This window comes from Zea mays, chromosome 7 (assembly GCF_902167145.1).
Source record: "Zea mays cultivar B73 chromosome 7, Zm-B73-REFERENCE-NAM-5.0, whole genome shotgun sequence".
Classification (NCBI taxonomy): Eukaryota; Viridiplantae; Streptophyta; class Magnoliopsida; order Poales; family Poaceae; genus Zea; species Zea mays.
Window position 1 is genome coordinate 92,869,759 of NC_050102.1, and position 72,089 is coordinate 92,941,847.

Sequence of the window (72,089 nt, forward strand, 5' to 3'; positions counted from 1 at the left end):
CAACAAAATTGCTCAAGGGAAATCGCAGTCCAGCCTTCAAGAAGCTTCGGAAGATTACGACTTCATTCTCTTCGGGAGTAGGCACAGTTTTCTCCCCATCATCTGCCCTCACAATAGACATGTCTCGAAAATACCTTCCCTTCATGGTATCAAGATGACTCTGCTTAATGCTCGATTTACCGAAGACTATGTGACTTGGTCGCCACGGTCGATCTTCGGAGTCTTCACCCCCACTTTCTACATCATAACTGTCACTGTCACCAGTATCTTCAGATAAACCCTCCAAGGTTTCCCTAGTGATCTTCTCTGTATTGGTCTTTGTTATTGACTGAAGATAGCCGAGATGCATCTCCTCAGAAAGGCTCAGCTTCGATTCAGCAACAGTTCTCTTATCTTCAGACATCTTCACTAACGCTGAGAAAGTGCTCTCGAAACCGAAGCTTAAAAATTTAAAAAGCCAAGCAAGTGTTGTTGCGCACAGGCTAAAAGTTGGGTGAGCAAGAGCAGATGGCAAGAGAGCGTACCAAATAAAACCGTGTTGAGCTCTTATTTATACACCGAGTGCGTCGAGATCAGGAGGGTCCCGCTTGTCAATGACTGTTGCTATTCTAGCAAAGGGAAGGTGTTTTTTCGGACCTTCGGCTTAAAGCCTTCGTCCATGTCACAATATGAATTTATCATTACAGCAAATTAATATTGCGAGGGGCTACTGTTGGGGGCCTTCGGCTTCCGAAGGTCCTCAAAAACATGATTTGACAATGTTTTCCAAGTGAAATATATGAACAGGTATCTTCGGAATCAGGTTACGGGTATACAAGTGTCTGGTCAAGACGAAGCTTGAGCGGGACGGAAGGCGATCATGACGAAGGATAAGATGATCACGAAGCTATGTGCAGAAAAGCTTCGGTATGACGACAGAAAAGAGGAACCGACTTAAAGATGAAAAGCCAAATTAGACCTCGAAGAATTATTATAGAGATATTGATAAATGTAAAGGGCATTAATGTAATTCTGCACGGGCTGCGTCCCGCGCCTATAAATAGATGAACAGTACTCCCGTACTGTTCACGCTGACTTGGCATTTGCTTTTTGCATCACGACTGTACCTTTACTTTTCATCAATCTGAAGGTACATTTACAATTTGTTATTACGAATTTGATAATAAAAATAAGTTGAGGATAATATTTGTATTATTATTCGCATTTCATATATGTGTTCTTCTTCATCATCTATCGAACTTACGAAGGTCTTTTCCTTCGTAACCTTCGTCCATAATTCATTATATCCGAAGGGACATAATGTCTTTAAGGACGAAGGGTTTTAACATTTAACACTTTTTATGTTGCCTTGTTCTTAACCTGAAGCATTTGAGAACAAGTCACCAACATGATGTTACCTAGTGCGAAGGATGAGGCTAGGGCCCCTACGCGCCAGAGGCAAGGGGTGACGTGGAAGAGAGGGTTCCACCCAAGGTGTTGTACACCCTAAATCCATAATTTAGTTTAATGTATTAGTTTATAATAAAAAGGAAAAAAATATGTAATGAAAATGGTAATATAAATAAATTGAACAATTTCCTCTACATATAAAATTTTACCAAGTGTTTAAATATATTGATACTAAACCATATGTTTCATTGATTTGATTCTTCAATCCAATTTTTGGGTTTAATTGTGAGAAAAATGTTATTTTGTCAAAAGAATGGAGGGAATATATATTGGAGTTTAGTTTTTATCTATTCGATTTTCTATATCACTAATTATAGGGAAATATGACATTCTATTTCTCAGTATGGAGATGCTTCAAGCAAATTTTAAGATTGAACAGAATTTTGCGCAGAAGATTTGACGTGGGTTGTGGATAAAAATGAATAGTACAACTGAGCAATAAATCATATTTCTGATTGATTTTTAATTCATGGATATTGAACAAAATTTTGTGCATGAGACATGATATGGGCTACGGATCCAGATGAATAGTACAACTGATCAATTAATCATATTTTGGTTGATTTTTAATTCATGCATATCAATATCATAAGAACCAGATTGTTACTAAATTCTCCCTCCGTTCTTTTTTATTTGACACGTTTTAGTTCAAATATTTATCACGTTTTAGTTCAAAAATAAACTAGCTGACGATAAATATTTAAGAACGGGGGAGGTAGTAGTACATATATTAAAAAATAATCTATTAAAGGGTGCTAATTCTGTAAACAACGTAATGTGCAATATATGTGGTATAATAGATAGTTATAAATAACATATTACTTTTTCCTATTGTAATACATGGGCATGATCCTAGTACGAAGAAAAAAAAAGACAGTCTCCATGCACTGCTCTTCGACTGCTGGTTTTCAGCACAGATTACAGAGATGGCAATTGATATTCATGTAAACAATTTTTTTGACACCCCCAGTGAAGTGTGATTTATCACACCAATGAAGTTGAAATGGAAGTATTACTGTGGTCTCACTAACCAATATTACATATTTATTTCAAAAGAAATACTAATAATACAGAAATTGTCTCAAAGAAACAATACAATTACAAAAGAAAATTTGTATGAACTGCAACTTTTTGTGATGCTGATATCTATATCATGCTCTATTTTAGGCAACGCAACTCAAGAAATAGAATTGAATTAGCTGGTTGACTATAGCAATGGTCCTAGAACAAATTTCATAGACTATACGCATATGGAAGAACCACTATGGGAGCTTATGCTGAGGAACAGGATAACATTTCTTTCCTAGGCCTATAGAACTTCTCTCTGTATGACCGACCGACTAGATCTACATTTATCCTGGTTGGCTGGCACTACAGTCTCATGTACAAGTGAGTCCACACGGGCCAATCGGCGTTGCTCAGCGTGAACTACCATTCAGCTTCGGAGACTCAGATGCCGCGTATCCATAAGGGCTCTTGCTAGCCCAGTTCCACAGGTCTCCGCACATTTCTGTGATGCCATATTTCGCTCTGGAGAAGGAACATTTAATAAATTGCCAAAAAAAACAAATAGAACTTATGATATATATGGTCCTTTTTATATATTTCTTACTTCCAGTGGAGCTCTCTCTCTGCTTTTGCCGGCGATGAAAAGAGAATCTCAGCATCACCAGGACGCCGTTGGCCCATGATCAAAGGGATTTTCTAAAAAGATAACAAGTACAGATAAGAAATCAAGTTGCAAGAAGAGAGCCCGTATATGTATGGCTATTGATGAAACTTGACAGCAATGTTAACTCCTGAAATTAGAAAGCATTTGTTGAAGTTACACATTACAACGTTCAACCCATACAAATTCCTATGTTCTTGTTGTGAATTGTCAAATAGTCTCACTCTCAATATTAGTCTCTAAGGCTACATAATACCCCTGGATAAATTCAAGGATTGCTTGAATACCTTTAAAATTCAGGTGTTGAGGTTTAATTGAAATTTTTTTCAAACAAGCTAGGTAAGCTAGCAAAAAAGAAATCATGGCAAAGAAACAGGGGGCAGAGACGACGAGATGTCCAATACTCCCTCCGTTTCGTTTTAGTTGTCGCTAGATAGTACAAAATTGCACTATACAGCGACAACTAAAAAGAAATGGAGGGAGTCCTAAATATATTAAATCAGGTGTACCTTTCCAGAAGCCTTCTCAAATGCATTGACTATCTCCAACACTGATGTTCCTTTTCCGGTTCCAAGGTTGTATGCTTCACATCCTGCAAGAACAGTTAAATTTGGAACAAGATTCAACTACAAAACTTACTGTACGTTCTGACTTTATGAGCATCATATGTACAAGAAACTGTTCAACAAAAAAACAAGTGGAGATTGGCTTGGTCGGAACAGGCCTAGACTGTCTAGGCATGACTGGCTAGCCAGGCTATAAGCAGACCCCCAAACAGACCTTTAGGGGGTGTTTGGTTTGAGTAATCACTACATTCAAAATGAGGTGGTGCATCATGAGTCAATTCCTCAAATTTTGTGGGATGATCTAATTCCTCATATTAGTACTAACTAACTAACTATGAGGAATAAGGTGATGATGGATCAACTCCATTTTATTCCACAAACCAAACAAAAAAGTGAGGAGTGAGAAAATGATGCAGTGGGTTTTTCTCGGAGTTGGGATTAATGGCGCTGCCCACGATGGCGCTTCCCCTCCCGCCTCTTGGCCTCCCTCCTCCACCCCTTCGCCTCCCCTCCTCTGGCCGGCGCCTCAGCCCCTTCATCCCACAGCCTCACGCCGGTTCTTATTCCAAGGCCGGCGGCCACTACCCTTCCCTCCCCGGCGTCGGCCGCTTCCCCTATCCCCTCCCGCTCCCCAGGTTCCTTACCCGGTGGACGTTCGAAAGCTCAGCGGTGGAGAGAGGAAGGCAGTTCGTCTTCTGCTGTTGCGCAGGATCGCAGTGAGGTCCAGCGCTCCTTCAAGGATGTGTTGTTGGCCGTGAAGCCTCCTGCCCCTGGTGGTGCTGGCGGTGTTGATGCTGATGATGGCTGGGTGAGAGTTGAAGGTCGCCAGGCTCGACGTCGAGCTTCTAACCGTTCGAAGCCCCTCCCGAGGCCTGTCCCTGTCGATTTGCGCGGGAAGTGCTTCAATTGTTTCTCGCCTTCCCATCGTGCAGCTGTGTGTCGGAGCCTGGTTCGTTGCTTCTTCTGCCGGCGGCCTGGGCACCGAGCGATCGTGTGCCCCTGCCGGCGGACGGCCTTGCCCCCTCCGCGGCGTGCTCTGGTGTGGCGCCCGGTCTCCAGGAAGCCCCCTTCGACAGATTCTCCTGCCGGTGACATGGAGGGATGCTCGTTGGCCGGCATGGCTGGCCCTTCTGGAGGCTTGAAGAAACGCACTCGTCGTGGTCAGAGAAGGTGGAAGACTGGTCCTGAGGGAGGGCATCCTGTTCTGGTGGCGCCTCCACCCACGCCTGTGAGCCCCGCTCGACATGTAAGGATCATCGGGCGCTCCAGGGAGGTTGATCGGGCCGAGGCTGACCTTAGTCGGGCGCTGATCGTCACAGTTCTTGGCCACAAGCGCCGCTATTGTTCTGGATGCGCTCGCCTCAAGGTTTTCTTTTGAAGCTGATGCGCTCCATCTTCGGCGTGCTGCGTCGAACTCTTTTCTGGTCTTCTTCCCCTCAGAGGATCATGCTACTCGTGTCTTCAATGGTGGGCAGTCGCTTTTCATTCCTCCTGTCAGGTTGCACCTCAAGCGTTGGTCTCGTCAGGCCTTGGCCTCTGGTGGAAGCGCCCTGCCTCTGCTGCTGGATATCGAGCTGAGGGGGATTCCTGCCCACCTCTGGGAGCTTGGTACTGCTGAAGTTCTTTTGAATGGGTTTTGTCTGATTCAGGAACTGCACCCAGAATCAGTGGAGGGCATTGATATGTCCGTTTTCAAGCTAAGGGCGTGGAGTTTTAATCCGGATTGTTTGCCTGCTGTTTTGGATCTTCATGTTCAAGAGCCTCTTGTTGAGGGGGAGGATGGTGCCATTTTCCCTCGCTCTTTGGTATATCCTATTACAGTGAAGGTTACCCGCTCCGGTGTTTGGCCGGAGGGGAGCTTGCCTCCGCCTCCGCCATCACCTCCAGGTGAAGTCGACGAAGACCATGATCAAGATCATCAGAGGCGGCGGCTGCTTCAGCATGGCCCCTCGGCTTCCTCGTTTCGGACCTCGGTACACTCGCGGCTGGGCCCGCGTGCCCCTTCGTCTTCGGTGGCTGGTGGACCAGTTGATGCCGCAATTCTCCCGTCTGCTTCGGGTGAAGATTTGACGGCGCATGTGTCTTCCAGTCCGCTTGTTTCCTTGGTTCAGATGTTGGGGGCACCAGTTGAGGCCGCTACTCTCCCGATCACCTCGGTCGTAGAGTTGGCGGCGCCTGGGCCACCCCCACCTTGCTTGGACGCTTCTTCGGCGGTTCCTCCCCATGTGGTGGAGGCATCGCGTGCTGTTGGCTCTCACGCCCAGGATGTTCCTGTCAGTTTGGATGAAAGGAGTTTGGTGTCTACCTCGCTGCCCTCTGCTGGCTTGGAAGACCACAGGATGTTGGCGTCTTTTTTTGAATCTCGCTTTTCTTCTGAAGGCTTTGTCCCCAGTTTGAATGGGCTCCCCGCTGCTGGCTCTCAGTTATCTTCTGCGGGCTCAAGGGCTGTTGATGTTGAGTTGGGTTTTCAGGGTGATTGCAGTTTAGAGGCATTGAGTTCTATCATCGATCTGCCTATGGGGCCAGCTATGCCTTTGGCATGCAGGTTGAATGCCAAGCCACCTTGTTTCAAAGTATATTCTAGAAGGAAGAAGGCTATTGTGGTTGAGGAGCTGATGCTGTCTACCCCATTGCAAGAATTCAAGGATGGTCTTACAAAGCCGACTGATGAGCTGTTGCCCCCTCCTGCTCTGATTGTCAAGCGAAGAAAGATGATGCCTAGCAATTTCAAGCCTAGGCGTAGCAGGAGGGTGGCAAAGTTTCCCCCTGAGTTGGGATCTGACGCTGCTGCTAAAGTATGCAGGCATTTGGGTTTCTGTGATGAGCATGAAAATATTTCTTTCCGAGATGCTAGTAATTATGCTAGGCTGTTTCATTCAACACTGTCCAGGGATCATGTTGCTGCCCTAGCGGCTCTGTTTGGCTGGGAGGTGCCCCATGTGGAGCAGATCTGAGCTGGTTGTTGTGGTCGGTTTGGTAGCCTCCTTTTTGTTTTCCATGGAATCTGGCTGTTTTTTGATTTGGAATGTGAGGGGTCTCAATAATCGTGCTAAGAGAGACTCTGTTAAGTCGCTGGTTGTAAGCCTCAAACCTGCTGTTATTTGTCTTCAAGAAACCAAAATGTGCTCCGTTTCAGATTTTGACATTCTTTCTATTCTTGGGTCAGGGTACAGTAATTTTGTTTATGGCCCTGCTCATGGGTCTAGAGGGGGTTTATTAGTCGCTTGGCATGATGGATCTTTTGCATAAGTGGCCTCAGTGATCAAGGATAATTCTGTCTCGGTTCAGTTGAAGAGCGTTTCTGGTCCTCTTTGGTGGTTCACTGGGGTTTATGGGCCCCATCAAGATAGCTTAAAACCTGCCTTTCTTCAAGAGTTGAGAGACATCAGGAATGCCTGTGTAGGCCCGTGGATCATTGCTGGTGACTTCAATCAGATTTACAAGTCAGAGGACAAGAATAACTCAAATGTCAATAGGGCTTTATTGGGCAATTTCAGAGATTTGATCAACTCTTTGGATCTGAAGGAGATTCCTTTGGATGGTAGGAGATTTACTTGGTCAAACCAGAGGGAAAATCCCACTCTTGTTAAGTTGGATCATGTTTTCTGTTCTACCTGTTGGGAGGAGGCTTTCCCCGATTGCTTTCTTTACAGCAGTGCATCTGAAACTTCTGATCATTGTCCTCTAATCCTTAAACTCAGTTTGGATCTTAAAGGGAAGCGTAGATTTCATTTCGAGAGCTTTTGGCCTAAACTCCCGGGTTTTATGGAAGAGGTTGCTGCTTCTTGGGACCAGCCGGTTCAGGTTTCTTGCCCTTTTGAGAGGGTGTCGATAAAGTTTAAAAGATTAGCGAGAAGATTGCAATCTTGGGGGCATAACGCGGTCGGCAATGTCAGTTCTCAGCTGGGGGTGGCTCGTGAGGTGCTGCACAGGATAGAGATGGCTCAGGACAGCAGGGTGTTGTCGTCTGAGGAAGTGTGGCTGCTGCGCAAATTGAAGCAGCATTGCCTTGTCCTTGCTTCTTTGGAAAGGACAGTTGCACGGTTAAGATCCCGGGTCCATTATTTGAGGGAAGGAGATGCCAACACAAAATTTTTCCACTTGCAGGCTCGCCACCGCAAGAAGAGGAATTTTATCTCTCATTTGGAGGATGAGGGAAGGTTAGTCACCAGCCATGATCAGATGCAGGAAGTTCTGGATGATTTCTTTTCCAATCTTTTGGGTTCTATTGTCCAGAGGCCTTTTACTCTTGATCTGGCTAGTTGCCATAGAGATGCTATTGATTTGAGTCTCCTGGAGGCTCCTTTCTCGGAAAAGGAGGTTCAAGACACGATTGGAGCTCTCCCCTCTGATAAGGCTCCTGGTCCTGATGGGTTTACAGGGAGGTTTTATAAGCGTTGTTGGCATATTATTAAGTCAGATTTGTTGGCAGCTATAAATTCGCTTCATCAAGGAAATGCTTACAAGTTGGGGCTGCTGAATTCTGCTTTTATAGCTCTTCTTCCTAAGAAAATTGATGCCTTGACAGCAAGGGACTTTAGACCAATTAGCTTAATTCATAGTTTTGCTAAGTTGGTCACCAAAATGCTTGCTAATAGGTTGGGTCCTCACCTACAGGAGTTGGTGGCTGCTAACCAAAGTGCTTTTGTGAGAGGAAGATCGATTCATGACAACTTCATGTTGGTGCAGCATTCAATTAAATCTCTCCACATGAAGAAAGTCTCTAGTTTGTTCTTGAAGTTGGATATCTCCAAAGCCTTTGATTCAGTTTCTTGGGCTTTTTTGACTGAAGTGCTTTCACATCTTGGTTTTGGTCCTGTGTGGCGAAGTATGATTTCAAATTTGCTGACCTCGTCCTCCACTCAGGTGCTTTTGAATGGGTCTCCTGGTATTCCTATTAAGCACCGGAGAGGGCTTCGCTAGGGGGATCCTCTTTCTCCTATGTTGTTCGTCTTGGTTATGGATGTGCTCAACAGTTTATTCAAGCTGGCTGAAAATAGGGGGCTGCTGCATAGATTGGAGGGCGCTAATATTCGAAACAGGCTGTCCATTTATGCTGATGATGTAGTCCTTTTTGTTCAGCCTTTTGAGGAAGATCTTCACTGCGTCAGAACAATTTTGGATTGCTTTGGTTCAGCCTCTGGGTTGGTGTCTAACTTGCAAAAAAGCTATGTTATTCCAATTAGGTGTAATCAGCAAGCGGTGCAGGTGGGCTGCAATATTCTTCAGTGCTCTTCTTCATCTTTCCCTTGCACTTATTTGGGCTTGCCGATATCAGACAAGAAGCTCAGAAGGAATGATCTCATGGTTTGGGTCGACAAAATTGCTGATCGGCTTCCTAATTGGAAGGCCCGACTGCTTAATCTGGCTGGCAGGACAGCTATAGTGCGCTTCGTGCTTTCGGCCATCCCGGTATACCTTCTCATTGCCATGAATATTCCCAAGTGGGTGATTAATTCTATAGATAAGATTCGAAGAGGATTTCTTTGGAAAGGAAGAAAGGAGGTAACTGGAGGTTGTTGTCTTGTCTCTTGGGATATAATTACAAGGCCTTTATATCTTGGTGGCCTTGGGATTTCTAACTTACTTTACCAAAGCTGGGCGCTGCAGACTAAATGGTTATGGTTGGAAAAAACAGATCCAAATAGGCCTTGGGTTGGGCTGAAATTCCCTATTCAGCAGCATGTCAGGAGATTCTTTGCTTCTTCAATTATTACCTTGGTTGGAGACGGGTCTACTACTTTATTCTGGACAGATAGGTGGTTGGATGGGTCTTGTATCCAGGATCTTGCCCCTGATGTAGTTGCTAGTGTTGGGAAAAGGGCTAGTTCTTCCAGAACGGTGGCCCATGCTCTTGAGAACTGGCAGTGGGTCAGCGACTTAGAGACCCCTCTTAATTTGATTGGGCTGCAGCAGTACCTACAGCTTTGGGACGCTTTAAGAGGAGTGGTGCTCACACAAGAGGCTGATAGACATGTGTGGATTCATTCTTCCTCTGGGCAGTTCTCTTCTAGATCATGCTATAAGGCTTTTTTCATGGGTTCGATTACCTTTGAACCTTGGAAGAGGTTATGGAAATCTTGGGCTCCACCCAAATGCAAATTCTTCCTATGGTTGGCAATAAGGAATAAATGTTGGACAGCTGATAGACTTCAGAAGAGAGGGCTGGATCATCCTGAGGTCTGTCCTCTATGTGATCAGGAGCCGGAGAATATCCAACATCTCCTTTGCAGTTGCATCTTTGCTAGACAGTTTTGGCATTGCATTCTTGCACCGTTGGGGCTTGCTAATCTTTCTCCTGCTTCTATTGAGATATCTTTTGCTGAGTGGTGGAGGAAGGTGTGTAAGCAAGTGCACAAATCCAAAAGAAGAGGCATTAACAGCGTCATCATCATGGGGGCTTGGTGTTTATGGATTCATCGTAATAAGGCAGTTTTCGAGGGTGTCAGTCCTTCCATAAGCAGAATTCAAAAAGTTTTCTTGGAAGAGTTAGAATGTTGGGGTCTAGCCGGTGCCAAGCATCTTGAGGGCTTAGGCCTAGGTGCTGCCATTATTAGGTCCAGGGAGTTTTCTGGGTGAGTGGGGGGCCTGTTGGCACGTTTGTTGTTTGCCTCCTTTTGTTGGAGGTTGGGGCACTGTGCACAGCAGGAGGTTGGTGGGTCTGTTTGTTCTGCCTTTTGGGCTTTGTACTTTGGTCCACTTTGGACCCTTTTCTTCTCTTAATATAATGATGCGCAGCTCTCCTGCGCGTTCAAGAAAAAAAAGAAAATGATGCAGTAGCTTATTCCTAAAACCAAGCACCCCATTAATGTATATCTAGAAAGTGGTAATAAACATTTCAGCTATAGTATATAAGGGGGCAGCCATTTGTCCAAACCTATGTTAGATGAGCTTTCAAAAAGCTTCTTTAATGCGAAAAGATGTCCTTCAGCAAGGTCAACCACATGAATATAATCACGAACCTGCAATCATGTAGAAGTGTTGTTAATAGATGGGAATATTCAATGATATCTTACTGTGGTTGTCACAATAATATATTCCTAGAATAGCTTTGTTGACATTTGTGAGAGAAGGAGATGTGTTGTGTAGGCAATGTATTGAATGAGAATAGAACCAGCTGGTTACAGAATATATAGGGGAGGAGGAGATCATGTGGCTTATAGAAGTAGCGCCAGAGTGATATCCTCAATCAATCAGGATCAGACCTTCCTAATGTGTATGATACAGATTGATCCCTACATCAATCAAGGCATCTCCTACCATAACAGCCCTAAATTCTATCTATGCAATCACACGCCATTACAGGAAAGGAATCATGCACTGCTAACAATTTGGTCATGATGTTGTGAACTTCCAACAGCACTTTGCAAATGCACGAATCAGACTGAGATGGGAAAGGTGAAACTAACTTGGCTGCAATAAATGAGATAAAAACCATTCTCATCATGAATGCATGTCTTTAATATAGACGGTGAGAGCATGATTAATTTGCATCCACTCTTCATTTGATTGTTTTCTCCAAACCAAGAATAGAGGCCCGACGTAGTGACGGATCTAGCGCTGGGGCGGGTGGTGCTCCAGTCGCTCCACTCTTAGCCCCCTACCGCTTCGATCCCATAGAACCTCACTGAAGCCCCTCCTAAAATATCTCATTATATATTTTTATGGTTTTTATCGTTCATCGATGTTTAAATATAATACTACTTTGATATTTTGATATAATACTACTTTAAACTATAATATATGTCGATTTTGAGTGGTTTATTGAGATTATATCAATGTAGCTGTTTAATTCAGCCCCTCCTAAATTTTTTTCTGGCTCCATCCCTGATGATAATGTTCAGAGGAGGCCAGGGTAAACTCTTCTACGGTAAACTACCAATAATAGCATCAGACATGATGACATGTTTCCTTACAGGTGGACACAAAAAGCTGACAGATGCTAAGTTGCATGATTGAGCAGACTAAGGTAGGCTGTACAACATTTGTAGTATCAAAGCTATCCTCACTTCAGTTATTTGGTTCCAATAACTTATATTCTGATAAGCACCAGCGGACTACATAGTTTCAATTGTTACTCCAGCTTTTAAATTGAAGAGCCTTAAGCAGTCACCAAATATTACGAGTGATTCTTGTGCCGATCTATTCAAATGTATATAAAATGCCCTCTACATCAACATATAATGCCTATAACATCAAATGAACACCAAATGGATAAAAAAAATTCAAATGCTGATGCAAGTAACAAGTTACAGATAGTAGCATAATGAAGAAACAGTACCCCTGTCCCATCCTTTGTTGCGTAGTTATTTCCAAATATTGTTAGCGATGGCCTCCTGCCAACTGCAATTTGCTGAACGAAGGGCATAAGGTTGTTAGGAGTTCCACATGGGTCTTCACCAAGGTATCCACTGGGGTGAGCCCCAACTGGATTAAAGTACCTAAGCAAAATGATATTCCATTCAGGATCTGAATGGTAGATATCACGGCATATCTCCTCTGCCATAAGCTGCAATTAATGTGTATGGTTGCAATCAGTTAAAAGACTTGATGCTAGATCAATTCATGGGAATAAAGAAGCATACTTTGGTTCTGCCATATGGGTTATGTGGAGTGAGAGGAAAATCTTCAGTGCAGGGTGAGTTCTTAGGTGACCCATAAACTGCAGCTGATGATGAGAACACTAACTGCAAGATTAGGACACATAAGGGGAAAGAAATCAGTATAAGCCCCACCTGAACAACAAATGACTAACTGGCCTAATATCAAAATGTTACGGTGATAGACTTATTAAGCAAAGAGTACCACATAGATCCAGATGTACAACCAAAATTATGAATGTGATGACCACTGTTTTATAGGTGTATGGATCAAATGTTACTATTCCTAGATGTAAAACCACATAAAATAGTGTTGAGTAACAATGTATTCATTTGGCAGCAATCTGGTACATCAATTACATCAGGAAGTAGAGAAACCAATCCATTTAATAATCTGGCACTCATTTCACATAAAGATAAGTAAACATTTGTCGGAACAAGGCTTTAACTGGATTAAAAAAATCGTCTTTGTAATTACAGTATTTTCAAAAACGAAGAATAGTAGCAGTGCATATACTTTTTTGTGAAATAAAAAGATCGAATATGTTGAATGATCTAGCAAATATTGATTTGCTGGAGGATACTAGCATTGAAAGCACTAAGAAAATTTTAGAATGAAGTAAATATCAGTTAAGCATGGTTATGCATATGTAAGGTAATTACATTACAAAATATACTCTTGGAGCGCAAGGTACCCCACAGATATAAGTATGGCAATACCTTCTTACATCCATGAGCTGCCATTACTTCCAGAAGATTTATTGTGCCAACAACATTATGGTCATAATAAAGCAAAGGCTTTTGTACACTTTCTCCAACAGCTTTCAGTCCAGCAAAATGAATAACAGCATCAAATCTGGAGAACAGCGTAGCATGCATATAAATAAGTACCAGGTGCAGATGCATTTACATAGAAGACAAGGCTAAACATTGAATAGTTAATTAATTATGAACAGATATATATTGCCAATCTTCCAGCAAGCTTTACCTTGTTGAAGCAAAAACCTTTTCCAATCCATCTTTGTCACGGATATCAACCTGCAGAAACAGAAAATTTGAGAACACTGATTGTATGTTCCAAAAGGCCATTAACAATTTTATAAATAGGTTAAATACGTAATATGGCATTGATTTCCTGGTCTACGCCCTAGTAGATTTAAGAGATATTTCCCCCCAAGATATGCAATTAAATGGTGCATACAGCCCACCCAGATAAAACTAAAGTGAAAACGATTGATTGGAATATGTCACATATAGTGACCCCCCACATATATTCCAAGGATTTACACATAAACAGTGAAAATGATACCAGCATACACTGAAGAGAGGTAATGTGATAAGTTCATGCAAACATTTACGAGGGAAATAAAATTGGGCTAACACAGTTTCAAAACTATGGACTAGGCAACTAGCACCATGCATGTCTTGCTTACTATAGCTGGTACGGCCGGTACTGTGCAGGTTGTACTGGTGGGAAACTGGAGGGCGGGGCGTGGTGGCTCGTCGCCTTGAAGATGGTCCAGGCGCCGTGGCTGCCCGAGAGGAGAGGCTGGTAGGTGAACAAGGGGCAGGGAGCAATAATATCTTTATTACTTCTTGCCTATCTGGCAGATTACAAAAGTCCTACTTATATAGGCCTATAGCCAACTGAAATCTCCTAACAAATAGGCTGATCTAAACAGCTTGAACCAACTGAAATCTCCTAACAAATAGGCTGATATAAACAGCTTGAATATCTATCTTAACAAACTCCCCTATAGCAGACTTATCCCTTCAGGCGGCCTAGGACTCGCCATCCTTATCCCTTCTCTTGTATGTCTGCCCGACCATAACATCTCTCCCCGCCTTCAAGAACAGCTCGTCCTCGAGCTGATGATCTGGGTACTGGTCCTTGAACTTCTGCAGTGGTTCCCATGTAGCCTGCTCGGTAGTCATGCCTCCCCACTGGACGAGAACATGCCAAATGCCTCGCCGAAGACTGGCATGTAGGACCTTGTCTGGTACTGGCAATAAGCGACCCTGTGCTGTTGGGGGCAATTGTGGAATCTCTGTTGGCGGAGTGCCGTGAAATGCCTTTAAGAGTCCCACATGAAAAACATCATGTAAACGAGCGCCGGCTGGGAGCTGAAGTCTGTAGGGTACTAACCCGACTCGTTCCAAAACTTGGAAAGGACCTGCATACTTTGGTGCCAGCTTGTTGTGTGCTTTGTCAACCAGGGAGCGCATTGGCCTATGTAGGAGTCGAAGCCAGACCCAGTCTCCTACCTCAAAAGTCACTTCCCGGTGATGGTTGTCATACCAACGCTTGGCATGCTGCTGTGCTTGAAGAAGACGGTCCCGCACCTCTTCCAGGAAATTGTCTCGGTCTTGTAGCAGGTCTTCCACGGTTTGGGATTGCGCCGTGCCCTGTTGGTATGGTACCAGTGCCGGAGGCTCACGTCCGTATACCAATTTGAATGGTGTAGTCTGCAGCGCTGAGTGGAAGGATGTATTATAGCAATATTCCGCCCATGGAAGCCAGTCCAGCCAGGAACGAGGTCAATCTCCTGTGATGCATCACAAGTACATAGCAATTGTGCGATTGACGACTTCCGATTGACCATCTGTTTGGGGGTGGAACACAGTGCTTAACCAGAGTTTGCTGACAGTCAGCTTGAATAAGTCCTTCCATAGATGGCTAGTGAAGACCGGGTCCCGATCACTCACAATAGATGAGGGAATGCCATGAAGACGAACAATTTCCGCAAAGAAGATCCTGGCAACAGAAGCTGCGGTGTAGGGGTGACTGAGTGCAATGAAATGGGTGTATTTGGAGAATCGATCCACTACTGTCAGGATCACAGATTTTCCATGAACTCGTGGCAATCCTTCAACAAAGTCCATTGAGATATCTGCCCACACCTGTGAGGGAATGTCTAATGGCTGTAAGAGGCCTGCTAGGTGCAGATGCTCTGTTTTGTTGCGTTGACATGTTGTACAGGACTTAACAAACTCTCGAACTCGAGCTTTGTCCCGTGGGATATAGAAATCAGCCCTTAGTCTGGTAAGTGTTTTCTGAATCCCTTCATGGCCTGCATTATGGACTGTTTGCAGCAGCGCCGTCAAACAATCTGATGATGTTGGCACGTAAATGCGTCGGCCATGGAGAATGAGACCATCCTGCACGCGCCATGGAGGAGGTAAGGTCCCCTCTCTAATCTGGGTGCACATGGTCTGGCAATCTGGGTCCCTAGCAGTGTCCCTTCTGAGGTCATCATAGAGGGTAAAAGTTGGCCCCGATAGAGTTGCAGAGAAAAGGGTGTCCGCATTGCGACGGGAGAGTGCATCTGCTACTGTGTTGAGGCGACCTGGCTGGTACTGGACAGAGAAATCAAACCCAAGGATTTTACTAATCCACTGGTGTTGCGGGATTGTGGAGAGTCGCTGGTCGAGGAGGAACTTGAGACTATAGTGGTCTGTCCGTATGATGAAGCGGCGTCCCCACAAATATGGCCGCCAGTGTCGTACTGCTTGTACGAGACCAATAAGCTCTCTTTCATATGCTGCTAATTTGTGGTGTCTTGCTGCAAAAGGACGACTGAAGAATGCCATGGCTCCTGTTCCTTGATGAAGGACTGCCCCAAAGCCTGTGCCAGATGCATCACAATCAACCATGAAGTCTTTGGTGAATGATGGTAGCTGGAGTACAGGTGCTTCTGTTAATGCTGTTTTGAGGGCTGCAAAGGCAGACTCGGCTGCTTCAGTCCATTTGAAGCCTTCTTTGCGCAAAAGCTGTGTAAGGGGTGCTGCTATGACTCCGAAGTTATGTATAAATTTCCTGTAGTACCCTGCGAGACCCAGAAATCCGATGCCCACGCAGAGTGCAGAATTTTGGCAGTTTTTACAAGGAAGGAGCAACGGCTCCTAGGCCCCAAGTGGGGCTATAAAAGGGACCCCATGACGCCTCCATTCGGTACCCAAGCATCTAAAGAGCACACCAACACTCCGACACTCTGCCACCACGCCCTCTAGTGATTTGAGAGAGATTCGAGCGTTGTTTTTGAGTTTCTTGTGTGATCTTGTAGTCGCGCACTTGTCTTTACTTGTGCGTGTGTTGCTGTGTGGTGCCTTTGTGTGTGTATTCTTTCTCTCTCCTTACTCTAAGTGTTGATTGAGATCATCGTGTAAGGCTATGAGAGACTCCAAATTTGTGGAGATTTCTCACAAACGGGAATACAGGATTGTGATATAAGGAGGAACTGTGGTACTCAAGTTTGATCTTTGGATCACTTGAGAGGGTTGAGCGCAACCTTCATTCATTGGAACGCCACGACATGGAGTAGGCAAGTATATTATGCTTGACCAAACCACGGAATAAAAATCGTCATGTCTCTTGTGTCATTTACTTTATTGCGATTTTTCTATCTTTCTAAGTTCTATATTCTCACTTGTGATATTGCTCTAAGTCTAATTCATATCTTGATAGAGCAATCAAGTGAAGGGAACCTCCCTTTCTTTCTCTCAAACTTGGTTTAATTTGCACTAATTTTAACTTTTAGGCCAAGTTTGTGTGTTTTTTTTTTCTAAAACGCGTAGGAGAACTGCGCATTAGATATATTAAGATAGAAGAAACACCAATGGTCGAAAGAAGACCAGAGTACAGAGAAAAATCAAGAAAACAAAAAAAAATAAAAATAAAAATAAAATAAACATCCATCTAGAAGACAACCAAAGCTGCCCCTAAACTAAGGCCAGATGGTGCCTAGATCTTTGGCACCCGCGAGACACCACCTCTGAGCATCGTCCTTGATGTTCTGAATAATCTGGTTGCCACTAGGCGGATCCCCCTCAAACACACAATTATTCCGCTGCTTCCAAAGCCACCATGCCACCAACATCACAAGGGAGTTAATCCCTTTGCGCAGCGCATAAGGGACCTTGGCCTCCAAATTAGCCCACCAATCTTGGAAAACCAAATCAGCCCTTGTGGGGGAGAGCTGCCGCAGATTAACCAGGGAGAAAATCCTAAACCACACCTCCCTAGAGAAGACACAAGAAATTAAAAGATGATACACCGTTTCATCCTCTTGATCACAAAGGGGGCATTGAACAGGATGGTCCAAACCCCTCTTCGCCAAACGATCTGCAGTCCAGCACCTATCTCGAGTCGCAAGCCAAAGAAAGAACTTGCATCTTGGAGGGGCCCAGCTTCTCCAAATAAGCTCAGCAGGCGCAAAACCCACCTTTCCCATCATAAAACGATCATACGCCGATTTGGACAAGTAAGAGCCTGAGGAGGAAGGTGTCCATATGTGCTGATCTGGAACATCTGATAACAGTCGAACCTCCCGAACAAGATCCCAGATCTGGAAGAATTCGGAGAAAGCCATAGAGGAGAAATTTCCCCAAATGTCAAGAACCCAACTGCTACCATTAATTGCTTCCTGGACAGTTCTTGACCTCACAGCCTTCTTGTTAACAGCAGCAAACAATGAAGGAGCCCAATCTGCAATCCTTTTGCCGTGCAGCCAGCGATCAGTCCAAAATTTGGTGTCAGTTCCACTGCCCACTACTGACTGAACCGATGCAGCAAAAAGGGCAGCAGCATTGGGATGAACTTGGACATCCAACAAAGCCCATGGCCGCTCAGGTTGTGTTTTCTTCAACCATAACCATCTCATATTGAGGGACCAGCCCATAACTTCAAGATTTAGAACACCTAAACCACCCAAAGTCAATGGTAAACACACCTTCTGCCATCCCACTAAACAGTGCCCTCCTTTGATATTTTTGCGGCCTTTCCAGAGGAAACCTCTCCTAATCTTGTCAATGGCTTTGATGACCCATTTGGGGCATTGAAGTGCAATAAGGTGGTAAACTGGAATAGCTGAGAGGACAGATTTGACAAGAGTAGCCCTACCGGCCGAGTGAATAAGAGCAGCTTTCCAACTAGGCAATCGATCTGCAACCTTCTCAACTAGAGGGAGAAGGTCCCTCTTGGAGAGCTTTCTAATAGACAAAGGCAGGCCCAAGTACTTGCAAGGAAAATTCACCAAATTACAAGATAGCGTCTCTTGGATTGTCAAAACCTCCTGGTCATTGCAGCAAATTGGAGTAAACGAGCTCTTTGCTAAATTAGTAACAAGTCCTGAGGCTTCACCAAAAACCTTCAAAACTTGTTTGACTGTCTCCAAGTCGCTCCTCACCGGATGCATAAAAAGAACCACATCATCAGCGTATAAGGAAATTCTCTGTCCAATTCCCTGACGAAGCAGCGGCTGTAACAAACCAAAGCTCTAAGCCTTCAAGATTATTGAATTTAGAACGTCCATAACACACACAAAGAGCATAGGAGATAAAGGGTCTCCCTGACGAAGACCGCTTTGATGGTAAATCAACTCTCTCGGTTCACCGTTAACCAAAACTCTAGTAGAAGAAGAGCGTAGCAACTTTGCCAACAAATTACACCACCGAGTGCCAAAACCAAGATGTTGTAAGACCTCCAAAAGGAAAGGCCATGAAACTGAATCAAAGGCCTTGGTGATGTCGAGCTTTAGGAGCACTCTCGGTTCCTTTTGCCTATGCAAAGCTCGGGCCATCTGTTGCACAAGAACAAAGTTATCCAAAATGTATCTACCTTTCACGAACGCACTTTGATTAGGTGACACAAGCTGCGATAATTTCCCTGATAACCGATTAGCCAGCAGTTTAGTGATGATCTTGGCGAAACTATGGATCAGACTTATGGGGCGAAAATCTTTTACCTCCTCCACATCAACTTTCTTGGGCAGCAGGGTAATATATGCAGAATTGAGGAGAAAAAGTCTACTATCATCACCCTAAAACAGTCTATTCACAGCAGCCATAAAATCTACTTTGATAAATTGCCAAGCCATCTTGTAGAATCTACCTGTAAAGCCATCTGGCCCGTGAGCTTTCTCTGAAGGCATGGATTTGATGGTGTTCCAAATTTCTTCCTCATCAATAATCCGGTCTAACTCGGTAAGATCAACAGCTGATCGATGAAAGGATTGAAGATCAAAAGTGAAGTTACACTGACCCTCAGATCCCAATAAATTGCTGTAAAAATCCCAAACCACCTCAATCTTATCCTTCTGATCAGTAAACACCCTGTCCTCTTTCTTCAAACTGGCAATAAAATTTTTCTTTTTTCCTATATCTGGCATGGTGTTGGAAGTAAGCAGTATTGGCATCCCCCTCTTTGAGCCATCTTAGACCAGAACGCAGCCTTGCCCTGGTTCTCTCCAAGGAAGACAAGCCCAAAATATGATGCTTAAGCTGTCTCCGAAGCCAAATTTCCAGTGAGGACAGCAATCTTGAATCCTGGGCAGATTCCAGTTGAAGAATAATCTCCCTCGCAAGAAGAAGTTGTCGCTTGATATTGCCTGTCTTCCTATGACTCCAAGATTGCAGATTTTTGGCAAGCCTCCGCAGCTTGTCTGCGAGCCTCTGTAGAGGGCAAACAGCCATAATCGGCTGCTCCCAGGACTGTTGCACAACCTCCATAAAGCCATCAAGTTTTGGCCAAAAACTTTCGAAATGAAAGCGACGTTTACCCATGGAGTCCCTCAAACCCAGCAATAAAGGGCAATGATCTGAAATGGAAGAAGCCAAGTCATATTTTGCAGGATCACCTATTCACCCCTCCTCTAGGTGCTCTCAAGGATCCTCGTGTGGGGGTTGGGAGGGCTCAAAGCACGAGTAAAGATCTGACCAATAGAGGGTGAACCCTTATGTTGCATCAGGGGGCAGCTTTCGTGACCTTTCTTGGTCGGGGCTCCGATTGAACTTCTTAATATAATATCGTGGAGGCGGTCTTTCCCCTATCGGCAAATTTTATTTATCATGGAAATTAATTTGGTGCAAATATGTACTTTTCAGCTTCGAGTGCAAGTTTACATGCTCCTGGGATTTCTTAGTGAATGATTTTCCTAGAAGATGCAAAACTTTTTTGCACAAGTCAACAAATAAGAATATGGCAAACCATCCTAGTTAACCAAACAGTGTATTGTCTATGAACGGTAAATTTGAAAAAACTAGATTGAGGAAAAGACTACAGATATTATCACCCTGATGAATGCATGAACCAAGTCCTCAACAGCAAGGACATGCCATTTATATATCTACCAACCCATTTGGTTCTGTCACAGATAAATCAAGCTACCAAATTCATTTTTTTCTCGAACGCGCAGGAGAGCTGCGCATCATTATATTAAGAGAGACAAAGGTCCAAAGTGGACCACAATATAATGCCCGAACAAGGCAAAATAACACAAGAAAAAACTAGACCAAAACAGCAAACAAACAGGGAACTCTATCCTCATCTCATGCTGCAATAGGATGACCCCAGCTGCCACAGCACTAAGCGCTTGAAATAGCCCTGACCCTATTAAAGGCAGCCGGGAGACCAAGGCTCTCAAGATGCTTTGCACCAGCCCTACTCCTACACTCCACTTCATCCATAAACAGTCTTTGATTGTGCTCAAGGAAGAACTTGTTCCATCAAAAACAGACAAATCAAGCTACCAAATTCATTAACCAGCCAAGATTTTGTCAATGGCAATAACAAATACGAAGTAGGTCATATTGAAGCCAGTTGTATAAATTGTGCACTACTGAAGTGAGACATGTTCAAGCATTGACCAGTGAAAGCACCGACACCATCCAAAGTTTGCCGATTTGGCAGCTCTACCCGTAAATGTCAAGTACAATCTTAAACAGTTGCAGCTCAAACATAAATTGGCAACAAACCCAGAACCTGAATTTGAGGAATTACAGCCATGCTATCGAAGCTTCCAATGCTTGTCATCGTTATCCATCTATTGCATTCAGTAAAACACGAGACAGCAACCAAGCAAAAGTGACAAATCCAAAATTTCACCACAGGAGTTGAGAATCTACAGTCCAGATTAAATTATCCTCCAATATATTGGCAGTGGCTTGCGGCTTGGGCAAGAGTGTGCAGACCTCTTGAGCTCGGGGGACTGGGTATTTTCAGCATCAATGAGCTAAGATTTGCTCTAAAAATGCATTGGGTATGGCTGCAGAAAACTGAGCCAAACCGTCCCTGGTCCTCGCTACCTCTCCATGTCCCGAGGAAAGTCTGAGATTTCTTAAAAATGGCCATGCAATCTAAGGTTAGAAATGGGGCCTCTACCCTCTTTTGGAGCAATCGGTGGCTTGGAGGGCAGCGGGTCGCTGATATTGCTCATCTCCTTCTGGAGACAATCCCGAAAAGAACGATTAGCAAGCGGACAATGTAGGAGGTGATCAGAGATAAGATGTGGATAAATGACAATCGTGGGGGTTGTCAATTGGGCCCTTGCAGACTTCCTTCACATTTGAGATATTGTTGCACAGATTGAGCTTCATCTAGACAAAGATAACAAGCATATCTTTCGGTTAGCTACTAATGGCAAATACTCGGCTAAAGCTGACTATGAGGGCCTCTTTCTTTGATCTATGCAATTTGAACCTTATTACGGGATTTGAAAAACTTGATCACCGCCAAAATGTCATTTTTTTCATGTGGTTAGCGACCTTTAAGAAGTGTTGGACAGCAGACAGACTCGAAAAACGTGGCCTTGATCACTGGGAAAATGACCTCTTTGTGATCAGGAAAGGGAGACAGTCGATCATCTCCTTGTAGCTTGTGTTCTGATGCTTAGGCAATTTGGGCTCCAAGCTCTCATGGTTTGGTGGAAAGAAGTTAGTGAAACTGTTGATGGTCCTTTTAGACATGGTCTCAATACTCTCTTGTCCTAGGTGCTTGGGTGCTATGGAATCATAGAAATAGATATGTATTTGACGGCCTCTCTCTTTCTAGTATTGTTGAAGTTTTAATCCACGTTGGGGAGGAGTATCGAAAGTGGGAGCTTGCTAGAGGGGGATGTCCTTCCTTGCAGCCCCACTCATAGATGCTTTTTAGAGCTTTTAGATTTTTTTTGATGGATTATTAGATTTTAGCTGCCGTAAGACGGTTTATTATACTTCGGTCTATTTTGGACCTTATACCTATCTTTTTCTCATTAATATAATGATACATAGCTCTCTTGCATTTCGAGAAAAAAATATTTACAAAATCTCTACTACTAGTGTAGGCGTCCACGAATTTCGGTGCACGGTTCTGTCGTCTGTCGTCGCCCCAGCCCCCGCTCTCCTCTCTCGCGCCCCCGCTCTCTGCTGTCCGTCGCCATCTCCAAATCTCGCCGCCAGACCCGCCCCCGCCCGCAATCTGCGTCTCTCTCGTCGCCATCTCCACGCCCCCGCTCTCCTCTCTCGCGCCCCCGCTCTCTGCTCTCCGCCGCCATCTCCAAATCTCGCCGCCAGACCCGCCCACTCGCGGCAGCCCCCGCTGCCCGCTGCCCACCCTCGCCTGCCCCGTCGCACCCTCACTGTTTTGGTCCTCCCCACCTCGCCTGCCCGTCCCATCTGACCACGGACACCCCTGCCTCCTCGCCTCCCGCAAACCCACCCCCACGCGGCGCGTGCCCGCACCAGCACCGACGACGTCTCCCTCCGACAACGCGTACCCACTCTACGGCTGGATCTCTGGCCCCCTCGTGTGTCGCCCTCGCATTGGTGGTGTCCCCCACCGACAAGGCGTTTGCGCTACGCGAGGCGCTGGCGCGGCACCGACACATCGTTGTGGACCTATAGGCGGATCCTCCCCTCCGCCGCCAGCTCCGTCTAGACAGGTCCGCATAATGGATCTCTCTTCTTCCACATTTTTTCCTTTTGCTTGGAGCCAATGGCGGCGAGAGCAGCGAGATCTTGTCGGTCAGGTGGTTCTCGTCTCGATCTGATGCGGCCCCTACGATCCACACAGACCTCATTTTGATGAGATGAGGACTAGCAGCGCTTCTTGGCAGTTCGCTTGGTAATGAGACAAATCTTTGCTTGTTCAGTTGCTACTATTGTCCCTGCTTGTGTGCTGAGAATGTTTGGGATTTGATCTGGTGTTCATGTCTCGATTTGAGACGTCTCCTTTCTACTGACGCCAAATGAAAGTGAATCTATCAGCTAGCTGGATCTCATGCTCCATTTTCGATGTATGAATATGTGATTCAACACTTGAGCACGACTGACATGTTGTGCTTTAGATATCCACCTTCTTCTCCTTCTAAATGGCCACTGTTAAACTAAAATTGGATTGAAAATATGCACTGAGATTTTGTCTTCACCAACACATAATGAAATAGCTAGGGAATTTTGTCCAACACTGGTTTGGTTTAAACTTTGCACGGTTTGGCCCACAACAAATGCCATGGGTTTTCTGTTTTCCCAGAGAAAACTTTCAGTGCACAAGTACTCTTGGTTTCTGCTTTGCTTCCAATCAGAACTACAGTGTTTGAGACGACAGTACCATAATTTCAACTAAAGTGTACATCTTCAATCTTCTTTGCAAGGCTATATATAAACACATGTACCATCATATATGGAGTCGGTTGGTGGTTGCATCCAAAGTAGCATTGCTCATCCTATGAGTAGTATTCCGGTGTACAACCAACATGATTGGTTCACCTTGGAAATTATCTCAAGACGATTAAGAATTGTGTTGCACTATAGTTATTACATATGTTGCTTTAAAATTACAAGCTTCTTTTGCAGTGTATAGGCTTTGTTTAAGTGAACTAAAAAGAACTTGAAAGGAATTAACACAACCAGAGAAACGATTTGTTCAGTAGCAATGCCTTTTCAGTTATGATATTGTTTCAGCTATATTGAACTATATTCAACGGGCAACTACAAAGTAGTGAGCTTATCAGGTGCTAATCCATCCCTTGTTCATTTCTTTGCCTAACCGTATTCAAATTTGTGAATAAACTTGTAATCACGTCATTTGGGTACTCCACAGAAGACAATTGCCTTTGGCGTGCCGGCGTTGATGCACATAAGGAAGAAAGTAGGGGGAAAGCAGGGACGTAAGCCAATGAGTATTGTTTTTTATTTATAATATTTGAGCGAGTCATTTTAAAGTATTGTCCTAAATACATATGTGTTCTCTTCCAGTATTGATGTTCTCTGTCTTCTTGGCCTATATTTGACGCAAACTTCAGTTCTCACAGAAACAAATGGTAGTGTGCTCTATTTGATCTTGTCAGTTTGTTAGTTACTTGTTGCATAGGTCAGTGTGAGGTTTTCTCAATTCTTTTTTTAGTTCTCATTTTTAATTGTAATTCCACCTAAATGATTATGTTTCTGGGCTGTTTTTATTTATTCTGACTGTTTTCTTTACTACTGGCTAATTTAGTTCTCAATTTCTTGTGCAGTGTCCATGACTCCATGTACTATCTTGTGCGGATTCCGCGCACCATATCACCTCCTACCGGATCTTTTCAGCTCTTCATCAGGTTACACTTTTTACCCTTGCTTCAGCTTGGCTCAGGCTACTTATGTTTCAGATTTTCATGCAGTCACCGGGTGCTGTTTTTGGCTGAGTTAGAAGCCCCGTCCAGGTCGGCAGAGCCTGCTTATCTTGCACATTTTCCTGCACTCACAAGGTACTATGCAATTTCACCATGGTTTAACCATTTGATTAACAACCTGCTTATGGATTATACATGTGTTACTCTGTCAATGCAGCATTCAACTATCTTTCACATGTCCATTTCAGTATATTTCTCATTCCATTGCAAATTCTGCTAACGGGGCGTTTGGATCCCTTCATTTTAGAGGAATTGGAATTCACTCAATAAAGTAACTTATTTAGTTTGGAATTTAACATTCCACCACTTTCCAAAGTTAAGATATAAGCCTATCTCAAATTCATGGAGTGGAGGGTGGGAAATGATTTATGCATTAGTAGAATTTGTTTCTACTCTGTAACTTACATGACACTCATCGTCTCACTTATATATAGTAAAATATAGCACATAAATATCTCCGACATCTTGCTAATATTTTTTTTTCGAAACACGCAAGAGAGCTGTGTATAATTTATATTAAGAAAGAGATAGGTCTGAGAACAGACCGGGGTACAAACGACTCCTTACGGAGGTCGAAAACACAAATACAGAAACACACTCATCCCTTATCTGACACAACAGCAGGCCCTCCTAGTCTTAAGGCCATAAGCCCTTAAGCCCTCTAGCCCCGGCCATACCCCACAGCGTAGCATCCTCCTGGATGTGTTGCAGGATATCTCTAGTGCTCGGGGAAGCTCCCTCGAAGACACAGGTGTTTCGATGTTTCCACAGCCACCAAGCCACAAGGATTACCAACGTGTTAAAACCTTTTCTCTTCTCTTTAGAAACCTGGCCTTCGGCATTGCTCCACCAATCTTGGAAAATCATGTCCTCAGGCCCAGGTGCCAGGTATTGCAGCCCCACTTTACACCACACCTGCCACCAAATGTTTCTAGAGAACACACAAGAGAGCAAAATATGCTGGACTGTTTCTTCATGTTGATCGCAAAAGAGGCATTTGTCATGATGATCCATACCTCGCCGGGCCAATCTGTCAGCTGTCCAACACCGGTTGAGAGAGGCTAGCCAAATGAAGAATTTACATTTTGGAGGAGCCCAACTCTTCCAAATTCTTTTAGCCGGCTCAAAAGATGTTGTACCGTTCCAAAAGCTGTTATAAGCCGTCTTAGAGGAATAAAGGCCAGAAGCGCAAGGCACCCAAATGTGGACATCAGGAACTCCTGTCTGTAAATGAACATCCTGAATTAGATCCCAAACCAGAAGGAACTCCCTGATGACAACAGCAGTCAGACCCCCAGAGATATCCTGAATCCAATTATTATCAGCAAGAGCCTCCTGCACCGTACGACCTGTTCTGACCCTACTCGGAATACGACTGAATAGGTAAGGGGCAAAAAATGCAATAGATTGTCCTTGAATCCATCTATCCATCCAAAAGAGGGTTGTGGCACCATCCCCCACAGAAGAGTGAACCGAGGCCCGAAAGAGAGCTTCAGCATTTGGATGAACTTTTATGTCGAACTCAGTCCATGGTCTCTCTACCTGTGTTTTTCTGAGCCAGAGCCATCTCACATTAAGAGCCCAACCAAGGATTTCCAGGTTGTGAATACCCAAGCCGCCAAACTTAAGTGGTCGACACACCCTTGTCCATCCAACAGCACAATGGCCTCCCTTGATATCTTTTCTGCCCTTCCAGAGGAAACCCCTGCGAATCTTGTCAATGGCTTTGATAACCCATTTAGGGCATAAAAGGACAAGAAGATGGTATATAGGAATGGCAGTGAGGACAGCCTTAACCAATGTCAGCCTTCCAGCATTGGTGATCAGGGCAGATTTCCACCCTGGCAATTTGTCAGCCACCTTGTCAATAAGTTCTTGAAAAGCAATCTTTGGAAGCTTCTTTACCGATAGAGGCAGTCCCAAATATCTACAGGGGAACTGCTGCACATTACAAGGGAAAATCTCCTGGGGCATGTCAACTTGTTGCTCATTACAATGTATGGGTGTGATGCTACGCTTGTTGATATTTGTGACAAGACCTGTAGCTTCCCCAAAAATCCTTAATATTTCCTTCAGCAAATTGAGCTCATCTATTTCAGGCTTTAAAAACAGCACCACATCGTCTGCATATAAGGAAATGCGTTGGCCCCTACCGCGCCTTAGAAGAGGTTGCAACAAACCCAGATCTTGCACCTTCAGTATCAGCGAGTTGAGGACATCCATAACAATGATAAAGAGCATAGGGGACAGGGGGTCCCCTGCCTAAGACCTCTTCTGTGATGAATAATATCCCCAGGCTCTCCATTAACCAAGACCCTAGTAGTGGAAGAACTCAGGACCCTTGAGACTATTCCACACCACAGAGGACCAAAACCCAAATGTCTAAGAACCTCAAAAAGGAAGGTCCAAGAGACAGAGTCAAAAGCCTTTCCAATGTCCAACTTCAATAAGATTCTAGACATTTTTTGCCCATAAATAGCCTTGGCTGTTTGCTGCACCATGACAAAATTATCATGTATACTTCTACCTTTCACAAACGCACTTTGATTCACAGAGACCAAGTCAGGGAGCTTAGGAGCAAGTCTATTAGCCAAAATCTTGGTAACAATTTTTGCAAAACTGTGAATTAGGCTTATTGGCCTGAAATCCTTCACCTCAATGGCCTCACTCTTCTTTGGCAACAAAGTAACATAAGCTGAGTTGAGCAGATATAATCTAGAAGCATCCCCCTGCCAAACTTTCTTCAAGGCTGACATAAAATCCATTTTGATGATAGGCCAAACCTTTTTGTAAAATCTACCTGTGTACCCATCTGGCCCCGGGGCCTTGTCAGAAGGAAGCGACCTGATGGTGTGCCAAACCTCCTCCTCGGTGACCATCTGCTCAAGTTCTTGGAGGTTCAAAGGACATCTATGAAAGGCTTCCAGATTCAGGGCTGAAGCTCTGGGAGGGACCATTCCAAGCAGCGAATTATAAAAATCCCAAACAGCCTCCTTCTTCTCCTTTTGATCAACGATTAATCTGTTTTGAACCTGGATTTTTCCAATAAAATTCTTCTTTTTCCTATATCTGGCGTGCTGGTGAAAGTATTCAGTGTTGGCATCACCTTCTTTCATCCACAGCAGCCTACTCCTCAAACGGGCTATGGTTCTCTCAAGGGAAACCAAAGCCAAAGAATGATGTTTTAATCGTTGTCTTAGCCACTCTTCTTGTGGGGATAGAGATCTAGAATCTCTTGCAATTTCCAGCTTATGAAGAATTTCTTTAGCCATCAACACCTGTCTTTTTATGTTGCCCACCTTTTTCTGACTCCAAGAATGCAGATGTTTGGACAGCCTCTTTAGTTTCCCAGCAAAACGCTGTAGAGGGCAGCAGCCCTCCAAAGGTTGCAGCCAAGACTGCTGCACTTCATCCATAAAACCCTCCATTCTTGTCCAAAAACTCTCAAAATGAAACCTTCTTTTTCCTTGTACGAGTTCATGCAAACCAAGCAAAAGGGGACAGTGATCAGAAATCAAGGAAGCTAAGCTTTGAAGGACAGAGTTGGGGTATAAGGTTTCCCAATCTGCAGTATGGAACACCCTGTCTAAACGGACCAGGGTGGGGGAAGATCTCTCATTGGACCATGTATATTTCCTTCCAAGCAATGGCAGCTCCTTCAGATTCAGCTCGTTTAACAGACGTCTAAATCTTCCCATCATGGCTCTGTTTAGGTTGCCATTGTTTTTATCTTCAGCTCTGTAAATAAGGTTGAAATCCCCCCCAATCATCCACGGGCCATTGCACAAATTACGAATCAGTTGCAATGCCTGCAGGAATAGAATCTTGAGGTTATCCAATTGGGGACCATAAACTCCAGTGAGCCACCAGTGGGTGCCATCGCTATGCTGGAACTGAGCTGAGACTGAAAAGGTGTCAATTCTATATTGAGTAACCTTGCACGAAGAACTTTTACAGGCCAATAAAATTCCCCCCCTAGTGCCAACTGCCGGGAGCGTTACAAATTCATCAAAAACAACTCCCAGGAGAGACGCAACCATGAAACGAGAAATAGAACTCTTCTTTGTTTCTTGTAAACATACCACGTCAGGACAAGTATTATTGACCATAGCACGAACCACATCCCTTCTGACTTTTCTATTCAAACCTCTAACATTCCAAAAAAGAATTTTTGAAGGATCCATAGGAAACAAAGGCATCAAGAACTACATAACCATGGGTGATGGCTTACATTATATCCTCTGGACCTAGGACAGCAGGCAGCACCTGGACATCCTGGAGATGGATATCGACAGGCACTGACCAACCGAACAAAGCAGCCAAGGCTTTAATATGTGATTCAGACAGGGGAGAGTTGAACAGCCTGCCATATTTTTCAAGAGCTTTATCACTGAACGCCTCATCCGCATCACCAATATCCATTGTTCTTAATAATTCAAATTGGATCTGCCTGGTTGCGTCATTTGGGGTCCTCCGCTTTGCCAATCTGCTACTTCGGCGAGGGATAAAATCAGGCGGTAACTGCTTACATCCCCTTCTGAGAGACACCGGCGGGGGGAGCAGACCATCTGTCTTCTTTGTCACCATGGCAACGAAATCACAAACCGGAGTTGTGTCTTCAACATGTTCAGATTCCACTGAAATATCTTCATGTGGGCTAGGCATCTGCTGTAAGGGATCCCTCTGCCTTCTTCTGCTGTAAACCTTCAATGTTGGACTCTCGTGAATGGTAGTAGATGGAACCGAGCAGCCCTGACCTGCAACCTCGCACTGGCCTATTTCTTCTGCAGTTCCAGCCAAAGAGGACAGACAACGGGGCGAGACTAGCCCGTCAAGGGCCCGTCCCAGCGACTCGTCAGCTTGTATGTCTGGGATCAGCTCTTCAGCTTCTTTAGCTGGCAGCAACTCTTCGGCTTGTCTGTCTGGCATACCATCTGTCACACGCGCTTCCCCCACATTGAGCCCCGCGCCCTCAGTGGAACGGCGCAGCACCGACGGTAGGACTTTTGCCGCTTCGCCCACCGCGCCATTGATAGTCTCCCCAGGCGCGATCACCAGGTCATTGCCAACTCTTCGGGAGGGCTGCTGCGACCCTAGGCGAGAAAGGGCCGAGCGACGCCCGCCATCCGAGCCGCGTGACTGACATGGGGAAGAAGGCCTGGAAGAAAGGCCTTGGCTGCCACCAAGCTGGTGTCCGCCGCCACCTCTCGGGGAGTGGCCGCCATCGCCATCGGGGGGAGCACCATCACCATCATCCGCAGGGAGGGCGCCATCTTCAACCGGGACAGGGGTAGCCAATATGTTTAGTTTGTAGGATAAACATCTCTTCTCACCAAAGCCGGGGCCTTTCTCCGTGATAAGGAGATCCATATTACGATGAAGCTTCGCCGGTTTGAAACACCACGCTCTCAACATGAAGGATGAGTAATCCGACTTCAACACGGTCGCCGGGTGTAATTCATCGATAATACATGAGTCACGCAGCAGCTGTTCGGCGGTAGCTCTTGACCACGCATGTGCCGGAATACCCCTAATCTCCACATCCAGTAGCACTGGTAAAGATGTCGTAGACGCGTTCGCACAGCGCGTCCACCTCTTGAACACAAGATCAAACTGGGGGCCTCTAAAGATCTTTCCTCCATTGAGCACCCTTGAAACTGTATCTTCATCGGGAAAAAACACCAAGAAATCTTCCGGCAAGGTCCGATGAATAGACATGTTAGCTCTATTGACGTTGAAACTTTGAGTTATTTCTTCGATGATGTCAACTGCTGGAACCTCAGGCCTGGTACCAGCAACTGTGACGAACAGGGCCTTCCGCAGCGCAGCCTCTTCCCTTGCCATTTCAGTGGAGAAATCCTGCACGCATGAAGGGGTCTCAACGCAAACAATATGTTGCACAGCCCCCTCCGCGCCCAAACCACCAGAGGAGGTAGAAGCAGGGGACCGTGATCGCTGCTCATGAGTATCGCCAACTGCAGCCCGCCACCGCTTTGCCCTGCGCCTCTTCCTCCTACCTCCAGTTGCCGGTGGAGTAGACTCTCCGGAGCCTCGGGCCATCAACGGGGGGGGAAGGAGTTCTCCCCCGGTGGCCGGCTGCGACGGAGAAATCCGCCTCCACACCGACTCTCTTCGCCTGAAACCTCCATGCTGAACAGGATCTTGCATCGCTCCGAGGCGCTGCCACACTGGAACCCGACCAACCTGATGCTCAGGGTGCGCCTTCCGAGCCACCTTAAGCGGGCACCCAGGAGCACGGTGGCCAAAACCCAGGCACCGAAAGCAGCGGGAAGGACGACGGCAGGAAGCGACGAAGTGAGAGGGTGAGAGACAATTGAAACACCGCCCTCGGAGATCCTCAGGGGACCATCTACGAGGAGCGGGAGGGGGACGTCCAGAACGCCTACGTGCCACCACCTGCCACCCGCCCTCCGAAGGAAGCGACCGCGCCGACCCTTGGGAATGCACCAACTGGTCGGCCTCCGAAGACCCCACCGCACCAGCCAGAGGGGCTCTGCACGGTCGGGGAGGGACTGAGGACGGAGGCGTGGGAGCAGGGTACCCGTCCATGGCAAGGGCCGCATCTTTGTAGGAGCGCAGCGCCGCCCAAGAACCACCAGAAGACGAAGAGATAGGACTGGTATTGCTCCACCTCTGGAATTTGGACCGCCCCGCCTGGGAAGTCGAAACGGCTTGCACCGTGAGCCTTGGCGCCAAGAGAGTGTGATTTGTGCTGGTGGTCGCCGTGTTCGGAGCGAAGTCCGGCGAGGGGCTGCGGCGGTGGGTGTGGCCGCCAGGGAGGGGAAGGGCAGGGTGTGGTCGCCGGGGAGGGGAAAGGCCGGTGGTGGAGGGCCCGGGGACGGAGCAGGTGTCGTTTCAGCCAAATATATTTTGCATAAAACCGAATTAGCTTAATTGATATATGCCTAAATTACTATTAGGCCCCGTTTGTTTCATTGGAATTGAATTCCATTTTAATAATTATAATTTAGACAAAACTAATTAAGTTCATATATTTATATATGTAATATATTTGTATATTATCTTAAATCTTATGAGAGAGATAGTTATATACTACACTAATGTTATAACGAAGCAAGAGAAAAGTGTGCTATAAGTGGTACATCGGAAAAATAGCATGTAAATCTATAGAATCAGTTTCCATCTCTCACCCCATGAATTTGAGATAGGCTTATGTGATAACTTTAGAAAGTGGTGGAATTTCACATTCTAAAAAATAGCCTATTCCAATAGTAAGATTCCAATTCCTGAAAATGAAAGGAAACAAACGGGGCCTTATTAGAATGAAATTCAATTCCAAAGATCCAAACGGGTCGTAATTGTAATAGCTTCAACCATTGAATACCTTGTGAGGTTAATCCATAAATATGACACGATTGGAATGAAAAAACTTGTATACATTTACATTTCTTTCCTTTTACTTAACTTGCCTGTTAAATGACCCTTTGATATTTTTTGCCTCATTTCCATGTTTTTATATGACCTGTAGCTAATCTAAACAGCCTATTCGAACTATGCAGACCAATGGAACCAACGAAGATATGTATACAATCAGTAGCGGATCCACAGTGAGGGCAAGGTGGGTCATGGCCCCACCTCAAATTTTATAATCTTCATAATATGGTATAGGAATAGGAGCCACGGAGCCAGCCGCCAGCCATCCATAATCCATTCGCCAGGAAATCAAAATCGCAGTGGCCGCAAGTTCCGCCTTTCACCCAGGCGCCCAGCCGCCCAGCCAGCCAGTCGTTCCGCTGTTCGCCCAGCGGCCAGCGCAGCGCCCCAGCCGGCGAGGCCAGGACCCAGCCACGAGCCACCCAGTATGCACCTAGACGGAGACGGTAAATCCTTGGTCCTTCCGTTCTGTACTTCTGTTCCATGCCTAGATCTGCCTCTGCGCTCGCCGCTTGATCTGCCTTTGCGCTTGCCGCTCGGTCGCTCGATGACTCGGTCCTATAGCAGCGTAGTGATTTAGATTTATAGAGCCGATTTGGCCATTTGGGGCAACAGTCCATAAGTCCATTGGTGAGCGCAAGGTGTTCGGCAAAATGCTCCAGCCCATAGAATTCAAGTTAACAATTGGCCAACTGTTGTGTTTTATCAGATATTGTTTCTATGATTTTTTAGGCCTTTAAACCTCACAGAAACATTGGGTGAAGCAAATGAGAAGGTTTTTCCAACCACTTTCAAGAGGCTCTGGCACTAGTGCTAATAATAATGTGAATAACACACCAACTGTTGGAGGGACGTTCAATCCAGATGACATAGTTGCAGATCCCGCTTTAAGGAGGCAAATTTATGAATATGATAAAGATGTCCAAGATCAAGTGAGAAGGGCATATGTTCTGAATGGTCCATGCCAACCAAAGGGTTTAGATTTCCCTCGTAGACAGTATGGACAAAGTTCAAGGCCTTTTAAAGAGGAATGGTATGACAAGTATGATTGGTTGGAGTATAGTGAATCAAAAGATGCAGTGTATTGCTTTTATTGCTTTCTTTTTAAGCAAGCAGTGAAGGGTGATAAATATGAAGCAATTGCCTCGAGTCACAACTACAAGATTGACAACTTAGTGGTATATTCACTACACTATTTTCATTAATGTACTTTTCTTGTATTGATGTTCATCTAATATACATCTTTTCTAACTGTAGATTGGATTTTTGTTGGTGATTTTGGTGCCACACTGCAGATTAAGAGAGAAGTTTCGGTATGCATGTTATTATGAAACCTTTATAATATTATTACTTAGCCTTTATATTGTCATCATAAAACTAGTTTTATCTTGTGAGTTGTGATCTAGTCTAGTGATTTAGCTTTTATAATGTTGCCCACCTATAATTTTATCCTGCGTCCGCAACTGTATACAATGAAGGCTACCCAAAAGTGTAGCAAAAGCATGAAACTTTCTTGACAAATCTACGATGAAGAAGACTTTCCTGCTTTATACAGAGGATGGCTTCCATCTGTAATCAGAGTTGTAGGTTCCTTGTAACTGTTAACCTATTCTGTTATGCTCTTGCTGATGTGTGCTTACCACTTTATTGTCTGAATAGCTGTTGAGTTTTAACTACTCAAGAGTGCACCATTGTGTTGTCTTTACGGCCTTAAGCTCTTGTTGAACTTATTAATGATTTTGCACAATGTTTTGATCTAGGAAGCACTTCCCCTTTCTATGTTTCTATTGTATAAATTGGCTATGGATCTGTCGTGTGTGGCGTGGACACGGAAGTATAAATGGAAGCAGGACTTGTGCCCCAGGTACATGACTCTCGCCGTATGCTATATTTTTTTGAGATAATCCGTGTACTAGACTATTGTGTTGCTTATAAGGATTTGAGTGTCTCCCTGGTGAAACGAGCTTCCAATAGTTTTTAATGCAAATTATTTGTAATCGATACAGATGTAAGATTTTTTTTGGAGTCACATATTAGAGTTCTAAAATGTTTGTGTTCTAAAATTTTGCTTGTAGGTCGGCTATTTTGCGCCCACGCAGTCAGGGATTGTAGATGAAGTCGGGCTATCTATCTCCCCGGTGAAATGAGCTTCCAACAGTTCTAAAATGTTTCTTTCAGCGCACACTCAAAGTTTATTTTCTTCAAAATGCTACTGAAATCTGCTATGATACAACATAAAGCATAGGATTACTGTAATGGTTGGATCTGATGGAATAAGTCTTGAGCATCTAGAGGACAGCCTGCTTTTGACTGTCCTCTGTAGTCCTTTAGCATCTAGAGGACAGCTTGACTGTCCTCTGTAGTCTCTTTAGCATCTTGAGGACAGCATTCGCTTTTTGACTGTCCTCTGTAGTCGCTTTAGCATCTAGAGGACAACAGTCGCTTTTGACTGTCCTCTGTAGTCTCTTCAGCATCTAGAGGACAATCCTGTTGTGTAGTGTGTGTGAGAAGGTGTGGTAGTGCAGCCCCTAGGGCTATAAATATGTGTCCCCAACCCCTCTAAGGGTATGGCATTGTGTAGTGTTTGAGGAAATAAATAGAAAATTGTCCCAACTCATAGTGTCATCCTCTTGATAAGTGTTAGAGTCCCTCTACTTACAATTGGTATCAGAGGCCAAACTATCCTGCAGCCTAAACATCTCGTGTTCATCTCCTTCCCGCGCCTCTCCCCACACTCAGTCGGCAGCAAGAGCTCCAACTGTTCCTTCCTCCCCTGCTCAGACGAGCAGCCTTTCGTCTGAGACAGCCTCTTCCACACGCAGCGACCCCTCACTAGCCCACCATGTCCCTACGCTCGGCCACTTCGAGTGCGCGGCGTCAGCAGGAGGCCGAGGTCGCCGCGGCACAAGAACGCGAGCGAGCAGCAGCAGCGGCTGCAGCGACAGCGGCGAGGGCAGCACGTTTGGCGGCGGCGGAATTGGCAGCGGCGAGAGCGGAAGTAGAAGCAGCGGAGGCGGCGGATGCTGCACGTGCGGCGGCAACAGAGTTCGAGGTTCTGCGCGGCAGTAGAGCTGGCAGCTCTGCTTCTGTCGACGACAACACCGACGAAGAGCTCAGGCTGGCGAGGGAAACAGCGCGAGAGCAGGCGGCACAGTGGGCAGTCGCGCATCCCCATGGGGGCGCGCGTGGCGGCAGCCCAGATAGGCGCTGACGCGCTGACGGCGCTCCAGGCGAGGGCGCACGCGGCGGCAGCCCAGACGGGCGTAGACGCGCCGGCGGTGCTCCCGGCGGCGACGACCGAGTCGACGGAGATCGCGGCCTCTACAGGCGGCGCGGTTCTCCCTCCCCGGATCGGTACCATGGTCGCCGCATGGCCCAGGCCATTGTCAGGGACATCGGTCCCGACGGTGGGTGGCCTACCCTCACCAAGACCAACTACGTCAAGTGGGCCGCGGTGATGAGGGTACGGCTCCAGGTTCGCCACATGTGGGAAGCAGTTCGGTACGACGACATCGACTACCACGAGGATCGGCGGGCGCTGGATGCCCTCATTGCTGCAGTCCCGCCCGAGATGCAGTTTTCGCTTTCCCAGAAGCGGACTGCCAAGGAGGCCTGGGACGCCATCGCTGCGACCCGCATCGGCAGCGATCGTGCCCGCAAGACCACACTGCAAGCACTTCGCAAGGAGTGGGAGAACCTGACCTTCAAGCCAGGTGAGGATGTTGATGACTTTGCTCTCCGCCTCAACACTCTGTTGCAGAAGATGGTGCAGTTCAGCGACGACACCTACGATGAGGAGAGAGTTGTTGAGAAGCTCTTCCGTTGCATCCCCGAGAAGTACAGGCAGATTGCTCGCTCGATCGAGTCTCTGCTAGACCTCTCCACGATGACGATCGAAGAGGCGATTGGTCGCCTCAAGGTGGTCGACGACGACGAACCACAGGCTCTCTCTGGGCCTATCACTATCGGCGGGAAGCTACATCTCACTCGGGAGCAGTGGGAGGCCTGCCAGGATGACAAGAAGAAGGGGGAGTCCTCCTCGACACGAGGCCGCAAACGCGGCAAGCCGCGCAAGGCGCGTGGAGGCGCCCAGGCCGGGGCGCGAGGACATGCTGAGGGTGGTGCACGTGGAGGTGCCCAAGGCGGCGCCGTCGGCAACAAGAAGCCGGCACGAGACGACGGCTGTCACAATTGCGGCAAGCTTGGCCACTGGGCCAGAGACTGTCGGCAGCCACGACGTGGTCAGGCCAACGTCGCACAGGCGGAGGCGGAGGAGGAGGCCCTGCTCCTGGCACATGCAAGCATCGAGCCATCTCCAGCGGCACCGGCCGCAGCGGCACTCCTCCACCTTGATGAGTCGAAAGCACGCGCTTTCCTCGGCGACGGCTCCAACAAGGACATGATCGAAGGATGGTGCCTCGACACCGGCGCCACTCATCACATGACCGGCCGACGGGAGTTCTTCACCGAGCTTGACTCTAGCGTTCGAGGCTCCGTCAAGTTTGGGGATGCCTCCGGCGTAGAGATCAAGGGCGCCGGCTCAGTCGTCTTCACCGCCGCGTCTGGTGAGCACAGGCTGCTCACCGGAGTCTACTACATCCCCGCGTTGAGGAACTCTATCATCAGCTTGGGACAGCTGGATGAGAACGGTTCGCGCGTGGAGGTCGAGCACGGAGTCATGAGGATCTGGGATCCCTCTCGTCGCCTTCTTGCCAAGGTACGCAGGAGTCCAAATCGGCTATACATCCTCAATGTGAAGGTGGCACAACCTTGCTGCCTTGCTGCTCGTCGAGACGACGGGGCGTGGCAGTGGCACGAGCGCTTCGGGCACCTTAACTTCGAGGCCCTGAAGCGGCTCAGTGCCAAGGAGATGGTACGAGGACTGCCGTGCCTTGACCATGTGGAGCAATTCTGCGATGTCTGTGTGCTGACAAAGCAGAGACGGCTCCCCTTTCCCCAGCAGTCGAGCTTCCGAGCCAAGGAGAGGCTCGAGCTCGTGCATGGGGACTTGTGTGGCCCGGTGACACCAGCCACACCGGGAGGACGACGCTACTTCTTGCTGCTCGTCGACGATCTCTCCCGCTACATGTGGGTGATGATCCTTGGCAGCAATGGAGAGGCTGCGAACGCCATCAGGTGTGTGCAGGTCGCTGCGGAGGCGGAGTGCGGCCGCAAGCTGCGCGTGCTGCGCACCGACAACGGCGACGAATTCACGGCGGCTGAGTTCGCGTCGTACTGCGCGGATGAGGGCGTTCAGCGCCACTACTCCGCGCCGTACAGCCCGCAGCAGAACGGCGTCGTCGAGCGGCGCAACCAGACGGTTGTGGGGATGGCTCGGGCTCTCCTCAAGCAGAGAGGAATGCCAGCTGTCTTCTGGGGAGAGGCGGTGGTGACAGCGGTTTACATCCTCAACCGCTCGCCCACCAAGGCTCTCAACGGGATGACACCGTACGAGGCTTGGCATGGGCGCAAGCCGGCGGTCTCTCACCTACGGGTCTTCGGCTGTCTCGCATTCACCAAGGAGCTTGGCCACATCAGCAAGCTCGACGATAGGAGCACCCCGGGGGTGTTCATTGGCTACGCGAAGGGCTCGAAGGCCTACCGCATCCTTGACCCAAGAACACAGCGTGTGCGCACGGCGCGCGACGTAGTGTTCGACGAAGGGCGAGGATGGGCGTGGGACAAGGTGGTGGACGATGGCACGACTCCGACGTACGACTTCACCATCGAGTACGTCCACTTTGAGGGAGCTGAGGGAGTAGGCAACTCTTCTCCGAGCAGGTCTACCCCAGCCCCCAAGTCTCCACCGACTCCAGCGCCAAACTCTCCAGCTCCTGCTACAACGAGCTCTTCACCACCACGCACTCCAGCCACGACTCCGACTGCAGCGAGCTCTTCGCCACCACGTACTCCAGCACCGACGGTACCCTCTCCGGGAACGTCATCTCCGACACCAGCTCGTGTCGAGCACGACCCAGTGGAGCTCGTGACCCCTCTGTCCCGCGACGAGGAGCGGGTCGACGCGTGCTACGACGGCGAGCCGTTGCGGTATCGAAGGGTGGAGGGCCTTCTCATCGACCCGTCGGTACCAGGCCCTGCATCTCGCATTCTGGCAGGAGAGTTGCATCTTGCATGCGACGATGGTGAGCCTCGGTCTTTCGCGGAGGCCGAGAAACATGCGACTTGGCGTGCCGCGATGCAGTCGGAGATGGACGCGGTTGAGACGAACCGCACCTGGGAGCTCGCTGATCTCCCTCATGGTCATCGCGCGATCACCCTTAAATGGGTGTTCAAACTGAAGAGGGATGAAGCCGGCGCCATCGTCAAGCACAAGGCTCGCTTGGTGGCACGTGGTTTCCTACAGCAGGAGGGGATCGACTTCGACGATGCCTTCGCCCCCGTGGCACGGATGGAATCCGTGCGACTCCTCCTTGCGTTGTCAGCCCAGCAGGGCTGGCACGTTCATCACATGGACGTCAAGTCGGCGTTTCTCAACGGCGACTTAAAGGAGGAGGTCTACGTACACCAGCCGCCAGGTTTTGCTATCCCTGGCAAGGAGGGCAAGGTGTTGCGCCTGCGCAAGGCTCTCTATGGCCTGCGACAGGCACCGAGGGCGTGGAATGCCAAGCTGGATTCCACACTCAAAGGAATGGGTTTCACGCCAAGCCCGCACGAGGCGGCCATCTATCGGCGGGGCAATGGAGAAAATGCCCTGCTGGTGGGTGTCTACGTCGACGACTTGGTGATCACCGGCGCCAAGGATGCAGAGGTGGCAGCGTTCAAGGAAGAGATGAAGGTCACCTTCCAAATGAGTGACCTGGGGCACCTCTCCTTCTACCTGGGGATTGAGGTGCACCAGGGGGACTCCGGGATCACACTTCGCCAGACCGCCTACGCCAAGCGCATTGTTGAGCTGGCTGGGCTCACCGACTGCAACCCAGCTCTCACTCCGATGGAGGAGAGGCTGAAGCTGAGTCGCGACAGCACGACGGAGGAGGTGGACGCTACACAGTACCGGCGTCTTGTGGGGAGCCTTCGCTACCTCGTTCACACACGGCCTGACTTGGCATACTCTGTCGGCTACGTTAGTCGGTTTCTGCAGCGACCGACGACGGAGCATGAGCAGGCTGTGAAGAGGATCATCCGCTATGTTGCGGGGACTCTCGACCACGGTCTCTACTACCCGAGGTGCCCTAGGGAGGCACACCTTGTCGGGTACAGCGATAGCGACCACGCCGGCGACATCGACGCCAGCAAGAGCACAAGCGGGATCCTCTTCTTCCTCGGCAAGTGCCCCATCAGCTGGCAGTCGGTCAAGCAGCAGGTGGCGGCCATGTCCAGCTGCGAGGCCGAGTACATAGCGGCGTCCACTGCTTCGACTCAGGCTCTCTGGCTGGCTCGACTGCTCGGTGATCTCCTCGGGAGAGACACTGGAGCGGTGGAACTCAGGGTGGACAGCCAGTCCGCTCTGGCATTGGCCAAGAACCCCGTGTTCCATGAACGGAGCAAGCACATCCAGCTGATATACCACTTCATCCGAGACTGCTTGGCAGAAGGGAGCATCAAGGCGCGCTACATCAACACCAAGGATCAGCTTGCAGACCTGCTCACCAAGCCCCTTGGGAAGATCAAGTTTGTTGAGCTTTGCTCCAGGTCCGGGATGGCCCAACTTTCTCACAAGACGACGCCCAAGACTTAGGGGGAGAATGATGGAATAAGTCTTGAGCATCTAGAGGACAGCCTGCTTTTGACTGTCCTCTGTAGTCCTTTAGCATCTAGAGGACAGTTTGACTGTCCTCTGTAGTCTTTTTAGCATCTAGAGGACAGCAGTCGTTTTTTGACTGTCCTCTGTAGTCGCTTTAGCATCTAGAGGACAACAGTCGCTTTTGACTGTCCTCTGTAGTCTCTTTAGCATCTAGAGGACAATCCTGTTGTGTAGTGTGTGTGAGAAGGTGTGGTAGTGCAGCCCGTAGGGCTATAAATATGTGTCCCCAACCCCTCTAAGGGTATGACATTGTGTAGTGTTTGAGGAAATAAACAGAAAATTGCCCCAACTCATAGTGTCATCCTCTTGATGAGAGTTAGAGTCCCTCTACTTACAGGATCTGCTTCTAATTTTCTATCTATGAAAATTGGTTAAGTTACTACATTGTCAACTGAGACCAATTTTCTTAGTGCTACTTAAGATCATGGTCACATATCCTCAGTTTTGACTAAAATTTTGCTTGCAGGTTTGCTATTTTATGCCCATGCAGTCAAGGATTGTAGATGAAGTCGGGTTACCTATCTCATAGTTTGCGGCACCATCGTTGTTTCGGAAAAATAATTTGTTTTTTGGCACGCACTCAAAGTTTCTTTACTTCAAAATGCTACTAAAATCTGTTACGATACATTGTAAAGCATATGTTTATTGTAATAGTTGGATCTGCTTTTAAACTTCTATCTGTTGAAAATGGTAAAATTACACTATCAACTGGGGCCAATTTTCGTAGTGTAACTTAAGATCGTTGTGCATTAACATTTATCAAATAGTATACATTGTCGCAACGCATGGGCACATATCTAATCTGAATTTATACTTCCTAGCCAAGATCAATCTGCGCATTTCCCCCTTCCCAAGTAAAATCTGAACATGTTAACCAAATTCAGATTCAAATGCGTTTTCCATCAATCAAATAAAATGTTAAAAAGGTTATAGGCTGCACGCCCCCCCCCCCCCCCCCCCCCCCCCCATAAAAGGAGAGGGAGAAATCCACAGGCATTCCGAAACCCAGTTCAGCAACTCAAATCACCGAGAAAAGGGAAGCCCACGAAGCCTACCCAGAAAGAACCGCAACCAAATTACCTTTGGCGGCTAACTATCACTCACTCTGCTTGGCGCTCAAATCTAAATTTTTCTGGCGAACCGTACGTAAGCCCCACCAATAAAGGTTGAAAAACATTACTTCTAACATATACGTACAAAATAATCGCCATACCAACAGCAGGCCGAAATAATCACCAGACCAACAGCACGATGGCGTATACTGTCACTGTGTACTCTGAGTATATATATCACAAAAACACAAATCAACGCGCGTGACCCACACCGCCACACGAAGGGATCGGTCACGTTGAGGCGTGCTTATTGGAATGATTACCTTGTGGAACGCGAGGTTTTTGGCGTGTTCCACCGCGAGCGAGCGCAGGCGGCGGATCACGAGCTCGGAGGAGTTGGCGAGGCTGTCGACGACGACGACCCGGAAGCCCGCGGTGAGCAGCTGCAGCACGGCGTGGCTGCCGATGTATCCCGCCCCGCCCGTCACAAGCACCGCCCTGCTGCTCGGCCCCGCCTCCTTCGCCACAGACATCTCCTCCACCCCCCGCGAGGCCGCGACCCTCCCTCCTCTCTCTCTCTCTCTCTACTGGCCCGGTGCTTGCGGATCTGCGGGACGAAACGACAACCAAGTGTCCAAAACTGCGAATGGTAGGGGAGGAGGCGTGGACGAGAGGGGGTCAGGGGGAGGCGAGGAAATGGGAAAGGAGAGGAGAGGAAGGAGAGAGAGAGTCGAGGAAGAAATTCGAATCAGCCCGGGGTTGCCGCACGCCCGACGACAGGAGGGCCAACCCATGCCGTGGGCCGCCCGCTCCTGCACCGCCGGGACCACTGCCACGTGTCTGCCGCGGGGGACTGATGGGGGTGTCGGTGGGGTTGCATGTTGCTCGGCTGCTCGCTGCTCCGGGCCGAGGCAAGGCAACGACTCGTCGTCAAAGGATCCGATTTGCCACTACCCGTGGGCCGTGGCTGCATTAGTCGGGGACAGGGATGCCAATGGATATGGTATGGTAAATTCCGTCAGTATTGGATTTTCGTATTCGCGGGTATAGATATACGGCTGTTTGGTTCCCTGTATTTGAGCATGTAAGGCTCATGAGGTGCAGCATCTCGACGGCCTGTTTTGTTTGGATACCTGGATACAGGTTCAAACCAGGCTCTGTACATACAAATCACCCGTCTTAGCCAGGCTCGGTGGATACGGACGAAATCCGCGTTCGTCGGGAGCCTGGTTGTGCTCATTCACCGCACTTGCTCACAGCCGTCACTCGCCGCATCCGCTCGAGCGGGCGAACCCCCCTACTAGGGTTTGTTGTCAACGCCCTCGGTCACCGCCTTCACTCGCCGCTCTCCCCCTCCCTCTCCGATCTCCACTTTCCCTCGAGCTCTCCCTCTCTCCCTCGAGCTCTCCCTCGAGCTCTCCCTCCGCTGTTGAGGCTTCTCCTTCCAGGTTTCGTCAAAAGGTAAGGAGGTTTGAGTACCATCTCTTGCTCTCTCCCTCCGTTGTTGAGCTGCTCATCTAGATCTGATAATCTTGAATACCATCTCTTGCCCTCTTCCCCTGTCACGATTTCTTCGTCTAGATCTAAGAATCTTGAGTAGTAATTTTAGGGTTGAGTACCATATCTTGTGGTTGTGTACATCCTGGTTTTCCCCTGCCACGATTTTCTCTAGATCTCTTGCTGCTTGTCCGTTTGCTGCGTTGTTACAGTAGGTTTAGTTGATGTTCTAGTTGCTATAGTAGTTCTCAAGCTTTTGCATCTTAATTTTGCTCTTGTTCTCGCTGGCGTTCTGCACGGATCGATGGGGGTTAAGCTAGTGTGCTTCCTCCTGGGGTTCAGGGAGCTATAAGCGGCAGAGCAGCGCCAGCCAGTGGATGTTGTTGTTGTTAGCCTGATAATTAAGAGGATGGGGACATGAGTCTTTCGTTCTTTTAAAATAATTTCTCTGGTGTGATTGGCGTTTGAAACGAATTGTTCCTGCATGCCTGCCCTGCTAAGATCTTGTTCAGCATTTTAAAACTGCCATGTGCATGTGCACCTAGGATGGTGCCATTGCCAATCTCCAAGCTGCTACCTAGCTATAACAAGCACGGTAGTAATACTTTAGGCTTTAGCTTGTCTTTGCTCGTAGCCCTCACATGGTTTGTTTCTACATGAGCCTATGAAGCTCACATTGCTGACGCATTACAGCCAAAACCACATCTATTAGACCAACTGGAAAAAAAAATGAAAACTTGAGCAAAAACAAACAATATGTTGCCTTTAAAGGGCAAGGAGCCGAATCGCCTTTAATGTTACATATTTAAGTTGTCTATTCTATCTATTCTGTTACATATTGTTACATATTGTCTATTCTGTTACATAATGTTACATATTGTCTATTCTATCTATTCTGTTATTTGGAGCTTAATGTTACCTTTGTCACTATCTATTCTATTATTTTAAGTTGAATGTTACCTTGTCATTGTTATTTCTATTATTTTGAGCTGAATGCTACCTTGAATGTCTAAACTGGGTGAACTATTGTTGCAACTTGCTATTCTCATACTTGTTTAAGTCTCTGAGCTATCAATTAATGGTATGTGATGATTCAATGCCTCTGGGTGTGGCGCATCTCTTGTATGTCGCAGCCGTGGCTCGTGTAAAAATTTGTTATCGTATATTTGCAACTGGCACATCACTATGATAAAAATGTTATTTTCTGAGCTATAGATCAATGTTCTATGATGCTAGTGTGCCTCTAAGCTATAGATCAATGTTCTATGAAATTCTTTTTTAGCAACTAGCACAGTACATCTAAGCCAAACTTAGACCTCTAATCTCCTTTTCTATTTTATTACTCTAGCAATGGATCATGCTATTGCACGTCGGTGACTAATTGCAAAGGTCGTGGTCCTTGTAGCAGTTATGTCAGCCTAGTTAGATGCATGGTTGAGGCACCGACTGCATGCTAGGAGGTCTATCACTTATGGCCCAATGCACCAAAGAGACCAAGATAGACAAAACAACCTGAGATTCATTTATGAATCCACTGATGTTGAGTGTGTTGACTTACTTAGGATGAGAAGAGCCCCTTTTATGCAGTTGTGTGACCTTTTTCGCACTAGGCAGCTATTGAGAGATAGCATTCATAGCTCAGTAGAGGAGCAGGTTGCCATGTTTTTACATGTGGTAGGTCATAATCAAAGGTTTAGAGTTGTACACATGACCTTTCGAAGGTCTATTGAGACCATCAGCAGATACTTCAGGGAAGTATTGTATGCTGTTGGTGAACTGAGAAATGAAATGATCTTGCCACCTTCAACTGCCACACCAACCAAAATTAGAGATAGCCACAGATGGTACCCCTATTTCAAGGTCAGCCATACAAACACATCACTACTAATCCCTTCCTTTTCATGTTTAGGGTTTGTAGTAACAGATGTTTGCCCTGATGTGTAGGACTGTATTGGTGCCATTGATGGCACTCATGTGCTAGCAAGAGTTCCTAGAAATTAGAGGGTTGCCTTCCTTGGAAGGAAACACACCACAACACAGAACATCTTAGCTGTTGTAGACTTTGATCTAAGGTTTACATATGTTCTTGCTGGCTGGGAGGGATCAGCACATGATGCCCTTATCCTTGATGATGCCCTTGAGAGAGAAGATGGTCTAAAAGTGCCCCAAGGTAAAAAAATTAGTATTGGTCTACACAATACACGCTTCCCTTGGTATTCCCTAATATATGATTTATGATGTTAGGTAAATTTTACCTTGTGGATGCTAGTTATGCTGTTAGACCTGGGTTTTTACCCCCTTACCGTGCCACACGGTACCACTTGAGTGAATATGGGGGGAGGAATCCACAGAACCCAAAAGAGCTCTTCAACCTTAGACATTCATCACTAAGGGTGACAATAGAGAGGGCCTTCGGTGCTTTGAAGAACAGATTAAAAATATTATACAATAAACCTTTCCATCCATACAAGACACAAGTAAAGCTAGTCCTAGCCTATTGTATCCTCCACAACTAGATTCTTCGTCATGGGAATGATGAACATGTTCCACTAGAAGACACATGGGCTGCAAATCAACTTCATGAGGGAGCTCCCACTGACCTTGTCATGGACAATGCTGCCTGGTCTGCTACCAGGGACAATTGGGCTCAACAGATGTGGCAAAATAGTGCCTCACATAGGGGATAGTGCCTCATTATGTACTGTGCTAAGTTGCTCATAGATCTGTAAGAACTGGTTCCATGCTGAGAACATTGTCTATTAGCAATGATGAACTATCTACAGTTTTGAACTCACTTTCTTTGTGTGATGTGCCAAGTTGCTAATGATGACATTACTTACATCCTGATACCATTGTTGACTAGCAATGATGATTACTGCTACTCCTACTTCTACTTTCCTATGCTGAGATTACTGCTACTTCTACTTTCCTATGTTAACATTACTGCTACTTCTACTTTCCTATGCTGACATTACTGCTACTTCTACTTTCCTATGTTGACATTACTGCTACTTCTACTTCTATTGTAAGTAATGGATAACATGGTCTCTGAGGTTGCTACTTCTACTTCTACTTCTTCCCCTAATTTTTTGCTTGTTCCAGCTATGGCTGACATGGTCTCTGAGGTTGCTAGCCAGGGGGCTAGGCCTGCTCTTAGGTGGAGTGCCGCAATGTCTGGGTTTGTTCTACGCCATTTTGTTGACTTGATAGGTACTGGGGTTTAGACTAACAAGGGTTTTAAGGAAATCCACCTTAACTCTGTTGCTAAAAATGTCTCTGAGTTCTGTGGCCAAGAAGTAACAGGCCAACAAGTGTACAATCACCTTCGTAAGTGGAGGTCTAGGTGGGTCAAAGTTTGCAAACTAAAGGACATTAGTGGCACTCTTTGGGATGAGGATACCTTTGTCATAAGCTTAGAAGAGGGTCATTATGCTGCTTACATCAAGGTTAGGACCAACACCTTCCATTTCTCTAATTTGGTCTAACTTGAAATTGCTAACTTGAGTTGCTAACTCAATAGGATCACCCAAAAGATGTTGATTACCTCAATAGGCCCATAGAGAACTATATGCATATGCAAATCATATTTGGAAGTGGGGTTGCCACAAGTAGGTTTGCAATGGGTTCAAATGAGCCTTTGGGCAAGCCAAGTGACATTATTGTCATCCTAGATGATGGCATTGAAGTGACCTCAGAGTTTGTTGATGCTTCCAATCTAACTGGCAAGGGGAAGACTGTTGATAAGGGTACCCCTGGTGACTCCATTGATAGCAAGCCTATGTCCAACTTAGGGAAGAGGAAGAGGTACATGACTGATGAAGATGTTGATGTGTTCAATGGGATGAAAGAGCCTGTATCTGATGTTGTTGCTGCTGTCCGTGAAAGCATCCATGCTGAAGCAGCACCTGGGATATACAATGTTGTAATCAACTGTCCTGGGTTCTCTAGGGAGGCTCTCATGTATGCCCTAAACCACATGATGGAGCACAAGGCCACCTCCCTGGTGTTCCTGGACATGACTCCTGATGATCGTGACCTATGGTTGAAGACTTTCCTAGCCAAGAACTACCACATCTGATCTGATCTATCTGTCCTTTATACTGTTTAAAAACATATTTGGTCCACTTGCTCTATTCAATCTATCCTAGATGCTACTTAAGAACAATGATGTATCCCTGAGTTCTATGGGTTTCCCTGTTTAAGAACAGATATGCTACAATTTATCTGATGTGTCTGTCCTTTATCCTGTTTAAGAACAGATTTGGTACAGTTGCTCTATTCCATCTATCCTATATGGTACTTGAGAACAATGATGTTTCCCTGAGTCCTATATGGTACGAGATTTAGCGCTCGATTGGGCTGTTAACTCACGTTCACTTGCTTGGGCCAAGGAAGCCAAAGCTCGAGCGTGGAGGAGCTTAGCACTGCCATGGACAACTTGCAGGTTTACTGTAATACACTACATGAGGAAGTTCATGTATTGTATTCATAACTGCACCCTAACGTACCTGCGGATCCTGTCGGGATGGAAGCCGGACCTTCTGGAGCAGCGGGTGAAGCCCTTGGATGGGAACTGGACCTTTTCAGGCCCCCTCCTTCAATGAATCTGGTCGACGAATGGTCTCCTACACCTGACAGCGAAGCTACCAAAAGTGATAAGAAGCTAGAGTAGTGTAGTATAGAAGTAGTATTAATGTGTAATTAGGTAATGTAATCCTGTTGTAAATTCGAGTCTGTATCATTACTCTTTTAAGTAATGTAAAATGGATGGTTTGCTTTGGCATATTATATGTTCCACATGTTCTTTGCCTCAGATGCCGTCCAGGACTCATGGACAGGATGGTGCGGGAACCTCCCGTGGGAGGGAAGCTACTCCTAACTCGCCACCAGTACCCCCAACCTTGGCTGAGGCTATCACTGCCTTAGTCAATGCAACAGCCGATAACACCCGCTTTCTGCGGGAAATGGCAGGACAACAAATGCAACAGCAAGGCGGACGAGCGTATCCGCAAGGACCCCGTGAAACTTCATATCTGGATTTCTCAAAGACATGTCCCCCATTATTTGTCAAGGCGGAAGATCCTCTTGAAGCAGATGAGTGGATTCGGGTTATCGAACAAAAGTTTGGGCTTCTCCGATGTACAGAGACTCAAAAGCCCTTATTTGCGGCACAACAGTTGTGAGGCCCTGCCAGCACTTGGTGGGGAAATTTTGTGGCTATCCAACCTGCTGGTCATAAAATTACTTGGGACGAATTCAAACTGGCTTTCTGGGAGCACTATATTCCTGAAGGGGTGCTCCATATGAAACATGAAGAATTTATGAAGCTCAAACAAGGTGGAGATACTGTCACTCAGTATCTCAATAAGTTCAACCACTTGTCCCAGTATGCCATTGATCAAGTAAACACTGATCTAAAGAAGAAAAATTGTTTTATGAGAGGCCTCAGTGACCGGCTGCAGCGAAAAATGGCCACCTGCCTCGATCTATCTTATAGCAGGACTGTCAGTACGACACTGGCAGTCGAAGCCAAATATGCAGGCCCGAGAAAATAAAAGGTCTATGGAGGCGACAGGCCCAATCAGGGGCCTGAGAAAAGACAAAGGTTGGTAATCCAACCTTTTAATCAGAATTGTTCTTCATCACACCCACCCTCCTACCCTTTCAAACAACCGATCTTTATCAGTCCTGCCACTGCCCCCACCTCAACAAATCAGCCGAGTGCCCCTGGTACTCGTTTCCCCGCTCTCCCAAGCTCTTCAATAGGCTGCTTTAATTGTGGAAAGTCTGGACATTTTATCAAGGACTGTCCATACCCAAAGCAAAACAGATCAAATAATCAGCAGAGTTCAGGGAGTTCCGCTCAAGGCAGGGGAAATGCGGCAAACAATACCACAGGCAAAAATATGAAGAAAACTGGGCGGATTTATTATACGCAAGTGGCCACGACACCGGAAGGAGAACCGGTTATGATGGGGTACGTTTCTCGTGGCCAAGCACCCTGCAATTATTCTTTTTGATTCTGGTGCTTCACATACATTCATAAGCAAGAAGTTTGTGCAGCAACATTGCATTCCATACAATGAATCAAGGGAAGGGTTTATAATTCATTCGTCTGGGGGACAAATATTCACTAAAGAAGTGGCTTACCATGTGCCCGTAACATTGGCTGAACGGGACTTTCCTACAAATATGATTGTTCTAAAAGGCCAAGATATAGATGTAATTTTGGGCATGAATTGGTTAGCCCAGCATAAAGCAATCCTCAACACTGATCTGGGAACCATCAGGTTGAGTTATGGCCAAGAAGAGGTTCTCTTGTCCATCCCCGTAGCTATTCCAGCTAAACCATTTGGCAGAGTATATGAAGCCATCATACCGGAAATCCAAGATATTCCGGTAGTATGTGAATTCCCAGACGTCTTTCCGAAAGATCTGCCTGGATTGCCTCCAGAAAGAGATGTAGAATTTGTGATTGAATTGAAGCCCGGTACGGCTCCTATTTCTAGAAGGTCGTACCGAATGCCTCCGAATGAATTGGCAGAACTCAAGACCCAATTACAAGATCTACTAGAAAAAGGATTCATCCGACCAAGTTTATCACCTTGGGGTTGTCCAGCCATCTTTGTCAAAAAGAAGGACCAAACACTTCGGATGTGCGTGGATTATAGACCCCTTAATGAGGTCACCATCAAGAATAAGTACCCTCTTCCCCGGATTGACATCCTATTTGATCAAATTACTGGAGCTCGGGTATTTTTCAAAATTGACCTTAGGTCAGGTTATCATCAGATTCGTATCCGACCCGAAGATATACCCAAGACCGCATTCACTACGCGGTATGGATTATTTGAATATTTGGTTATGTCTTTCGGACTAACAAATGCTCCTGCCCACTTCACATATCTTATGAACTCGGTATTCATGCCCGAGTTGGATAAATTCGTCGTGGTATTCATTGATGATATCTTGATATATTCTAAGAATGAAGAGGAGCATGCTCGGCATTTGCGGATCGTATTAACGCGCTTAAGGGAACACCAATTATATGCTAAGTTCAGTAAGTGCGCGTTCTGGCTGGAGGAGATCCAATTTCTGGAACATGTATTATCTACCAAGGGGATTGCGGTGGATCCCAACAAAGTCAAGGATATTTTGGAGTGGAAACCCCCAACCACTATACATCAAGTCCGAAGTTTCCTTGGACTGGCTGGTTATTACCGCCGATTTATTCCAGTTTTTCCAAGATTGTGAAACCAATCACAAGTTTATTGAAGAATGATACTAAATTTAATTGGTCTTCAAGATGTAATGAAGCCTTTGAGCAGCTGAAAGTATTATTGACCACTGCTCTGGTATTAGCTCAACCAGACATTGAAAAGCCCTTTGATGTGTATTGTGATGCATCAGGCAGTGGTCTAGGCTGTGTTCTAATGCAAGAAGGCCGAGTGATAGCTTATGCTTCAAGGCAGTTGCGTCGGCATGAGGAACATTATCCAACTCATGATCTGGAGTTAGTTGCTGTGGTTCATGCCCTAAAAATATGGCATCATTATCTGCTGGGGAATGTCTGTCACATTTATACAGATCACAAAAGCTTAAAGTACATTTTTACCCAGTCAGAGCTTAATATGAGACAAAGGAGATGGCTCGAACTGATTAAGGATTATGAATTGGAGATTCACTATCACCCAGGCAAAGCTAATGTAGTGGCAGATGCGTTAAGTCGCAAGGCTCCCTGCCATTGTCTGACGATGAAGACTTCTGACATTACATTGTGCCAAGAAATGGAGAAGTTGAACCTAGGAATGACACAACACGGAATTGCCAATCATTTGAAGCTTGAGTCAGTCCTTCTGCAAAGAATAATTGATGCCCAAAGAAATGATGAGGGAATGAAACACATTCAGGAGAAAATGGAGGTTGGTAAAGCCAACTGCTTCAGAAGAGATGAACAAGGTGTTGTATGGTTTAACCACCACATAGTTGTGCCTAAGAATGATGAGGTCCGCCAGCAAATTCTAAATGAAGCCCATCTTAGTCGCTATTCTATTCATCTCGAAAGCACTAAGATGTATCATGATCTAAAACAACATTATTGGTGGACAAAGATGAAGGTTGAAATTGCACGCTATGTGGCAAGATGTGACACTTGCAGACGTGTCAAGGCCATACACATGAAAGCTGCTGGTCCATTACAATCTTTACCTATACCAGCATGGAAATGGGAGGATATAAGCATAGACTTTATTGTGGGATTGCCCAGGACAACAAAAGGGTATGATTCCATCTAGGTTATCATAGATCGACTTACAAAGATTGCCCACTTCCTCCCAGTCAAAGTAAAGTATCCAGTAATCGCATATGCGGAACTATACATTGCTCGCATCCTCAGTCTGCACGGTGTTCCAAACACTATAGTGTCAGATCGTGGACCTCAATTCGTATCCAAATTCTGGGAAGAACTTCACAAATCCTTAGGTACTAAATTGCTCCACAGTTCGGCCTATCATCCCCAAACTAGTGGTCAGACTGAAAGGGTAAATCAGATACTTGAAGACATGTTGTGAGCATGTGTTCTGGAGTTTCCGCAAAAATGGGATGATTGTTTACCATTAGCGGAGTTCTCGTACAATAATAGCTATCAAGAAAGCATTAAAATGGCACCCTTTGAAGCCTTGTATGGACGACGGTGTCGTACTCCGTTAAACTGGTCTAAACCAGGTGAAAGAAGTTTCTTCAGGCCAGATATGGTAAAGGAGACAGAAGAGAAAAGTTCAACGAATAATTCATAATTTGAAGGAAGCTCCAGCTCATCAAAAGAGTTATGCAGACAAGCAACGACAACCCTTGTACTTTTTAGTTGGGGATTATGTCTACCTCAAAATCTCGCTGATGAAGGGTATATCACGTTTCGGGGTAAAAGGGAAGCTTGCACCCTGGTACATTGGTCCTTTTCCTATCCTCGAAAGATTTGGACCAGTGGCATACCGACTCCAGTTACCCGAAACCTTGTCTACTGTACATAATGTGTTCCATGTGTCTCAATTGAAGAAGTGTCTTCGGGTTCCCGATCAAACCATTGAAGTAACAGATGTTGCCTTATAACCAGACTTGACGTATTCTGAACATCCTATTCGAGTCTTGGATCAAAAGGACAGAATTACCCGAAGGAAAACTCTCAAGTTTTACAAGATATTGTGGAACCAACACACGGAAAATGAAGCTACTTGGGAAACTCAAGACTTTTTAGACAAGAATTTCCCAGGCTTTTTAGCTTCATGTAAATTGTAAAGATATGTACACTTGTTAGAGGAATGAACCCCAAACCACCCCTGCCTCGTACCAAAAATAAGGGAATAAAAGTATGACACGTTTCCTTTTCCATTACTTGCCCTAGGACTTTTAATCTCGGGACGAGATTCTTTTATGGGGGAAAGGATGTAACACCCCTGGTGTTACTGTCACTAAAACATGAGCATGACATCATAAGCATTGGCATATCATGTGTTTGTCACACCAAGACTACATTCACTAGGCAAAAGTTTCAAACAAAGTTGTATTGATGTGACATTTCATGGGTAAAACCCTAGGATACAGTGCTTAACCCTAAACTGGGCTAAAGGGAGTAAATAAAGCCTAATAAGAGAAAACTTCAAAATTTAGTTGTGATAATCATAAAATATCACCATGAATGGACTTAAGTAACATCCCAACCCTAGAAGTGCCAAAAACCCTAAATAGGCCCCTGAAAAACCCTAGACTGAAACCCTAGGGGGTTATATGTGAAAATGTACATTTTTGGACCAAAGTGCAAATAACAAAGTAAAAGAGCACCTCAAACCCACTACCTTTCATATTGAAGGATCTACAAGTTGAATAGTGGGATTTGGACCTTTTTGTAAAAAGACCCATGAAAGCCATGTAACCAAGTCTGAATTCCAATAGGTTAGGACCATCTTTGGAGCTATCTATCTTTTCACTCATGAGGATTCTGTCCTAGGTTAGTACATCAAAATGGTAGAGCTACTATAGGGGTATAAGTTCAATTAAGAAACCCAACCCTAAAACCCTATGAAATCTCATGAAAACATACCCAAAACAGAGCTAACAGAACTTTAAATTTTCAGACTGAGCACAGTAATCTGAAGCTTATAAGACAGTGAATCGAGCTAGGTTTGGAGCCTTTTTGTGGCCAATCTAGAGGGTTAAAGGCTATGAGTTATGTAGATAAATTAGAGGCCATTAGAAGGTGATTAAGTGTTCCTAAGACAAGTAGGCTTGATCCTGTGCAAGTATTGGAGAAAATGATACTCAAAGTCGAGCTGTCAGACTAGCAGTTCAGACTGTCAATTTGACCAGTTTGTTCTGAATACTTGCCTGTTTGCTCCACTTTGAGGCCTTGTAAAAAGTATCCTGCGTGACTTTGTGCCAAAATGTCTTAAGCAAAGTTGGAGAGGTAGTATCCATGAGCAAAGTTTATTAAGGGACCCTTGCTGGACATTGTAACACCCTGAATTTGGGGGTAGAATTTTTCTTCTTTTCCCTCACCAAATTCGGGTGTTACCCTTTCCTTTTCCCTTTTCTCCTCGCTAAACCTTGATCTTTTCCAAAGTTATAGCGGGATTCGGCCTGAGATCCCATGTAAAGCAAAACCCTAAAATATTTTGTTTTGGTTGATGCACCATGCCGAACCATGCATCCTTTTTGATTGTTTGAAAATGTGAATGCATTCATCTAGAGAAAAATAGATTTTAGAAAAAGGAAAACCTTTTTCTTCTCTCTTTCCCCATCTCCTCCCATTTCGGCCCAGCCGGCCCTCCCCCTCGCGACCGGCCCAGCCGCGGCCCACCTCGCCCCCCGCGCGCCCCCACTTTGGGCCCAAAGCGGCCCAGCCGCGCCCCCCTCCCCCACCCCCCAAAATTTCTCTCCCCTCCCTTGCGGGCCCCACCCGTCATTCTCTCCCCTGCCCTAACCGCGCCTCCCCTCCCCCTGCGCGCCGCCGCCGCCCTCCCCTGCGCGCCGCCGCCGCCGCCGCCCTCCCCTGCGTGGTAAGCCCCCCCTCCCTCCCTCTCCCCGGCCATGGCGCCCCCGCCCCGGCCCCGGCCGCCCCCATCCCGGCCTCGCGTCGTCCCGGCCCTGCCGCGCCTCGGCCCCGCCCTGCCGCGGCCGCGCGCGGCTCGCCGGCCCCCGGCCACGCCGCCCGGCCCCGTCTCGGCCGCGCCCGGTCGCGCCGCCCCGGCCCCCCCCATCCCGGCCGCGCCCGGTCGCGCCGCCCCGGCCCCGGCCACCCCCGTCCCGGCCGCGCCCGGTCGCGCCGCCCCGGCCCCGGCCGCCCTCGTCCCGGCCCCGGCCATGGCGCCCGCCCCAGTCGCCCCGACCCCGGCTGCGCCGCCCTGGCCCCGCGCCGTCCCGGCCCCAGCCGCGCTCGCCCCGCCCGTGCCCCGCCCCGCCCGTGCCTCGCCCCGCCCGTGCTCCGTGCTCGCCCGCTCGCCCCGGCGTGCCCTGCTCGTGTCATGACGGCCCAGCGCGGCTCAAGCTCGGCCCAGCGTGCTTGTGACGCGCAGCCTTGAGCTCGGCCAGCGCGCGGCCCCGACGTGCGCACGACTAGTTTGCGATGCGTGCGCGCGTGCTCGCGTAATGCGCGGTGCCTTGGCACGACTCGTCGTGCCCTCGTCTACCCATGGACGAGTCCGTCTACCCCCCTATATTTTATGTGTGCTAATCACATTGTTCATGTAATAAAATAGGAAACTCAATTTAGAAATTGGTTACGTTAGTTAATTTGCATAGCTCATTTAATGTTAATCTACTAAAAGTGGTCACGTTTCTAATAGTGCATGCAGCTAATCCTTTTTATTGGATGCAGGAACCAACCCAGTCATCTTTACCTATATAAAGACCAACCGGGGGGGAGGCAGGAACCAACCCAGTCATCTTTACTTCGACCAGCATCCATAGTGAGCAGCTTCAATTAGCAGTACTGCATCCCCCAAACCATACTCTAGACATGTGTCACACCCGGGTTTTGGGGCACCAAGACCCGGGCGCGAACATAAACACCAGGTGTGCTGGGACCAAGTCTCACACATATGATGTATAGTGGCACAGGATCGAATGTCACATCTTTACTACATAACAGGAGTTCTATACAAAATAAATAAATAATTACATTATAAGGAGACAACGGTCCAGCAACCCAAAGTTGACTGGGAGACGACGGCCTAGACCTCTCACAAACTCATCGGAGCATCCTCCAAGCGCCTCATCCTACGGTACCTGTTTTTGACCTGTGGGGGGGGGGGTGTGAGACAGCAAGAGTGAGCTCACATACGTTCATCGCTCAACAAGTTGTGGGGAATAATGTGCCTGAACTCGCCAAAGATAGGAGCTCATGTGAAGTGTAAGGCTTACCAAAGAGGATGGTTGAAGCTGAGCATTGCTTTTAAAGTTGGTCAAAATTTTATTAGCAGTTACTAAGTATAAGTAAATACCAACCCAATTAAATAGTATAACAAAATTAACAACATCACCTGCGATGCAATGCATATGACAAATTGAATTTAGTTTCATAAATTGATCATGTGAGTGTCCGAGCTGCTCATGATCGTGAGCACGGCTAGTATACCAGTTTTACACTCTGCAGAGGTTGCACATCTTTACCCACAAGTCATGTTACCCATCTGCCAAGAGATGGCCAATCCCATACACCTCTACCGAGGAGGCGAGGCAGGGTAACACTACGAGGCCTTTACAAAGTTCCACTAGCTTCAGAAAACCCGCTACAGTTTATAGGAAGCTCCAGTGCAGGAGTCCCTAGACTGACCGCCATCGCAGCAAAATCAACCAAGGACCTCCCTACACTGACCACTCCCCTACTGCCCTTGCCCCTTTCGGGTAAGGTAATCATCCACTAGCTTTCCTAGTTAATCAGCCAAGGGCATCCATAAACCCTTGTGGTAGCACTGTTTTCCCGGGTGGTTCTCCATGTTCCAATTAACATAATGATCTTAACATGAACAATAAATAACAAACTGATAACAAAAGTATGAACAATGTGTATCTCAATGCCCAAATCCACATAAAGCACTAGCAAGTACTACCCAGAAATTCAGTGGTAAACAAGGTATAAAGATAGACAAACTAGGGTATCCTATTGGGTCCCATCAAAATTAACCTATGCAGATCATTATGATTAATTAGAACATGAGTGGGTAAAAAGAAGTGATCAAGGGCACAACTTGCCTGGCACTTGAGATTCCAGTTACCAGGGTGATTCTTCAGATCCTCATGACCTCACGCTAGTCGTAGCAATACAAACAAACATGGTATAGATAAAATTAACATCACACCAAACATGAGTACAAACTGAATAATAATAATAATCTACGCGTTGCTACGAGATCGCGGGATCGAGAACTACTAAGGTCGGAGTCACGGTTAAGGAGTTATGATTTTATAGAGGATTTATGTGTTTAAAATGTTAAACTATATTATAAATTGTTTTAATGTAAATCATATCTCAACTTTAACCTAAGTTATAAATTGACTATAAATCATATTCTATTACATTAATAGGCAGATTAACAAAACTAATCAACATAAGTTAAATAAAGATCTAATTGTAAAAGAATTAGACATGGTATAATAAATGTTATTACTGCGTAGTTAATAGTTATACAAAACTAACACAACTCGAACGGATCAAATCGGAGTTAAAACGGAGGAGTTATGAATTTCCTAAGGTTTTATGTATTTGATACAAGATTAATTAGAATATAAATTCTAATGCGACTTTCGTGTTAAAACAGAGGCACTATGTGATGCACAATATTATTACAAAATTTTAGGGACTGGAATGAACTAAAAGGATTTAATATGAATTTTCTAGGCATTAAACAAGTTCTTGTAATTAATTTGGTATTAAAAATCATTTTCTAAATTGATTTTCCTGTTTTATTAACTGTTTGGACTGTACACCAAATAACAGAAAAACCAGGGGTTACAAAGCAAGAATCCCTGAGACTCATATTCACCCCGCGTAGGATGGCAGGTTAGTTTTGTAAAAGTGGAAGGGTTCTTATGAATAAAAGCTCGGTGAAGGGGTATCGGCCATTCACAACCGTTCGATCAAAAGCCATCGGTTCAGATTAGAGTATGAACCGGTATGCAGTCGTACCCGTTGGATCTGCGATCCACGGCCCATATTAAAAGAACGAAGGAGTGCTCATCTTTTAATCCCGACCGCAGATGCAACATCCCACGACACGTATGGCTACGTCAATCTGGGCCGCCCATCCATATCTCACGGCTCTCAGCTCATCTCTACTCGTCATCCTCCCCTGCTGGAGACGCGAGACGGCGCAGAGCACACGCGCCCGCGCTCTCGTCGTAGGGGGCGGCGCAGCGACTCAATGTGACAAATCCCAATCGAAGGATGCTACAGGGAGTAGAGATAAGGGCGAGATCGGAGGAGAGGTTCTCACCGATGATGGCGGCGCAGAAAGTCCAGCCCACGGCGCGCGGCGGCCTTGCGAAGGTGATGATTTCCGGCCACCAATTCCGTGGGGGCCCGGACGCTCCTCTCCGCTCGATGATGCTCGAGTACGTGCGGCGCGGCCGAGGATTTGACCCAGGTGCCTGAGATCGCGGCAAGGCCTGAGTTCACTGAAGCTGGTAGAGGCGGTGGCGAGACCTCCCAAGTCACCACCCGAGACTAGGAACGACAGGGAGCACGGTAAGGCGACGCGCAGTGCAGTCCGTGGCGCAGAGGCAACCCACACAACCGGAGAAATGCGGTGCAAAGCGCAAACTACAAGTTTGTAGTGTAGCGCGGTCAGCGCCGTTGGGGCTTCTGCGGTGTGGCCGCCGCTTGCCGAAGAGCGGGATCCGCAGCCATGGCGGCACAAGAGCTCGCCGCTGGCTTCTATGGCCTAGAGGCGAGTCCGGGTAGGTGCCAGGAGTCCGACCAAAGCGGGTTGTTGCGGATTTGGCAGCGAAGTCAGATTCGCCCTAGATCGCAACGGCCCAGCAGCATAGCCCGAGTTTGTTACGGTAGCAACGTGGAGAAGAAGACCCTGGAATGCGGGCCCCTCCGGTCAGATGGCACCGAGATGGCATGAGCGGCTGACAGGGTAGGTGGCTTCCTGGGCCGGCGCGATAGCAAGGGAGGTGGATGATTAGCCGAGGGACCCCGCGCGTCGATGTCCTGGCGTGCTCGCACCGGCCAGCGGCCCACGCGACGTGTGGAAAATAGGAGAGATGGAGCACTGGACTGTGGTGATACTGGGCCGGGAGATGGTGGCCCAGGCGCATGTGAGTCTCATTTCATTTTTTTCTTTCCTTTTTATTTTCTAATTTTCTACCTTGAATTCAAATTCGAATCTGGTTTCCTGATTCATATTCATATGTACCAGCATAATAATACCTTAGTATGACAAATAAAATCTTATGTTATTTATTTCCCATCTCATTTATTTACGCATATGCTTTTAAATGTTAACACACACACAAAAAAAGTTCTTTAAGTAGTATAGTTCTAGTTTATATAAAAAAATCCTCAATCAAAAATCCAGAAATATATGATTTATCAGAGGAACAAATCATTATTAAGATCCTTTCCACTTTTCATTTAATTAGTTATTTATTTATTTATTATTTGCATAATTTAATGCCATTAGTTGAGTATACAAAGAAAAGGAAATCAAGGAATCCCCAAAACACCCACTCATAATTTATTTATTTATTCATATTTTTATACCAATTTTTGGGCATTACAAATCCTACCCCCCTAACAGAAATCTCGTCCTCGAGATTTGTAAGGAAAGGAATACAAAAGGATTGGCTTGTAATTCAACTTTTAGTCTATACTTGTTTCAAATATCCAGAGTATTTTATAGTCAATAGTGGATGATTAGGAAAGCATGGGTGTATATATGTATGTCTACTTTATTATGTAGGATAGAAGATGTCTTTAAAGCATAGATAGGTTTGGGTAAGAAAGTGTAGGGTAATGAAAGACTCCATCCAAGATTTGTGGATCTTGATTCATTTGATGATTTAGCTTGATCTTTGAAGGCTTGAGTTGATGCTTATCCTTCCTTGATGAGGTTGATCATCTTCGATCTTCGGCCTTGGAATCGTCACCCAAGTTGGGACATATAGTTAAGATGACTTGTAATTAAGGACAGATGGTGGGTAGGTCGCATAGAATGAGTGTTGACATGGAATGAGTGTTCTATGGTATAATCTAGCTTCCTTTGGGGTCAAGCTTGATTCCTATTCTTCTTTAATGAGATTGATCTCTTCCATCTTGAGCTTTGGTGTATTCATCCGAGTTTGAGACTGGAGGTTAAGATAGATCTGTGGGTAACAGATGGGTAGAGGGTTTAGTAGGTAGCTATGAGTTAAATGAGATTAGTCAGAATCTGGTTGGGTTGTTTTGCTTCTGAATGGTTTGGATAGGTTATGTAACATATGATGTATGTCAAGTTGTTGGGTATGGCCGAGTTAATCCCAGTCACCAATTTAGGCTTAAGTGAGTTAGGAGTATGCCTTATCTTCTGTATCCGCATTAAGTAACTCACTCTAGATTAGATCATAATAGATTAGATAAAATCTAGATTAGATTGGTATAATTAGATTAGACTAGATAATATCTAAATTACTTTGGATTAGATCATGGTTGTTAGTTGTTACACTAGGACGACATAAGCAAGGTGGTTAGGATAAGGTAAGATAAGATAGAATCTTTTGAGGTCGGTTAGATCTATTAAAATGACATAAAATCTTTTCAAGATAAGATGGAGCTATTAGGCTAGATATATTCTTAATGGGGGATATTCTTAGTTTGTATAGTTATCTTATGATTTTTTTTATTTATTTACATTTATGCCTACATGTATATGCAGATGTAATTGTGGACATTACTCCACAACCCATCACACTCAATCAAAGATCCAAATCAGATAAGCATCATAAGAACAAACATTGCAACACACGAATATTTACATAAGAAAAATAGTTTTGTTTTTGTTTCTAAGAGTAGGTTATTCCTAAAGGTCACTTTAGGCACAAGATTTCAAAGTGTGAAATCCACATTTGTCTTTAGAAGGAAAAAGATAAGAATAATCAGAGTAAAGCGGAAATAGATGAGAAAGGATTAAGATAAGTAAAAGAATCAGAGTAGCAAAGGTAAGTAGATAATGGTTGTCCAGTTCTATCTAGGTTTCGTCCTATAGTCAACATTCCTCTGATACCACTTCTGTCACACCCGGGTTTCGGGGCACCAAGACCCGGGCGCGAACATAAACACCAGGTGTGTTGGGACCAAGTCTCACACATATGATGTATAGTGGCACAAGATCGAATGTCACATCTTTACTACATAACAGGAGTTCTATACAAAATAAATAAATAATTACATTATAAGGAGACAACGGTCCAGCAACCCAAAGTTGACTGGGAGACGATGGCCTAGACCTCTCACGAACTCATCGCAGCATCCTCCAAGCGCCTCATCTTGCGGTACCTGTTCTTGACCTGTGGGGGGGTGTGAGACAGCAAGAGTGAGCTCACATACGTTCATCGCTCAACAAGTTGTGGGGAATAATGTGCCTGAACTCGCCAAAGATAGGAGCTCATGTGAAGTGTAAGGCTTACCAAAGAGGATGGTTGAAGCTGAGCATTGCTTTTAAAGTTGGTCAAAATTTTATTAGCAGTTACTAAGTATAAGTAAATACCAACCCCATTAAATAGTATAACAAAAGTAACAACATCACCTGTGATGCAATGCATATGACAAATTGAATTTAGTTCCATAAATTAATCATGTGAGTGTCCGAGCTGCTCATAACCGTGAGCACGGCTAGTATACCAGTTTCACACTATGCAGAGATTGCGCATCTTTACCCACAAGTCATGTACCCATCTGCCAAGAGACTGCCAATCCCATACACCTCTACCGAGGAGGCTGTGGGGGATAGATATCCCCCGGGTCCACTAAAGGAGTAAAAGACCTCACGAAAGGCCCAAGGGTCCAATAAATCGTAAGGTCATTCTTTCGTGGGCCTGGGGAGAAACAACCAACAAAGCAGAGCGACGTGATACGGATTGGTGCAAACCCGGATGGCCCACAACGTCGAACGAGTAAATCGCAACAGAGACCCGACTTTCCCGCGCTGAAGCCCCCATGCAACGGCGCCATGCGAGGATAAGTCGGCGAGGGTTACGTAGGGATAAAATCAAGAGGTTCACTACCTTTTAGCTACCTGTTGTTATCATATCCACGTGTACTGCCCCACGGTCGAGTATATAAGGCCTAGGGGGCACCCCTTCAGAACGATCGACCCTATCTTACTTAGTCACCCACATCAACTCTCTGTGTCTTCAACCCAGAGAGCCCTCTTGTAACCACGCTCACCAAGCATACTCACCAGGACGTAGGGTGTTACGCGTCTCTAAGCGGCCCGAACCTGTAAATCTTGTCCACTGTCCCTCGTGCGATCGGCACGAACCATTTTGCTACAGTCGTCGACACCGTCCTACTCCTAGAAACACCTTGAGGGGCAACCCCGGGTGTGCGGTCGGACCCAAAACACCGACAGCTGGCGCGTCAGGTAGGGGGTGTGTCGACGATCCAAGCTAGCTCAATGGCCGTCACCTTCAACAGCAAGATCACCATGCGTCCCGGATCCGTATTCTGCTTTGGGACAATCTCATCTGTAGCGGACGAAGAGGGAATTCTACACCGTATCGCGGATCCGCCGAAAAAGAAGTCTCCTCCAACGAACTCCGAAAATGCCGGAGAGGTGCAACCTCCAGCTCTTCGGAAAAAGATCGTCTCCGGAAAGTCGGGGGCCGAGGGCTCGCTGACCCGGAAGACTCCGCTGTCTACCTCCTCGACAAAAGAATGGACACGGATCACGAGGAAGAAGGAGACCAGGGAAAAGCAAGTCGTTCTTTCCGTTCCTCCGGCCTCAAAGGAGAACGGAAAGAAAGTCGCTGCGACAGCAGCACCATTCTACCCCGATGTCCTCTTCATCGGGAGAGTGGAGTCGCCCACCGTCTCTGACGACGAACCGACCGCGCCCGGAGAAGAACCGCCTCAACGAGAATCCCGCCGACGGAGGAACCGGCGCAGGAACGTTCGACGACATCACACGGCCGGAGAACGGGATCCGGAGTAGCCTGTCTCGCGAGATGAGGTCTCGGAGATAGGAGAAACTCCGGAAGAACGCGTCTTCAGAGAACGAAGGAACTCCCGACGACGTGATCGTCGGCGGGCTCAGGAACAAGCTGAGCAAGACGCAAGACAGCGCCGGGAGAATCCGCTCTTCGGGCGCAATCTGAATCCCGACTTCGCCCGAGCTATGAACACGCCAAGCGAAGTCGGAGGGCTACTAGCTCGGATAGCTGATGGACTTCCACGGACTCCCGACGCCGAGGGATACCGACGCCTGTTCACCCAGGCAGCCAACCATCTTCTACCGCTTGCTCACCCACCGAACGATCTACGACACGCCATCAACTGTCGCCGAGACGCGTGGAGCTCCATCAATGCTTCGCGCGAACGGCGGCATGAGAACGAGATTCGCCGTCGGGAGGAGTACGACCGGGATCATGGCATCCCGACTCAGAGCCAGGCCACCAGGACTGAGTCGGCAACGACCTCAACTGGCGGTACCACTCGGGGACGGTCGAGGAACCACAATCACAACTCCCCTCCCCGGGACAGACATCGTCCCCGACGACAGGAGGACACGTGCGGAGTGTCCGCTCTTACTCCGCGCCTCAGGGCCGTCCAATGGCCTCCCAACTTCAAGGTATCCAATGTCGACAAATATGAACCTAAGCAGGATCCAGGGGGTTGGCTAGCCGTCTACACCACCGCTGCTCGAGCTGCCGGGGCATCAGAGGACGTTATGACCGCATATTTGCCCATCGTCATTGGGCAAGATGCGCTACAGTGGCTACGACATCTACCCCGACACTGCATCGACGACTGGGGAGACTTCAGTCGACGTTTCACCGCCAACTTCCAGTCCCTCTCCGACAAGCCAGCGCAACCGTGGGACCTCAAATCCATCAAGCGCCGGGGGGATGAGACTCTCCGGTCGTACCTCAAAAGGTTCCAGACCATGAGAAATCGCATCCCCGAGGTCACGGAGGCGACCGTGATCGAGGACTTCTACAGAGGATCCAATGACTCGGCTTTTGTCCGAGCCATACTGCAGAAGGCGCCGACTACTTCCGAGGAGCTGTTCCGGGAAGCCGACCTCTACATCACCACCGACGAACGAGCTCAAGACCTCATCGGAGGAGCAAAGCCTGCACCGGCAGCCCCACGACGCGACGTGAACCAGCCACCCGACAAACGCTAGTTGAAGAGGCCTCGCGAAGAAGTACACGCCACCGGACCACCTGCCTCTCGCGCCCGAGGAGGACCTCGCGGAGGCGAGCGCACGCTGGACGACATCCTCGACGCCCAGTGCCCATACCACAAGGACATGCGCCACACTCTTCGCAACTGCCGGGACTTCAAGCACTCCGTTGGGCATGGCCGACCCTTCCAACCTCTACCTCCTCCTCCGCCGAGGGGAGGACCGGATGAACCGCGACAACCTCATCAGCCGGAGGAGGGGGGAGGAGGAGCTTTCCCACGTGTCGACAGGGAGGTCAACGTCATCTTCGGCGGACATGGGTCGCAGGAGAACAAGAGACAACAAAAGCTCAACGACCGCCAGATACTGGTGGCCACCACCGGTCCTCCCGCCCCATACCGGTGGTCAGAACACCCGATCACTTTCACTCGGGAGGATCAATGGCTCAACTTCGACCATCCGGGCAAATACCCGCTCCTCGTCGATCCGGTGATCCGAGAGAGCCGGGTGAAGAAGGTGCTAGTGGACGGGGGGAGCAGCATCAACGTCACCTTCCCCCGGACACTCCAAGGCTTGGGGGCTCACCTCAAAGAGCTCCACAAGTCGGACACTCCTTTCTTCGGCATCGTGCCGACGGAGGGGAATACCCGCTGGGCCACATCTACATGCCGATCACCTTCGGAACTCCGGAGAACTACAGAACCGAGTTCCTGAGGTTTGAAGTGGCAAACTTCGACTGCGGGTACAACGCCATCATTGGAAGGCCGGGATTGGCCAAATTCATGGCCATTCCACACTATACATACATGATACTGAAGATGCCAGGACCGCAAGGGATCATAACTGTGCGCGCCGACTTCCAAGGCGCCGCAGAATGTTTCCGAGTGGCCATCCAAGCAGCCCTCACCACCAAGCCGTCAACGGTCCCTTCTACACTGGCGAATTCTAAGCCTAAGGAGGACCTCGCAGTACCGGCAAACGAAGCTCAGGCCGTGACCTCTATGCGGCCGACTGAAGAAACCAAGCGAATCAACCTGGGGTTCGCTGATGAGCGCAAGACAGCCATCATCAGCTCCAGCTTGGACGACAAATAGGAAAGCGCGCTCGTCCAGTTCCTGCAAGATAACCGAGATGTATTCGCATGGCAACCTGCGGATATGCCGGGAGTCCCAAGAGAACTGGCCGAGCACAAGTTGAAGGTTTATCCCCAGGCGAGGCCGATCCGGCAAAAGCTACGTCGTTTCACGCCCGACAAGAGAGAGGCCATTCGCGCCGAGTTAGCTCGCTTGGTCGCAGCTGGATTTATTAGAGAAGTATTACACCCCGAGTGGTTAGCCAACCCTGTTCTTGTACTCAAAAAGAATAAAGTGGATTGGCGCATGTGCGTCGACTATACTGATCTCAACAAACACTGTCCGAAGGATCCCTTCGGGCTCCTGAGGATAGATCAGGTGGTGGACTCCACCGCTGGATGTTCTGTGCTGTCTTTCTTAGATTGCTATTCTGGGTATCATCAGATTAGTTTGGCAAAAGAAGACGAGGAAAAAACGGCGTTCATCACTCCGTTTGGTGCTTTCTGTTATACCTCCATGCCGTTCGGCCTCAAAAACGCTGGAGCGACTTATCCGAGAGCCATTCAAACATGCTTAGCCGATCACTGGGGCAAGCGTGTGGAGGCGTACGTAGATGATGTGGTAATCAAAACAGAAAATTTGGAAAACTTCATCGAAGACTTATAGCTGGTTTTCAACAGCTTGAGACGATTTAGATGGAAGCTCAATCCCGAAAAATGTGTTTTCGGGGTACCAGCAGGAAAGTTGCTCGGGTTTATCGTCAGCCACCGGGGAATTGAAGCTAATCCAGATAAGATTGAAGCTATCATGAAGATGGAAGCTCCTCGGTCACAAAAGAAGGTTCAGCGACTCACTGGATGTATGGCAGCTCTGAGCAGATTTATATCCAGGCTGGGAGAAAAAGGTTTGCCATTTTACAAGCTACTCAAGAAGGTGGATAAGTTTCAATGGACTTCAGAAGCACCAGAAGCTCTAGATGCACTGAAGAAATTCTTGACAACACCACCAGTACTGAAACCACCCCAGCGAGCTACGTCGACTCAACCAGCTGAAGATTTGCTACTGTATATCTCTTGCACGACTCACGTGGTAAGCACCGCGTTGGTAGTCGAGCGAGTAGAAGAAGAACATGCCTATCCAGTACAACATCCTGTTTACTTCATCAGTGAAGTCCTAGGCCCCTCGAAGAAAAAGTATCCTCAGGTTCAGAAGCTATTATACGTAGTACTTCTAACTGCCCGAAACTGCGTCACTACTTTGACGACCACAAAGTCATAGTAGTCACTGGTTTTCCAATAGGGGATATTCTTCACAACAAGGAAGCCATTGACCGAATAGCCAAGTGGGCTTGCGAGCTGGGATCCCACGACATCGAGTTCCGACCTCGCACTGCCATCAAAACTCAAGCACTGGTTGATTTCGTATCAGAGTGGACAGAACAGCAAGTACCGGATAATCCAGAAACCGCAGAAGTATGGCGAATGTATTTTGATGGTTCGCTGAAGCTGCAGGGAGCAGGAGCAGGGATTCTCTTCACCGCACCTGGAGGCGAACACCTCAAGTACGCCCTCCAGTTGCTATTCCCGGCCTCTAACAATGCAGCCGAGTATGAAGCTTTGATACACGGATTGAACATCGCCATATCACTGGGCGTCAAGAGATTGATGGTATACGGAGATTCTCTGGTAGTCATCAGCTAGATAAACAAGGAATGGGATTGTTCAAGCGATTCAATGGGAAAATACTGCGCTGCCGTCCGAAAGCTGGAAGATAAATTTGAGGGTCTGGAATTTCATCATATAGAAAGAGATCGGAACACAACAGCCGATGTACTGTCCAAGCTCTGATCCAGTCGAACTCAGGTCCCACCCGGAGTCTTCGAACAAGAAATTCTTCAGCCGAGTATCTCAATGGATCAAACAGAAGAGTGCAACATCATAGATCAACCCGAGTCAGACTCTGAAGACTGGAGAAGGCTGATTATTAAGTATATAAAGAATGAAGAAGAACCAGATGACAAGAACTCGGCAGAGCGCATTGCCAGGCAGTCGGCTCACTATACACTCATTGGGGAGATATTGTACAGAAGGGGCGCATCGGGCATCCTCATGAAGTGCGTTCTCCCGTCCACTGGGAAGCAACTTCTGGAGGAGGTCCATGCAGGGCAATGTGGAATACATGCAGCGTCCAGAACACTAGTCGGGAAGGTTTTCAGGTCAGGATTCTATTGGCCGACAGCGAAGAACGATGTGGCCGAGTTAGTTCAGAGGTGCGAAGCTTGCCAATACTTGTCAAAGCAACAGCACATGCCAGCACAGCAACTACAGACCATACCAGTAACCTAGCCTTTCGCATGCTGGGGACTGGATATGATTGGACCTTTCAAGAAAGCTCAAGGGGGATATACTCATGTATTGGTGGCGATTGACAAATTCACCAAATGGATAGAGTTCAAGCCCATTGCTTCTTTAACCTCTGCTAAGGCCGTGGAATTCGTACAAGACATAATATTCAGGTTCGGGATACCAAACAGCATCATCACTGACTTAGGATCCAACTTCACCAGTTCAGAATTCTTCGACTTCTGCGAGCAAAAGAGCATTCAGATCAAGTACGCATCTGTAGCACATCCAAGAGCCAACGGGCAGGTTGAGCGAGCCAACGGAATGATATTGGAGGCACTCAGGAAAAAGGTCTTCGATAAGAATGAAAAATTCGCAGGAAAGTGGATAAGAGAATTGCCTTATGTTGTTTGGAGCCTAAGAACCCAACCTAGCCGAGCCTTGCATGGAAACACTCCTTTCTTCATGGTCTATGGGTTGGAGGCAGTGCTACCTGCTGATCTCAAGTTTGGGGCGCCAAGGTTGATCTTCGAAAGCATAGCAGAAGCTGAGGCCACCAGGCTGGAGGACATTGATGTACTTGAGGAAAAACAGCTGAATGCGGTAATCCAATCAGCACGGTACCAGCAGACTCTAAGGCGCTATCACGACAAGGCTGTGCGGCAACGGTTCTTTTTAGTAGGAGACCTCGTCCTCCGCCGAATTCTAACGGGGGAGGGACGACACAAGTTATCACCCTTATGGGAAGGACCCTTCATGGTAGCAGAAGTCACTCGGCCCGGATCGTATCGCCTCACTCAGATGGATGGCACAGAAGTTGGGAACTCCTGGAACATAGAGCACCTCAGAAAGTTTTATCCCTAGCTGTATGTCAAAACTGCTGGGGCAACAATGTATTCTGTAAAGTGGAAATGTGTCATCAATAAAGAGAGATTTCGAAGATGCTCAGTTCGTTTACGATTGACTTGCATTCTTACTTAACTCAGGGTGACCACTATGCCCTACAAACGGAGCAATCGACTTAAGTCGGCAACGACTTAAGACGGTGCAACATGCTCACGCTTACCTAACTCGGGGTGACCACTATGCCCTACAAACGGAGCAATCGACTTAAGTCGGCAACGACTTAAGGCGGTGCAACATGCTCACGCTTACTTAACTCGGGGTGACCACTATGCCCTACAAACGGAGCAATCGACTTAAGTCGGCAACGACTTAAGGCGGTGCAACATGCTCACGCTTACTTAACTCAGGGTGACCACTATGCCCTACAAACGGAGCAATCGACTTAAGTCGGCAACGACTTAAGGCGGTGCAACATGCTCACGCTTACTTAACACGGGGTGACCACTATGCCCTACAAACGGAGCAATCGACTTAAGTTGGCAACGACTTAAGGCGGTGCAACATGCTCACGCTTACTTAACTCGGGGTGACCACTATGCCCTACGAATGGAGCAATCGACTTAAGTCGGCAACGACTTAAGGCGGTGCAACATGCTCATGCTTACTTGACTCGGGGTGGCCACTATACCCTACTAACGGAGCTATCGGCTAAAGTCAGTGGCGGCTTAAGCCGGTGCAATATACTCGCGCCTACGTAATTCAGGGGATGACTTCCATATCCTGCAAACAAATTTCATAATCATCATGCGTCATTACCACAACTTTACGAACCAATAAATTCTGATACAATAAGAGAGTAATTAGGTCATTCGAATGATAAACTGATGTCCTCTAACAAATACTCGATCATGCTAACCGCGCGCTCAGAAGCACGCAAAATGTTTCTCTATTTCGCAATGTCTTTCTCAGGAGCGACCGACGAAGAAGGGCGACTCGAGGAATCGGGGGCAGCATTCACTTCAGCCTTTATGTCTTCAGGAACAACCACGCCAGGTCTCCTCATTAAGATTCGTCCAGCCCGAATAGCCTTGTCCATGGCTTTATCGCGCTGGGCTTTGAGAGTAGCAGCAGTTTCTTCGGCAACTTTAGCAGCCAGCCGAGCAGCCTCTAACTCCTGGGCAATGGATTTCTTGGAAGCTCGGAGTTCTTTGATGGTGGCATCCTTCGCTGATATCAATTGCTTAAGGCGGGTCACTTCGTCCGCAGATTCTTGCAGCTTACAACGCTGATTGTCCAGTTCCTCCATTGTAAAGCGGTGACTCCTCTCCAAGATTGACAGCGAGCTGCTAGAATCACGATACAATCTGTCTAGATTGTCACGAGAAGCAACAAGGATACGTTTTTCTTCCTGCAAACAAAAATCAACTCCTTCAGAAACCAAGCAAGTAATAAGAGCACAACAAGGCAAAGCACAGTTTTGTAAGTTACCTTTTCAGAGTCAAGCCGAGCATGAAGAGAAGAACTCAGGGCATTGGCGTCATCCAAAGCAGCGGAGACCTGATTTAGTTCAGTTTGGCTCTGAGAGTACTTCTCCTCGAAGTCAGCGCACCGTTGAACCATTTCAGCCTGATCTCGGGAATGTTTTTCCTCAAGAATTGCAATCTGCCGAGTCATTCCTAGCAAGAGGTAATCAAACAAAACGAGGTCAGAAGGTAAAACAGTCCACAATAAAGGCGAAGAGAAGAAAAAGGGCACTAACCGGCGTTAGTTGCCTCCAACTCGGATACACGACGATGAAGTGACACTGGATTCCAACACGCAAGAGACGAAGCCACTTCTGGGACGGAAGCACCCTGCAATCTCAGCTGGCTGGCCATCCCATCCACCAAAGTCTGATGAGAAGAACAGATGAACATAATGACAAAAGTTCATGCAACATAAAGAACAAGCTAAAATACAGCACAGTACCTGGAGGTTGGAAAAGAACGAAGAGATCCCCAAATCAGGAGAAATCAGCTGATAACCAGGCGCAAGGCCACCACCCGAAGCAGCTTGCAACGGACCAGAAGGAATCAGCTCAGTGCCTTCAACAGAGCCAAACGCCCGATCAGCGGAGACGCTGCCCTCTAAAGTGACTCCCTGGTCCAAAGTTTGGGCTACCACCATGCAGCCAGAGTGTGGAGGTGATCCCGCGTGAACGTCCATGGAAGTGCAGGAAGGAGACCCTGCTTGGGCACCCTCGGGGGCTGGGTCATAGTTGGCACTGCCCACTTGAGCCGGATCATCCCCGGCAGCACCCTCGGGGGTTGGGCAGTGGCTTACACTCTTCACCCGAGCTAAGTCATCTCCGGCGACATCCTCGGGGGCTGGGCATGTGTCAGCACCATTCTTGAGGTCCAAACTCTCCGCAGTAACCACCTCTAAGGTTGACGGGCCTTCAGCCACTTCCATGGGACCAGGACAATCCAAGTCAGCATCCCGACCCTCGAGATCGCGCTCTAAAGTCGACGAGGCACGGGATGACCTCAACCCAGCATCAGGCACGACAGCGCAAGCCTCCGTTACATCATCATCCACTGGCTCTGATAGCAAGTCCTCTAGGACCATATCCTCAAGAGTTTGATCAAAGTTGGCCAGGGACAGTTCTTGCAGACCAATGAGGGCAGACAAAGCAGGAGAAGGAACTCCACTACTTTCACCGCTGGCGATGAACTGCCGACTGTTTTTCCGAGTTAAGGGAGCCTCATTTTCTTCCTCCTCATCTTCCACAGTGACAACACAAGCAGCACCCCCATTGGGATCAGCAACAGATGGAGCACCCACATTGGGATCAGTAGCAGTTTGGGTACACCCATTGGGGTCAGCGTCAGTAAGGCCAGTTGCAGGCACTTCTTCAGCAGCAGGAACTGAGGTACCAGCGTCCTCATCAAAACTGGAAACTCGCCGGAGGCGTCTTCTTTTCTTCTTTTGCTCATCAGCAGAAGGCTCAGGCTGACTGGTTCGGCTAGGGCGCCTCGGGCGAGTACTGACAGGTTTCTGGACATCCAAAGTTGTATCAACCTCTGGAAGGGGCACCACTGCCAACGTACTAGTAGGAGCAGCGTCGGAGGAATCCTCAGCTAGCAGATCAAGCATGGCATTTATATCCGCATCACTAGGGTTCAGGGGCACCTCAAAATGAACCTGCCGTTCATCATCAGGAATCTCCCCAAGCGAAGCAACCAAAGTACTGACTTCTTCAGCAGAGGGTCGCACTCTAAGGCCCAAATTGCCATCAGTCACAGGCGGATTTGACACAAAAAGGGTGAAAGCTTTGGGAGGAGGCAGGTTCTTGGCCGAGTATGCCACTGGAGCACCAACATTTGACACCTTACCCCTAAGGATCATTTCAAGTTGGCTTACCAAGTCTACAGAAGGAATTCTCCTATTGGTAACCCGAGTTGAGTCAGCTAGCCCTCGATACAGATATGCTGGATAGGCCCTGTCTTTCAGTGGCTGAATGTTCTTGAAAACAAAGTCAGCGACCACAACTTCAGCAGTTAGACCTCTCTCTTTCAGCAGTCCAACTTCAGTTAGCAACACACCTGCCTCAGCCACTTCCTGATCTATGGGAGACTCGGTCCAGCTCGGAGTGCGAACGTCTGGCTGTCTTCCCGACCGGGAGGGGAGAGAATTTCCATAATTTTCAACTATGAACCACTCTAGACGCCACCCCTTAATACTGTCCTTGAGGGGAATCTCAAGATACTCAGTTTTCCGCCCACGACGCATCTCCAAACTGGCACCTCCGACCAACTGATGTTGTCCCCCGGCCATCCCAGGGCGACAATGATACAAATACTTCCATAAACCGAAATGCGGCAGCACACCAAGAAAGGCTTCACATAAGTGAACGAAAATGGAGATTTGCAGAATGGAATTAGGGTTCAAATGGGTCAAGTTAATGTGATAGAAATCAAGGAGGCCGCGGAAAAAGGGAGAGATGGGAAGGCCGAGGCCGCGGAGAAGAAAAGGAGCATAAACTACAGACTCGTGGGTATCCTCTGTCGGGACAGTAGTCCCGTGGCAAATCCGCCAAGAACAGAGTTCCCGCGGAGGAAGAACCCCGATGGATACGAGGTGGAGAAGCTCAGCTTCGGAAATGATGGACATATGGTTACCTGCGAAGGGCAACTGGCTGTTGGGGTCGATCGGAGGGATCACCGCAGCAGACGAGCTCGCAGTTTTCCTCTTGGGCGCCATCTCGATTTTCACCAGCGAACAGAGTAGGAGGCGAATGGCAGAGAGGATTCAGAAGCGAGAATGCAAGAACTAGGGCACAGAAAGCAAAGGCGGCTAAAAGCGCAGCTCTTATGGGATATTCTCGAGCCAGATACCGTTTCAAAAAGTGCCCAGTCATCACCCGGCGGTTATTTCCGAAACCCCAGCATGCCACGCGGTCATCCGGCAGTTATTTCCAAAAAGCCGATGCGCCACCTCATCACTCGGTTATCATCCTCAAAATAACTCATGCGGCCGGCTATCACTCGCCGTTGACTCTAAAACGCTGATTTCATATTCAGTCGCTCGGCATTACCTCTAAAATGCCGACGTCACCATCCAGTCACTCGGCGTTGACTCCAAAACGCTGATTTCATATTCAGTCGCTCGGCATTACCTCTAAAATGCCGACATCACCATCCAGTCACTCGGCGTTGACTCCAAAACGCTGATTTCATATTCAGTCGCTCAGCATTACCTCTAAAATGCCGACGTCACCATCCAGTCACTCGGCGTTGACTCTAAAACGCTGATTTCATATTCAGTTGCTCGGCATTACCTCTAAAAAGCCAATGCCGACCTCCGGTCACTTGGCACTACCTCTGAAAAGCCGATGCCAACCTCCAGTCATTCGGCGTTGCCTCTAAAAACGCTGATCTTGTGTTCAATCGCTCGGCATTACTTCTAAAATGCCGACGTCGACCTTCTATCACTCGGTGTTGCCTCTAAAACGCTGATCTCGTAT

At 47.2% G+C, this 72,089-nt stretch overlaps 1 protein-coding gene across 1 annotated transcript; it reads right to left on the bottom strand.

Moving 5' to 3' along the window:
* Positions 1–2,477: 2,477 nt before the first annotated feature.
* LOC100283489 (uncharacterized) lies at positions 2,478–41,576 on the bottom strand. The gene is made up of 9 exons (NM_001156389.1): positions 41,269–41,576; positions 13,273–13,322; positions 13,005–13,140; positions 12,270–12,371; positions 11,966–12,193; positions 10,562–10,646; positions 3,628–3,710; positions 3,062–3,153; positions 2,478–2,979 (listed from the first exon to the last, which is right to left on the bottom strand). Exons 1-9 carry the CDS (start codon positions 41,476–41,478, stop codon positions 2,868–2,870), a joined length of 1,098 nt encoding a protein of 365 aa, NP_001149861.1. The 5' UTR covers positions 41,479–41,576; the 3' UTR covers positions 2,478–2,867.
* Between the last annotated feature and the right edge of the window lie 30,513 nt (positions 41,577–72,089).

What these genes read in the sequence shown, in the direction of transcription:
- LOC100283489 (NM_001156389.1), bottom strand. Translation starts at nt 41,478, where the DNA reads ATGTCTGTGGCGAAGGAGGCGGGGCCGAGCAGCAGGGCGGTGCTTGTG. An exon ending in ACCCATATGGCAGAACCAAA is followed by an intron (nt 12,194 to 12,269) that starts GTATGCTTCTTT and finishes CATTAATTGCAG; the next exon opens with CTTATGGCAGAGGAGATATG. An exon ending in TGAAAGCTCATCTAACATAG is followed by an intron (nt 3,711 to 10,561) that starts GTTTGGACAAAT and finishes CTGTTCTTGCAG; the next exon opens with GATGTGAAGCATACAACCTT.